The sequence below is a fragment of the Eleutherodactylus coqui genome, chromosome 5 (genome assembly GCF_035609145.1).
Source record: "Eleutherodactylus coqui strain aEleCoq1 chromosome 5, aEleCoq1.hap1, whole genome shotgun sequence".
NCBI lineage: Eukaryota > Metazoa > Chordata > Amphibia > Anura > Eleutherodactylidae > Eleutherodactylus > Eleutherodactylus coqui.
Genome location: NC_089841.1, coordinates 41,880,442 through 41,952,530, shown reverse-complemented (window position 1 = coordinate 41,952,530; position 72,089 = coordinate 41,880,442). Strand labels below are relative to the sequence as shown.

The 72,089-nt window shown below is 45.3% G+C and overlaps 1 protein-coding gene across 1 annotated transcript; it reads left to right on the top strand.

Moving 5' to 3' along the window:
* Positions 1–15,096: 15,096 nt before the first annotated feature.
* ANKRD55 (ankyrin repeat domain 55) lies at positions 15,097–69,497 on the top strand. Its single transcript, XM_066601827.1, has 11 exons — positions 15,097–15,319; positions 32,095–32,217; positions 38,334–38,464; positions 40,188–40,297; positions 42,334–42,394; positions 46,635–46,763; positions 47,272–47,456; positions 49,039–49,206; positions 65,093–65,745; positions 67,210–67,311; positions 69,033–69,497. The coding sequence occupies exons 1-11, from the start codon at positions 15,280–15,282 to the stop codon at positions 69,290–69,292; spliced, it is 1,962 nt and encodes a 653-aa protein (XP_066457924.1). The 5' UTR covers positions 15,097–15,279; the 3' UTR covers positions 69,293–69,497.
* The last annotated feature ends 2,592 nt before the right edge of the window (positions 69,498–72,089 follow it).

The following is a 72,089-nucleotide window of genomic DNA, read 5'->3' as shown; positions in this document are numbered from 1 at the left end:
TGAGCTCTCCCCCCCCCCCCCCCCCACTCCCCTCTGCAACCCCATGCTCACCCCCGGCGCCCCCCGAATCTTTTCGGCCGAGTAGTCAGTTACTCGAAAAAAGCGGTGCTCGATTGCGAAATCGCCCTAAACGAGTTCGTTCGCTCATCTCTAGTTATTAGCAGTCATTCGCAACCCTCGGCGACCCTAAAGGCGAGTTCCCTACATGTTTGTTTTGCTCATAGACAAGGGCTAAATCCTCATGCGGATCTGCAGCAAAATCCATTTACACTATTTGCCCATTTCATGCATCTGAATGGGACGCCGAGTCATTATCTTCACAAGAGATCTCTGCGGATTTCAAATCTGAGCAGCAGAAATAAAAGGGACATGTCCCTTCTAAACTGCATGGAATCCACACTGGAGACTCTGCATGAGAAGACAAGGGCTGAATCCACAATGCAGGTTTGTGGCCACATCTGCTTCCAATGCGTGTCCAATCCATTTGAATGTGACGTCACGTCGTGAACTTTACTACGTGGATTTCTTCAACACGGTTTTCAAATCCAAGTCGTGAAAAATAAAGGAATTAACGGATTAATCTGGAGAAGTTGTGGTTTAGGCAGAAAGGTAACAAATGAGTTGTCACACTGATCATGTAAGGTTCTGCACATGGGAGGAAATATGTGCCACCAGGCTCGGTCAGACAAATGCGCTCCACGGATGTGCAAAATGCGCGTGACCAAAGCTCCGTGCTTTTTTCTATATATTTGCCCGAAATAGTGTGTGCAAGCCTTCAACGGGCAAAGTTTCATATGCCCGTTCACTGGAGCAGCTGTTCCACGAAGGTCCCCTCAACACTGAACACTGTGACAGCACTGTCACAGTGTTCAGTGATGATGGGACTCCCTGCAGGGAGTAAAGATACCCCTGCCACAGTTGTGGTAGAGAACCGCGATGCTATCCCATTGCTTTCAATTGGGCCGGCGCTGCAATACCCAGAGGAGTTATCAAAATTGGGATTATTCAGATTCTAAAAAAGATGGCTGAGAGGCAGCCTAATAACTATGTACAATTTATTAGGGGACAATACAGAGATCTCTACCATCTATTTATACCCAGGACTGTAACAAAGAGGCATCCTCTACGTCTAGAGGAAAGAAGGTTTCTACACCGACATAGAAGAGGGTTCTTTCCTGTAAGAGCAGTGAGACTCTGGAACTCTCTGCCTGAGACGTGGTGATGGTGATAAAAGGGTTTAAGAGGGGCCTTGATGCCTTTTTTGAGCGATAAATCACTGATTACTTCAAAAGGGTCATGGCCATGAGAAGGAAGGGGATGGGGGTACAGGGTACCATGTTGCACAGTGCAGGATGGCAACATTTTGACATAGCCTTAGTGAGACTGAAGAGAGGGGGTTCAGGCCCTATAGTGATGCGGACGGTGATGTGAATAACGCGTCACCACCCATAAGATACGGCCTCAGACTGGGAGCACTGAGGGTTGAAGCCCAGGGTGGGAGATTGTGGAGCCACGGAGGAACAGAATAAAGGCCTCTGAGCTGCACCCAGCAGGCAGACGCAGCAGTGAGGGGGAAGCTGTGGGATCGTGGAGTACGTGGCGGCAGCTGTTTCCAGCAGCAACATAGCCGTGTCAGTGCGCTGTCCCCATGCTGGGGGAGCAGCCCATGAGAAAGAAGCGCATAACAGACTTATGACTGGGGGCTGAACATGACAGACCACAGTGGAGTCAGTTTTTGAAGATGCTGACATCGTCATGAGAACGGAACAATGAAAGTTGCGAGATACGCGAGACTCGTCCAGCGCCATTACTGTATGCAAACTACACTCATTGTCAGCAAAAATCCCTCCCCTAGAAGTTGTCGGATGGATGAAACTTTTTCTGTGATTGTAACATTGTTATAAGTAAGAGGTTACATATCAGAGCAAAAGCATCATTTATTGTGGAGAACCAACCCCTTGTAGGGAGGCTCTAGTACCCTGTTGTACCGCCTCTAGCTTGGATACAAGATGTGATACGGGTGGGCATGGAGGCTCTAGTACCCTGTTGTACCGCCTCTAGCTTGGATACAAGATGTGATACGGAGGGCATGGAGGCTCTAGTACCCTGTTGTACCACCTCTAGCTTGTATACAAGATGTGATACGGGGAGCATGGAGGCTCTAGTACCCTGTTGTACCGCCTCTAGCTTGGATACAAGATGTGATAGAGGTGGCATGGATGCTCTAGTACCCTGTTGTACTGCCTCTAGCTTGGATACAAGATGTGATTCGTGCAGGCATGGAGGCTCTAGTACCCTGTTGTGCTGCCTATAGCTTGTATACTAGATGTGATATGGGCGGCATGGAGGCTCTAGTATCCTGTTGTACCACCTCTAGCTTGGATACAAGATGTGATACAGGCATGGAGGCTCTAGTACCCTGTTGTACTACCTCTAGCTTGGATACAAGATGTGATACAGGCGGGCATGGAGGCTCTAGTACCCTGGTGTACTGTCTCTAGCTTGTATACTAGATGTGATACGGGCGGCATGGAGGCTCTAGTACCCTGTTTTACCGCCTCTAGCTTGGATGCAAGATGTAATACATGTGGGCATAGAGGCTCTAGTACCCTGTTGTACCGCCTCGGACTTGGATAGAAGATTTAATATGGGCAATACGGGTGGGCATGGAGACGATAGTACCCTGTTTTATCCAAGCCAGAGGCAGTACAATGTTTGATAAAGGTGGGCATGGAGGCTCTAATACCATGTTTGGTGGCCTCTAGCTTGGATACAAGGTGTGATGGAGGCAGGCATGGAGGCTGTAGTACCCTGTTGGGCCGCTTCTAACTTGGAGACAAGAAGTGATATAGGCCGACATAGAGGCAAAATCAATTAAGTAGACTTGCTGGTGAAACAGAGATTCCAGACTGATACATCTACATAACTAGTCCTGCTCTCAGCAGAGGATTGGATACAATTGCATCTAGTTTATACAATGCTCTGTGAGCTAAACCCATTACAGCTACACAAATCTCTCTACTAGTTTGCTACAGTGTATCAATCTGGAATCCGGGCTGTTTAGCTCACAGAGCATTGTCTACACTAGATACAATTGTACCAAAATTTCAGCTCAGAGCAAGCTCTGCTATGTACAGTGTATCAGTCTGGAGTCCGGGCTGTTTCTCCAGCAAGTCTACTTATTAAACTTTGTAGATTACAAGTCGGTGTAGCGCAGCCGTTGTACATAGTAACGGGTACCGCCGTAAGTTACCTTCTCATGCCTGTGGGGTTTCCTATTTACTGGAAGCTCGCCTCCCCCGTCCTCAGGAAGATTTGTGCTTCCTGTGATAATGGCGCTTCCAATATGCTCCCTGCTGGGAAAGATATTTGCATGTTTTTGCATTTATTACAGTAATAGATGAAATTCTGAACATTTATGGCTGATGGATCGTCTCAGGAGCCTCAGAAATGGGAGAAATGTGAACTTTAACCTGTTTTATGGCTTGTTATTGCTTCACTCCTGATGACCTGGAACAAATCCATAAATCTTTGTTATGGCGTCTGCATTCTGTCACCGTGCATAGAGCGAGGAAGCTTCATAACCAGCAGTGCGTGTTATTTCCTACAAGCCACTTGGAAAACCGCTTTGGGTATGTTCGCAAATGGTAGATTTGCTCTGCTTTTCAAAATCCACGTTTGCAGTGTGTCGGGTGGCGGTGCGACACAGATTTAGGATGGCGCGGTGATTGCAGACGGAGGCCGAGGCTGCTCACCTTTTTTACAAAATTATAACTTGACTTAACATACGATATTCTCTGTACTCCACTGCATGCGAGTTTAATGCACCATAGGGGCCGGGTATATCTCTTTTCCTTTCCTCAGGATGCCACGCACCTCGTGCACCATAATACCATCTACCATCCTTCACTTGCGCCATACTAATAATCATACTCCGTATTACCGACGGTCCGCGGCATGCCACCCTTATTGCCTAATGCATCGTAGGTGCCAGAGTACTTCAATACATCTGCACCCATCTCTTATTGCTGTATAGCTCTAATATTCCGAAGTGCCCTGTGCCCCGTTACAGTACACTATACGTCCACATCATCAACAACCATCATATAACTCTCATCATGTCACTTCTCAATTAACAAAAGCCCAAGCAAAAGTAAAACCCCCACAGGGAGATGCTCCCCCAGTCTGAAAACGTCCGTCATAGTCTCTAATACAATCTTCATTAAAACTTCCAGGCCCCTAGAAGAAGTTGTTTTGCTGTGAAACCCGTCCTGCAGTTCCATCTCAGGCAAACATATAAATGATGAATTGTGGTGATTAGATGAACAGTCTTGTCACCTGAGGCCCTAAAAGTGGTTCCCCCCTTGGCCTATAAGAGGCTCTCGGAGGCTCCTTGTGTGTAGTGGCCTCTTCTTCCGCTTGAGTAGAGCTTGTTGACGACGCAGAGAAGAGATTTCACCCCATTACCAGAGTCTGAGAGGGGGCGCATTATTGGGATGTGAGGAGCTGGATGGTCATAGCGATTGATTGTCCCCACCGGGCCGTTCTGACCGGACTGTTAGGAGGTGTTGGGACCAGTGGATATGTGAGGGCACACAAGGTGACCGGGCTCAGGAAGCCCCCTACAGACCACCAGTAGAGAGAGGCATCTGATCAGACTGTTGGGAGGTGTTGGGACCAGTGGATGTGTGGGGGCACACAAGGTGACCGGGCTCAGGACCCCCAACAGACCGCCAGTAGAGAGGAGCATCTGACCAGACTGTTAGGAGGTGTTGGGACCAGTGGATGCGTGAGGGCACACAAACCAACCAACTGACCACTAATAGAGAGGATCGTCTGATTGTCCGACAAGCATGAACAGCTCTGTTTCGTTGTCTGTCATCCAGAGACAGGTAGCGCCATCATTACAGCCCTGTGTCGGAACAGTTTACAGGAACTTGTCTGAAGGACATTTGATCTCGCAGTAACGCCTAGATTCTTCATGGTGGCTTCCAAGAGGCATTTTCCAGCAGGATAATGCTCGGCCCCACATAAGGGGGTCACAGGAATGTCCCCACAACATTGTCACACTTCTATGGCTCCCCAGTTGGTAGATTTATAGCCAATGGGACATGTATGGGACCATCTGGGACACCAACTTCACCAGCCTACAAGCTTGCATGATCTACAGTCTCTGTTACAGCAAATGTAGAGTGATATGCTGCAGAATAACATACAGAACCTTTATGCCTCCATGTCCGCCTTGTATTCAAGCTAGAGGTGGTACAACAGGGTACTAGAGCCTCTATGCCCACCCGTATTACATCTTGTTTCCAAGTTGGAGAGGTACAACACAGTACTAGAGCCTGCATGCCTCTGTTACAATAAATGTGGAGTGATATGCTGCAGAATAACATATAGAACCTTTATGCCTCCATGTCCGTCTTGTATCCAAGGTAGAGGCGATACAACAGGGTAATAGAGCCTCCATGCCCGCCTGTATCACATCTTGTATCCAAGCTAGAGGTGGTACAACAGGGTACTAGAGCCTCCATGCCCGCCTATATCACATCTTGTCTCCAAGCTAGAGGTGGTACAGCAGGGTACTCGAGCCTTCACGCCTGTCCATATCACATCTTGTATCTAAGCTAGAGGTGGTACAACAGGGTACTAGAGCCTCCCTTCAAATTATCCTTTTGCTCTGTAGTGTAATCACTTATAACAACATTACAATCACACAGAGAAAGTTTCATTAAAATCGACAACTTCTAGGGGACGATTTAGTGCTGACAATGAGGGTATATAGGAAAGATTCTATTCACAGGTACCACTTTTTTCTGCAATTCTTTGAAAACCGCCATGTTTTGCGACAATAAGGGAAAAGTCATAAGAAAAATGTTACGGTTGTTACACAACCTTAGTTTTTCTTTGTATTTGCAGAATATACTGTGGCCCCCATGAAAGGACAGAACCGCTCTGTGGTGTGAGCTTGAAATTCTACTTTACATGACTGAGCACTATGTGGGCACCGTATGCCCTTATCTGACCACTATATGGTGCAGCGTCGGAGGAGCAGGCCCACAGCCAAGGAAACAGTGGGGTAGAGAAAGGCCTTGTCACGGGGCTCTAGTATTTAGCTAGGGAACCCGACCACGTTACTGCTGGGGGTGATCACAGGGGTGGTAACCGGGGGTTACCTTAAGTCCAGTTGTGACTCATAACGCCACCGTTCCGTCTTCTGTGGCGGATCTTTCAGACGAAATAAAGTAGTCCACATACAGAGTAACTTTCTGAACAAGAATGGTCGGTTCTGCTCATTTACTGGAAACACTTGAACTTCAATCCAACAAACAGTCTTGACACAGATACAACAACTCAAAGTGGTGTGACAGGGAGGACTCTCGGGCATCAGGATATTCCACAGTCCAAGTTATCTGTGAAGTTCCTCTCCCAGCAAACTCTCTCTCTACCGGTCAACACTCACTCTCACTTTCTCACTAAGCAGGGGGTTGTCTCACTCTCAGCGCTCACCAGAAACGCAGAGGATTCCTGTGTTGGTTAGGCCCAGGCTGAGCATCAGACCATCGTGAACAATTAAAGAAGAGTACCTCCACCCGGCGGTCCCAGACTTCAGGACGCTTGGGCATGTGACTTAAAGACGAGTACCTCTGCACTGGGCCTTGGGAAGAACACACTCACGGTTTGCTCATGCTCTCTCTCCTTGGGGCTCACTCTTCTCTCATGCTTGAACAGTCAATCCAGGGAACATCTCCTCCTCTTCCATTCTTTACTGCATGAGGGTTGAAGGTACCCCCATGTAGCTGGCACTCTTAAACAGGAGCCTAGAAGACATGGAACTGCTTTCCTGCTCTCAAGAACTCACATTTATAGCCTCACTCATACCACGTGACAGGACATTGATTGATACATTCACAGGCAATCTACAGGCTTTTGCAGACACTTAACCTCTCACTTGCTGCAGCTGTGCAATACATATAACAGAATGGCTAGACAGATTTGCACAACGCACCAACATAAGACATGACATGTATGAGCTCTTCACTTTACCGCCAACTGGTCATGTTTTCAGGATATCCTCAGTGTTATACAGGTGATGTAATTATTGTCAGTGCCTCAGACATTGCCACAGGTGTTCTCTCAATAGGATATCCTGAAAACCTGACCTGTTGGGGATCCCTGAGGACTGGAGTTGGGGACCCCTGCTTTACTTGATACCAATAATACCTATTGGATGATGAGTCATGTTACTAATAGGTCACGACAATGTGATATACTGTGACATATTTCTTAATAAAAGTGTCTCTGTGTTGATTGTGGCTGACGCTGTGAGTGGATATACACTGATGTGCCCAATGGAGCTACATGTCTGTTAACCTTGCTGATTTACACCTTATGGGTTATCACCATCTTGGAGTGGGTGTACCTGCTATGGTACTCACAGCACCAATAGGATTGATAAGAATGTTAAAGGGGTGCGGTGATTTGTGATTGGTTGGAGTGTCACTTGTTTGTATTTATATGTCAGGATTTTATCTGTATGGTTGAGGCTTCTTTCATGCGAGTGCATATTGGCTGGCATTTTCATAGCCGCACAATATACGCTTCCATCTGGGGCGTAGAAGCTCGTGAACGGGCGCACAAATCGAACGCTTGTGCGCCCGTTCACACGGCATGGGGCCCAGTGCCATCGCCCGTTTCCCCTTTCTCCCCATCGCAGGCTTACCTCTCGTCTCCTCCCTGCTCATTCTTTGCAATGGAAGGGGGCGGGGTTAAGCACCGACCTCCCCGCCTCCTCCTATTGATGACTATGGACAAGGAGCAGGGAGAGGGCGTTAGCTTAGCTTGTCCATAGCCATCAATGGGAGGAGGTGGTATAGGCCGCTGCTTAGCTCCGCCCTTGCACCCCCCCTCCCATTGTGCAGAACGAGCGGGGAGGAGAAGAGAGCTGAGCCTGCACGGGGGGGGGGGCCTATATACCTATTCAACACCACCTCTACTCGAGCCAACCTAAATAACCATTCACCGTGAATCAGCCAAACCAAATAACCAATCACCATGAATCAGCCAACCCAAATAACCAATCACCGTGAATGAGTAAATCCAAACAACCAATCAGGTTGCAAATGGTGTGGAGGTGGGGAGTAAAAGGCTACTATGTGCATTGGGGCGGGGAGTTTAGCAGTCACGCTACTAGACTCCCTCCCACCTACGGCCGTCACTATAAGCTCATGGGAGTCCATGCAGCAGCAGGCGTATTCCAGCCCAAAAGATAGTTCCAGGACTATCTTTTGGGCCCGACGTAAAAACGCTCGGCGCTATATTGGCCGGCTGGGCGCTTTTATGTCTCAGTAATACACCCATGTGATCTGATGCATTGGAATCCAATGCATCAGATCACAGCGTATATCTGCCGGCCGTGAAAAACGCCAGCCGATATGTGCTCATGGGAAAGAAGCCTGACAAAGACCGCAGTTATTATGGTCGAAACGGAGAAGACATAAAGTCTACACCTTTTTCTCCAAACATCGGCTGGAGTGAGTTCCTGAGCGCAGCACCTTTCTATGCATTTGGATTAATTATGGAGGGGGCCAGGAAAGCATGTACTGGGCCACTACAATTGTATAACTGTATTGTTTGAGCACTGTATGTTATTTATGCACGGCATGGCAGTATAATTAGAGCTTTCTATAGCAGTATTACTTCAGCAATGCAAAAAATCAGCACAAATGTCAGTACTTGATGGTCTGTGAGGGGATATCGTGGATTGCATAGATAGATGTATCCCATGTAGACGTGTCCCCATTCCTATACAGATGTGCTGCTCATTAGTGTATTCTCTAATTGTACATTACTGGAGCCTCTTCCTATTGCATAAGCTTCCTCACCGACGTTCGGAATATAGAGAATCTCTGCACATACCAGTCCCTCAGGAGAACAGGAGCGCCGCTGACATCTGCTTACACGTAAGCTGGCTGTGAACTGTGCCTGTAGACATCTATGAGCTCCCTGAGGGGGATGAAGCAAGGAATCCTAAAGTCCTGCTGGGATTCCCAGCTCTAAACCCAGTGGTCCTCATCCCTTGCTCAAAAGTCACTCTGACAATGTCATTTCTGTACACAAGCACATGTATAAATTGGATTTTCAGTTGCAGAAATTTTTGCAACATCTGCTGCGTGTCAACATAACATTAAAGTGTACCGGACTTTTCAGAATAAGCTCCTGTGTGTACAGGAGGAACAACACTATGTCTGGTGATTATAGGACTTGTATCCTGCTATGGCTATGTTTGCCATTTCTTCCTATGCAGGCCATGCATCTGATTCTCAAACTTCTAAAGACTGGTGGGAGGAGTCTGCTGTCATGATGTCTTCTATATACTGTGCATATAGGACTGCAGATTCTGCTCTCTAAATGTTCCATCAACATAACACACACATCATGTAGGACAGTGTACAGCAGTACTGAGCAGTGAAGATGTGAATAAGCAGCAGCAGATAACTCTCTTGCAGCACATCTATTAGTATTTTGACTTTCTTCTGCCCCCTCCTCTCTGTTTTATAGACTTCAAGGAGCAGGATGACTCATCCCACTTCTCCATTTCCTGTTCTCCATCCTGCCAGAGACAACATTACTTGATAGCAGGCTGTAGTGGGCAAGTTAGAAGGAAGGTAGACCCTATTGGACAGCATTTTAGCCTTTTTTTACCTGTAGATAAACATCATTTAAAGTTAATAAAGTAAATAGCAGTTTTACTCGTTATCATATAAGCACAAGTTGCTTGAAATGTGAGTGCCTATTTTAAAGGATTTTGTTGTTTTATATAAATAAAACTTGCTCTCTGTATAAGTGAGAAGTTCTAAAACGTTCTAATAGACGTTTCAATTCGTTATCATTTTCAAGAAATGTGCTTGCTGTCAGTGAATGAGAACAATATTATTTCCATTTAGGGGCAGTAACCCTGTACACAGCTAGTCTTGCTTTCAGCCAAGAAGCGGATACAATTATATCCAATGTAGACAATGCTCTGTGAGTTAAACAGCCCGGACTCCAGACTGCTACATTGTACATAGCTAGTCCTGATCTCAGCTGGGAAGTAGATACAATTGTATCCAGTGTAGACAATGCTCTGTGAGCTAAACAGCCCAGACTACAGACTGATACATTATACATTGCTAGTCCTGCTCTCAGCTGAAAAGTGGATACAACAGTATCCAGTGTAGACAATGCTCTGTGAGCTAAATAGCCTAGACTCCAGGCTAATACATTGTAGCAAACTAAGAGATTTGTGCAGCTGCTGTGTTTGGCTCACAGAGCATTGTGTAGACAATACGAGGCAGATTTATCAGTATGGTGTGCCGCATGTATAGAAAGTGGGAGAATATGTTATTAAATAATCATCTTTATTCATATAGCGCCAACATATTCCGCAGCGCTTACAAGACAGAGAGAACAGAAACGAAACCACAGTTACATAGTAATCAATTGATGGAGACAGTAGGGGTGAGGGTCCTGCTCCAACGAACTTACATACTACAAGTAATGGGGTGATACAGATAGGTAAGGGGGCTGGAGATGTGCGCGGTATGGTGAGGTGGAGAGTGAGGGATGTTATTTACAGATGATGGTCAAAATTAAGCCGTGTGGTGGCTGAATCTGTATGACTGCCGGAGGTAGTTGGTTACGGCTGGCAGGGATTGCAGTCAGTAGGACAGGGAGCATGTTATCAGGCGGAGTACAGAGGGGTTTGGTTAAGGAGATATGGTATGCCTCCCTGAAGAGGTGCGTTTTTAGAGCACGCCTGAAGTTGTGTGAGTCAGGGATTGCCTGGATAGTTTTGGGTAGCGCGTTCCAGAGGACTGGTGCTGCTCTGGAGAAGTCTTGGAGGTGGGAATGAGTGGTTTGAATTAAAGGGTCGCTTAACCTGATTTCGTAAGTGGAGTAGAGGGCACGGGCTGGGTGTTGGATTGAGATGAGGGAGAGCTTTGTGGATGAGCATGGTGAGTTTTAATTGAATTCTGTATTTGACGGGCAGCCAGTGCAGTGACTGGCAGAGGACAGAGGCGTCTGAGTAGCGGCTGGACAGGAAGATGAGCCTAGCTGCCTTATTCAGGATGGATTGGAGAGGGAAGAGTCTGGTACGGGGAAGGCTGATCACAAGCAACTTGCAATAATCGAGCCGAGAGTGAGTGAGGGCAGCAGTGAGCATTTTTAGCGTGTCCACGGTGGGAAAAGGGCGTATTGTTGCGATGTTTTTGAGGTGCAGGTGGCATGTTCAGGTGAAAGATTGGATGTAGGGGGTGAAGGAGGGATCGGAGTCAAATATGACCCCAAGGCAGCGGGCATGCTGTCTGGAAGTTATGGTGGCGCCACACACTGAGATGGAGATGTCAGGATGAGGTCGGTTAGTAGAGGGCGGAAACACCAGTAGGTCAGTTTTTGAGAGGTTCAGTTTTAGGTAGAGAGAGGACATAGTGTTAGAGACAGCAGACAGACAGTCGGTGGTGTTCAGGCGGAATGTTGCTGTGATGTCACGGGAGGAGGTGTATAGCTGGGTGTCCTCAGCATAGAGATGGTACTGAGAGCCGAATCTCCTGATGGTCAGTCCAATAGGGGCTGTGTAGATAAGTCACTCTTGGAGCTGCGCCACCAGATAAACTCTCTTTGCACATCAGAAAAATTGGAACAGTTGCATCATGAATATTGTGCTCCATCTGCACAGTGGATTTCTTCATGTATTTACACCAGACTAAATGCATAAAAGCACTGATATATCTCCCCCTGCAGCTTCATACCCCTGACCTACCTTCACACAAAACAGGTAACAGCCACCACTAGGGGGAGCTCCGTGTATGTGAATTGACACAGCCGCTTACAAAAGGGTATTCCAGGCTTTTGCTGTTGATAAACTATTCCTCAAGATAGGTCATCAAAAGTTGATTGTTGGGGCCCCACTCTTTGGGATGCCTGCCAACCAGCTGATTGGGCACTCGCTGTCAGCGCAGCAGACGAGACATCATCATTGGTGGTCAGGGCTGGAAGGGCAATAAAAAGGCTTCGCTTACATTGATTTCAATGGCAGTGAAGGCGTCTATTACACTTTCAGCCCTGACCACCGATGACTATATCTGTCCCCCTGCACCGACAGCGCCCAGTGCCCAATTAGCTGATAGAAAGGGATCCTGTGTGCCCAAATTGCAGCTTTTATACGTCAGATTAGCGTGGAATGCTGGTTAAAATTTATGCAATGTTCAAGTAGCAATGCCTCTTATGGAGAGGATAAACTATACAGTGATAGTTCAGCAAAAGTTTATTGCCGGGATACACTGGGGTTGGAGCAGAAGCCGCTGCCCCGAACTGTGTAGTGGCCAGCACAGCTCCCATTGATTTCAGTGAAACCCCAGCTTGCAATTATGAGCACTGGCCACTACACAGGGGTCGGAGCAGCGGCTTCCGCTCCAACCGCAAGGTATCCCAGCACTGACAGTGGTCACTGTCTTGAAAACCCCTTTAATTGGCTATTATGTGTCATGTGCTCTCCATATAATACACAGCACACTGATGGAAAATACATCAGTTTTTATTTAGTATTTGCATTTTTTAACATGCAAGTGTCATCAGAGTGTCAAAAAAACCAGAAAGTGGCCCAACTGATGTAATTTACAACTCCCATTAAAGTCAATGGGCGTCTGAAAGAGAATGGAGTGTGCACACATGCCTTGAGAGTGCATTCTATTTTTTTAACGCACCCCTTGACTTCAATGGACGATTCTGGTCCAAGAATCACACCTATATAGAACATGCTGCGATTTTTTTTTTACGCAGATAATAAGTCTGTGAAATTAGAATTAGTTCTGTCAGTTTCAAACTCAAGACAGAACTCGGACATTAAAGACGCCGTGTGAATAGAATCTAATACGTATGGATTTTATGTGGATTTGCAGCTATATCTGTGGAGGAAATTTTCCACCATGTGCATTATGATGATAAAAGTATTGGACACATAGAAGGGGATGAAATTGGAATATTCACATTTTTCCATCCGATATTGGGTCGCCTCAATGACTGCAGTAACCCTCCCAGGCCGCTTTCCACCAAATTCCCATAGATGTGTGGAGGGATTTGCCTCCCTTCCTTGAGGAGAGCTTCAGATAGTGATGTGGGGGTGATGGATGTGTTGGGCTAGCATGGATACAGGATTCTAATTCATCCCAAAGATCCTCAATGGCATTCAGATCCACACTTTGGGTCGGCCAATGAAGTATTTAGAAGTTCTGCTCCTCAAAGCAAACCTCAACCCTGTGTGCTGCATGACATGGTGCTCGGTCATATTGGTAGAGAGACGGAGCTGCACCAAAGTATTGCCACAGGGTAGATGATGCCACATTGTCCGGAATGTCTCTGTACCCATTGGTGTTGAGCACTGACTTCAATACAACCAATGACTAAAGTCCTTCCCAGCAGAAACACCCCCAACACCATAACGCAACCTCCTCCAAACCTCACTGTTGGGACAATGCAGTCATGTAGAAACTGCTCTATAGACAACCGCCATATCCAAGTGAGGCCATCCTACCGGAAGATGGCATCCTGTGATTCATCTGTCCACAACACTCGCTTCCACTCATTTACAGTCCGACGCTCCAAGCCCCATTGCAGGCGCCGCTGTGCATTCAGTGCAGTGATGTTGTGTGCAGCCACTCATCCATAATAACCACATGCAGTTCCCTACGGATGGGTCTCCTGCTAATGGATGTTTTTGAATGGCCTGTGAGACCCCCTGAGCGAGGGCAGACGATGTATGTGATTTCTTCACAGCTCCTACAAGGCTGCATTGTCCATGTTCTGTCAGTTTACGAGGTCTCCCCGAACGTGGCGGCACCACAACACCGGATGGTCTCCATCTCCCAATAACATGGCCAACAGTGGACTTTGGAAGGTCCAAAAGTGCTGCGCCGTCCTGCACTGATTGGTTGGTGACATCCCCTCACCAGACCCCATTGTCAGCTCTACACCATGTGGTTTCTGTACTGGGATATGATGTGTTATCTTCTACTTTATACCTAATGCTCATGCAGCGTCCCGTAGGGTGACCCTGGACACATGGCATACCAGCTGAGGAGCTGGGAGGGCAAGATGCTGGCTTGTCACGACAGCACTTACCACGCTCTCTCTCAGAAGGATGCATGCAGCCAAGGCCAGGGCAGTGCTGAGCCTCTTCCGGACACCCCTGGCATGGGGATGCCCAATAAACATTAGGACAGGTGAAAGGGTTGTCATGGGTAACGCCACCGTTCCGGTACCCACTGGTATGAACGTCGTTGGGGCGCCTGTGTGTGCGACAATTGTAGATGCATACCTCCACCACAGTGGTCCCAGACTTCAGGACGCTTGGGTGTGAACAATTAAGAAATAGGAAGAGTACCTCTGCACTGGGCCTTGTGTAAGAAAGACTTAGTACTGGCTCACGCTCTCGCTCTCTCTCTAGGGGGCTCACTTACTGATCATAGAAGCAGGCACTCCGGGAAATCTCTCCTCCTCTTCCATGCTTCACTACATGAGGACTGAAGGTGCCCCCATGCAGCTGGACCTCCTGACTATAACTCCAAAAGACATGGAACTAACTTTCCCGCTCTCAATCACTCACATTTATAGCCTCTCTCATACCACCTGACAGGACAGAAGTTGTTACATTTGTAGACAGTCAGCTCACACTTTGCAGACATTAACCCATCACACGCTGTGGCTGTGCAACACACATAACAGAATGACAAGACAGTTTTGCACAGAGCATCTACATAAGACATACATGCATGACATTATGGAGGGGGCTAGGAAAGCATGGGCCACTACACTCACACATCACAGGATTGGTGGGGGGCCAATACTTTTGTCAACATAGTATATGAATATTTACATTCCAATTATTTTGGCTATTTCCCCCCAGTTCCGATATGAATAGATCCCACTTGTGTGTTGGCTCTGCTCCCCGTCCAGTGACATCACGCCTCATCCTTCCTCCATGTGTCTGTGTTGCAGTCGCTCCGCACATGCTCACTGCGCACCTGCCAGCTATCATTCCTCCTGTGAGATCTCTGCTTCCTGATTTCCTCTTCTCCGGGGATAAGACAAGCTAGGATCCAGCCAGCACGATGCCCCCTACATGCCGCAGCCGGGCCTGCCTTGCACTGGAGATGCATCCATAGAGGAGGATGCTGTAAGCACATGTGAGATCTCGCAGCCAGCAGCAGACGACGACTTCATCTTCCCGGAGACGGGATCATGGATTTCAGCAATTCCTCCGTATTTGATCAACAGAAAGGTGAGTCGACCATTGATTGCAGCTGTTAACTCCTTAACTACTGGCCTCTAGTCAGAATCCTGGAATCATGTAGGAGATGGCGAGATTATCCGTTTTCTAGTATATTGATTAACAAGTAATAATTAGAAATCACGTTAAAGTAAATTCCGGGCGCTATGATAATCCGTTCGAGAATGAATGCTGCTAGAGGGGGGCCTTCTGGGAACTCTTTTTATTTCATTCTTATATAGCGCCAACATATTCCACAGCGCTGTGCGGAGATCGTCATCAGTCCTGGGGGCGATCTGATATTCTTATCAGTAAGGTGAAAAACATACAAACTCCATGCAGATGTTGTCCTTGGCAGAATAGGACCCCCAGAGATTGCTAAGCGCTTGAACCCGGCTATTTCTAACAATTTCTATTGAAGTGAATGGCGCGGTGGTGCGTATGCATGGCTATCGCTGTCATAATTCAGGGATTGATGGGGGTACCCGTGGTTGGATGCCTACTGATTGACAAGTTATCCCCTATTCTGTTGATAGGGGATAACTTACCAAGATGGGAATATCTCTTTAGCCCCTGAGCCTCCGTGCTGGATTCCTTGTATCTCTGCTAGACTTGGTGTCTACGAGAAAAACCTGTCTTTATGCCCTAGGGCTTATAGATGCTCTAGGGAATGATCCCTCAAGCCTCTGTGAAGTAGTTAGCCTGAATGTGCGCCATGTCATACTACATTTAGTCAGTAATGGCTGCCTATGAGCAATCATTGACAACTTCCCCGACGCAATCAGCGATTTGCCGGGGGTGTCAGGAGCGGCTTTGATGATACAACCCTTTGCAAAACCGCAGTCTCAGGGGTAAACTGCAGCAGAGGTGGCCATGTTCGATGAGACGTAGGATGTATTTCTAGAGTGTCCATGTTGCATAGAGCACCCTGATGGTGGCGCTGCACGTATACACTGCGATTGTAGTTGCGGTTTCAGGGTCACATTTATTCCCTATTGAAAATGACAAATCCGTAACAAATCCATTATCACAGCTGGACCTTATTTACTTAAAGGGGTTTTCCAGGACTAAACTATTGATGACCTATCCTCATGAGAGGTCATCAATAGTTGATTGGTAGGGTTCCACCACTCGAGGTTCCTCTTCTCAAGCCAGTGACGTCATGAGCCTCAGCCGCTATACAATATCCAGCGCTGTGCTTGGAGCGGACTGAATTGACAGTGGTGCGCATCCGATCAACTGATCGACAATTATCTTGAGTGACAGACCCCCAAACTTCAACTGTTGATGACCTACACTGAGGATGGGTCATTAATAGTTTAGTGCTGGAAAAGCCCTTTAAATACTGCAATTCCTGGCACAGCCTGCAGATGGGGGTGGCGCTGTTTCTAGCAGACTTCTTTTTCTATAAGGGACTTCCCCTTTAATCCCTGCTCTGTATATAAAAGTACATTAAATTAAATTGGTGTATTCAGATGTGTCTTTTAAGCGGGCCAAAGGTCTGCATTACAAAAATCACAGCATGTCCTATTCACAGACTAGAATTGCCAATGAAAGTCTATGGGCAAGTAAAAAAGAAAATGCATGAACATGGATGCTACATGCTGTATGCGGCGTATTGATTTTACGCATGTTGCCGGGAGACAGTGAAAAACAGAGATCACTTGGGTTCTCTTTCCCTCTTCTTCTTCCGTACGTGAATGAACCCTTAGTGTTCACGGTGTATTTCACATTGACTTCAATGGGCAGGTGGTCGCGCAGTGACGAGCTGCGTTTTTTTTTCACGCCATCGAAAATCACGCGAAAAATACACCCTTGTGAATAAGCCCTTCCAGTAGTATCCATGTGACACGTCGCTCGGCGATGAGTGTATCCGGACCCCAGGACTGAGTCCCAGCAGTGACTGCATTGTTACAATGTTGCAGTTCAATTGTTTACACTAGTGATGTGGATACATTGTATCACCGGCCGGGGCCTCCCTGCGCCATTAGCGATTGGACATGCACTGGTTGCTATGGAAATCCAGATGGAGCTGAGCCGCCTTTTGCAGTGCAAGGATTCAGCAGAGAGCGACTGCAGCAACCTGAGGCCGTGCACTGCGTCACTGCGCGACCACCTGCCCCCCCATAGCAGCGGTGCTGGGTCTATACTGCACCCTGACCACAGGAGCTGACACTCTACAAGGCCGCAGTGTATCTGCTCTGAACATAGGATGTCATGTAAGGTGCATTATTTGGAAAGTTGGGTGATAACCAATACTGCAGCTCCCCCTGGGGGTTATTACTCAGCTTTCCTGCAGTTCTGTATGTTAAATCTGATTTCTAACAGTTGGGGAAAGTTGGGTGACAATTTCACCATTATTACAGCTACCACTAGAGCTTCACTCAGCTTTCCTACAGTTCTACATGTTAAGTCTGTCTATAATTGCGGGGATATGGTAGATGGGTTATGTATCTATGACTAGACAGATTTACCATTCAGGAGCCTGGGAAAGTGTGTGTGTGTGTGGGGGGGGGGGCAACTACTGTGGTTGGCATTACATTTGCCACTCTGCTTTCCCGCAATTCTGCATATTAAATTTCCCCATTATTATAGGGATATGGTACAAAGGTTGACATTCACAAACCGAGGAAAGTTGGGTGAAAATTAATGTGGCCACCATTTCAGCTGTAATAGGATTATCACTCAGCTTTCCTGCAGTTTTGAATGTGAAATGAAATCTATCTATTGCTGAAGTATATTAGAAGCTCTGTGTATCTATGTATAACTAGACAGATTTACCTTTCAGGAGCCAGGGAAAGTTGGGTGACAATTAAATATAAAAATCAGTCCAAAATCGGACGAGAATAGCACCCATTCAGATGCCCTTTTTTTAATTGAACGAATAGTCCAAGTGGAAAAAAAAAATCACAGTATGTTGTATTTTGGTGCAATTTTTATGCAAAAATCACTCATTTAAGTCTATATGTGCATTAAAAAAAACTGATTGCAAATGCATGTAACCACGGTGACTATAAAAACAGAATCAGGAAGTGTTTTCAATATACATGTAAAAATTGGATGTAAATCAGATGAAAATCGCATGAAATTCACACACGAAAAAAAAGAAATTAAAAAAAATAAATAAAAAAAATCGAGAAAAATTTTCAGGACCAAAAAAAACAAAATCCCTTGTGTGAAGATACCTTAAGGGGAAGGGGGTGGGGGTTCCAGACAGGGTGCACAACATTGATACATTTGTGGCATCTTTGAATAGATCTGGAGTCACTTTGTCGCCACCCAACTACTGAAGTGAGATTGTGACAAATTAAGCAACTTTTTAAAAAGTCGCGTCATAAATGTCTTTACATTCTGACCAAGCAGAAAGCCGCCCCAGTTTTTAGACACTTATCTAAATAGTGTCACGAGAGGCAGAACGTCTTTTTTTTTTGGCGCATCATTAATAAATAGTTATACAACAATATTCTGTCGACCTGCAGTCACCACTAGAGGGAGCTGAGTAGATTACTGTATACTGTGAACTGCGAAATCTGACTTGTGGTACTCTAGAAGTGGTGGTCTATGATATCTGACATGTTCTAGAAGTGGTGGTCCATGAGAGCTGAGAATTTCTAGAACTGCTGCTCTGTGAGAACTGACATGTTCTAGAAGTGGTGGCCTACAGTATGAGATCTGACATGTTCTAGTGTTCTAGAACAAATGGTTGGTGAGATCTAACATGTTCCAGAAGTGCTGGTCTATGAGATCTGACATGGAGCCTTATTCTCATAACTTCAAAGATTAGTTTTGTGTATCATCAGTTACAACTGAAAATCCACCTGCTGCAGTCCTCATTGTAAGCTTTAATTTGCTATGCAGTTCATTAGCAGAGTCCTCTTTCTTCCTGAATTTCAGACACCCCTTAGCTGCACACTCCTACTGCTGACTGAAGCATGCCAGTGACACATGGTCCCATCTTCTAGTCATCTGTATCCAGTAGGATGTCTCTGCTATCACCTCCTATTGGTTACATGTGAGACCTGTAGCTGGATATAGATAACTAGGAGATGATACACAGGACTGTACATTTATGGTATGGTGTTGTAAATAATCTGAAAAATGCTGGCTGTAACATTGGCTCTTTCTGATTTCTTCACTGTCCCTAACCCCACATCCCAATGTCCCTAAACAGCTCAAAGTTGTCCCTATGGACGACCCAGTCTTAAACACTATCCCTGAAAACAGTAGGATATTAGGAACCAGAAAAGAGGCTAAAGAAGCACATTTTTGGATTGAAGCAGGGTGATGGTGGTAATATGGTGCAACAGTAGCAGACAGAGGTGGCACACATTTTTCAATATGAACTTTACTTAACATTACGGAATTGGGGGTTCCACTCCATTGGAGAATATATGATTACTTTATTGTTGCATGATAACAAGCAAATAGCGTTACGCCATATAAGACTTTACGTTCACATCTTCTGCTCCGGGCCGCAAGTCACCTGAGCTTATTATTATGTCCGTTGGCCATTACAGACTCTGCTACACGTAGACCAGATCTATTACCACCCTGTTGGAGCGGTGCCTTTACACACAGGTCTCAATGATGTCATAGACACCACAACATTCACAATGTGTATCACAGGTTTCAAAAGCATGAACACCTGCCCGCTGTAAGGTCAGATGTCTTGCTGCATCCTTAGGCCTCATGCACATGGCACACATGGATTTCGCATGTGGAATCCTGCACGTAATCCAGACGTGACTCCAGCGTACCTGCCCTCGCATGGACCCCCTTAACAGAATGTCCACGGCAGATTAGAGAAAACACAAACTAGGAAACATGGACTAGATTAGAAAACCAATGAGCCAGACCAACTGACTGGACAGATGAGACAAGACTGGCCTAGAAATGAAGGAGCAAGACACATTGACTGGATAGACTAGACAAGACTGGACTCTAAACCAAGGAGCAAGACACATTGACTGAACACACTAGACAAGACTGGACTAGAAACTAAGGAGCGAGACACATTGACTGGACAGATGAGACAAGACTGGCCTAGAAACGAAGGAGCAAGACACATTGACTGGATAGACTAGACAAGACTGGCCTAGAAACGAAGGAGCAAGACACATTGGCTGGATAGACTAGACAAGACTGGACTCTAAACCAAGAAGCAAGACAAATTGACTGAACACACTAGACAAGACTGGACTACTAGAAACTAAGGAGCAAAACGCATTGACTGGAAAGGCTAGACAAGACTGGACTAGAAACCAAAGAGCAAGACACACTAACCGGATAGATAAGACAAGGCTGGATGAGAAAATCAAAAAGAAAGATACATTGACTGGAGCAGTGTGTAATTAGAGCGTTGTAGTGAAATATTTAAATATAGGCAGTTGGTGTTCAACTCCAATCATCCTCAACAGTCCTCTAAACAACCCCCGTCATCCTCACACTGTGCCACCCTTTCTTTAGATTCAGCCACCGTTGGATCAGCAGGTCTAGCATTGCCACCATTATCACAAAAAAAATACCGGCCAAGGTAATAGTGATCCCCACAGAGGCCCCAATAGTGATAGTGACCCCACAGCAGCCCTAGTAGCAATAGTGACCCCCATAGTGTACTTCCCTGCCAGGCTGCATCTAGCGCACTTACTTACTAGAGTTCCATTGCATGGCACCTGTTGTAGCACACAAGGCCCTTGACTCCTCCATATGGCATTTGCTCTACATACAGTACAAGCTCAATACAGGCAATTATTTTTTTACTAGCTCTGAAAAGGGCCCCTTCCTCCTCTAGGCCCGGTCGTGGTGGCAAAAACAGCTATTGCAGTCATCATGCCCCTGGAGTGGAAGGACTAGACAAGACTGGACTAGAAAATTCAGGAGCAAGACACTGAAGCTGGACAGACTAGATGAGACTGGCCTAGAACTATGACTTGGAATTTTGGATGAAACACACACTGTCACAGCTATCAACTGCACTACACTGCAGAAACCAAAAATATTTACAAAGAGGTGCACCAGTCAGATTCTCCTTTCTGTAACTAGGCTGAGCAGTGTAGTCCGCTGATTCTCCCCAATGGGTCATAATAACTGTCTTCACAACAACGTAGCAGGAGATAATGATGCAGCAGGTCTGTTTTTTAATAAAGCATGAGACAATTCTTATCCATTCTGAGACATAACAGTTTCTATAGTTTTGTAAAGTGCCAATAGCTTTTCCTCTGATAATGTGGGTGACAGCAGAGGGTATCACTGGGACGTATTTTCATGTCATTCTTTCTGGTGATATGAATGGCGCAGTGCCATTATCGTTCTGCTCCACTGTCCCTGTAGGACCAGCGTCTCTCTTATCTCCCTGCGCTACAGAGGCTCCGGAGATGTAACGTATTATTCCTGCTGTCAGATATCATATCTCATAGCTCTCGCATCTGCACTGCAGCTCCTCACACTGCAATGCAGTAAAGTCTGCTTCATCTGCACTGGATTTTGCTGTTTCATTTATAGAATTTTTTCTTTAAAACAACATTTTCACTATTCGCCTAAACGTCCGCATTCAGGGGACACACAGATCTGGCAGGTCCTCTGGGCTGAGATCAGTGGACTCTGCAGTGCTCAATGAGGATTTATATCGGAGCCTCCGGCTATAACTGATGTCTCGGGGGCCGACATCTCGGAGATATGTAATCTGAAAATAGTTTTCTAAACTGGAAAAGTTTTTAAATGAAAACTATTGCACTTAATAGAGCGCCGCAGCCTCTTCTTAGGCCAGTGACATCTTGGTCGTTTGTCGCGTGACCTAAATGCAGCCCAGTCTCATTCAAGTAAATGGGACTGAGCTGCTATATCAGGCACTGCCACTACGAAATGTAGTACTGTGCCTAGTATATGGTGAAGAGGCCATGGGGCCCACTTAAGTACCCACCATGGACTCGTCTAATAACTAATTGGTGGCTAATCCTCACTGATCGGCTATCAATATCTAAATCCTGGAAAATCCCTTTAATCTTGCTCTGTACCAAAAGCTGTAGTCCCTCAATGTTAATGATTCAAATGGGCTGGACCAATTCTTTACGTTGGAGATAAGTGGATCTCTTACGGGGCCCAGCATTTTCTAGTTACACTCCTGCTTTGAATACAGTAACATTATGGCAGTATTCAATCACTGTGTGGTGGTAATATGTTGTTGGGTATAGATAACAAGACCCCCCAGCAATCAGTAGTCATATCAATTGTCACCCAACTTTGCCAACAACAAATGAGTCTTAAGATGGCCACACATGTAAGGGGGCCTCCTCTTCACTGAAGGCAGATTTCAGGGGAGATCGAAGGTGTCTGCCAGCAGCCTTCTCTGCTCTCTACATTCATAACACATGTATGTTCTTTTGAGTCATGCATTCATGTGTATGGGGGGACTGCAATATCGTTGTTAAGTCAACAGCTATCTAGAATTGGCAGCCTAAGATGGAAACAAAGCCTGGAAGACAAGGATGACTCAAGGATTGATATATTGTGGTTGACTGCTCTGATCTTAGGAGGACACAGACAAGCATCTGGCCAAAAACTATTTTCAAGTATGTCATTGACCCCTATGTGGAGCAGATATCTGGTACACAAGTAATGACATGTTAGATATCCGTGGGCTGAGTTAGTAGGACTTCCTGTTATATAGTTCCAATGTTTGGCACATATGAATCCACTGTTTGTAGAGATCTGACGCCCAAAGAGGTCAATGAAGTGTTTGCTCACAGTATTTTTGGCAGATAGTTGTCCACCTCAGCTCAGAAGACAACATGGAGCAAAGGTGACATCCCTCGTCATACCCTACACACTTGTGTACATAGCTATAATTCAACATTATTGTATACAGAATGACCCTGAGTGATATAATTATCTGCCATAGCGTTGAAGAGGAGCCTCAGTCTTGGGCAGCACCATCCAACTGTTCTCCTTTGGGTAGGATTGGTTTAGGATGCTACTTTTAGGTGTTAACCTTCCTTTAGCACTCAGGCAGTGTACTGTTGTTGATACAGCCGGTTTACCAACAGCAATCCTGCTCTGTTGTTGGATAGTAGAAGCTGTTTTTGTGGGACAAGAGCAGTAATTAGAATTTATGATGATCCTACAGCAGTATACGATCCCACAATGTATCTGTAACGAAAAGCAAAAAATACACAAAAACTACCATTCTTTGACAATCGCTGTAGATGAAAGCTGCAAATACATAAAAGCAAGAAGAGAATTTGGGGATTTTCTTTCTTTGTCTTAAGCCAAGAAGCAGAAATATTAGTCATTGTAAGAGGGCCACTACAGCAGAGTCCTCCACCCCTAGATCAGGATCGGCAAACAGGTGTTGTAGTCTCTGGGGGGGGGGGGGTTCAGGTGTCTACATGGATCTCAAGATGCGGAGTCCTTCATGAGGAACCTGGCGTTAACGTTATCTACCAAGCTTATTAATAGTTCCTCTGTGTTAAGGTTGTGCATCTGGGACCTGCGGTTCTACATGCTTCACAGGTAGGGGTTAATTGAACTGGCTGGGTGTGGTATTCTCCAGCAGTCAATCCCCCTGGTCTGCAGCAGATATATTCCAGCAAACTCTTGGGAGAGATTGCTGGTCATTTTAGTGCTTTATGAATCACTGTTTATCCCACTCAGAGCTGGTGGTTGCATGCCTGTTTAAAGTGTCCCTCTCTCCTTCCCTGAAGACGGTCTGGACAGCTGCTGTAGCTCCCCTCCTTACAGTTTCTGGGACATTGTGCATTGTGTAGTGTGTGGTACGGTGACCACACAGGTGTAGGCGTCCTGCAGGTTAATCCCTATCCCTGGGCAGGTGCGCCCCCCAGATATCTGAAGTCCTATGTGTGTGTCAGATGGGTGATGCCTGACGCTGCTCCCTATGTCAGCATGGTGGCTGACTCTCCGTAATTCCCCTGGAGTGAGGACGCTTGAACTTCTTTGGTTTGCCATTGGTATGCATGTGAGCTCTGGGTGGGGTCCGTGTTGTATGCACTACCTGTTGTATGTTGGTGTGAACAGTGACTTGTGTTGTATGTCTGTGCAAGTGGCCAGACATGAGTTGTGTACAGTCTTGTTCTATGTGGTATGTGTTACACTGTATGTTGGTGTGAACAGCAACGTATGTTAGGTCTGTGCAGGGTGCCAGACATGTGCTTTATGTGCAGTCCTGTTCTGTGTACAGTGTGTGTGTCAGTACAGTGTCGAGTCCTGTGTGTTTAGTGCATCTCTCCAGCTCCCTGATCAGTAATAACCTGGTCATTAGAAGAAGACCGTGGGGCCGCCTTTATCGAGGTGATGACTCCGCTTTTAGGCAGGGGTGCCCCTTTTTCCCTGGCCATTTAGGGACAGTTGTCCTTTTTTCCTCCTGGAGAGATGCAATTGGTCCATGGAAGTACTTTAGTGTGTTTGCTGTTTTAAATGGACACATTTGCGTCCCACCTGTGGAGTGGCACTTTTGTGCGCCAAGTGGACATAACATTCTGCTACGGTCTTATCTCCTTCTCTGTATAACTGGTGTTCCCTTTGTTTTTTATCCCCACGAGAAGTACCAGAACGCACCTCCATAATGAGCATCAACTCAATTTTATGTATTGCTTGGGTTCCCTCTGGAGGCTGTGGTGGTACACTCGGTGGAAATCAAGAGGTCGTCCCCGCCTTGTAACTCCACTGCCTTAGGCCTCTTTCACATGCATTTCTACGCTCAGCTGTATGCCGTGAAAAGTCCCAAGACAGAAGAATAGCTGCGATCAAGTCCCGATCTTAATTAGAAATCTTCACAATGTATATTAATAATGACTTATATAGAGCCAGCTTCTTTTCTAAGTATTGAACGCTGGAAAACTCTCTCCCTCTCCATTGTTTTCAGCTCCCATAGAAGTCTATAGGAGCTTCCAGGGTAGCTCAGCAAAAGATAGGGCAAGACCTATCTTGCCTAATAGCGATGTGCTATTTTTCCCGGCACAATTTTTTTATGCGCCCAAAAATCGTTCATCTGAATAAATACATTGGAATACAATGCTATAGATGGTCGCAATTTTTTGACATGCCTAAATTACCTGCATATATACGGTCATGTGAATAAGGTCTCAGGCTCTTTGCAGTATGTAGAGTCTCACTCTTCACTTTAGGTACTTTCAGACAATCTGGTTTATCGTTTAAATAAGCAAATGACGACATTGTTAGCCGATTCGCTCGTGCGGCCTGTTTAGACAGGCAGATGCATCGTTGGCTTGTTCATACGAAAAAGCGTTCAGTCTCTCACATTCTCTGTATAGGTGACTGAGAGGGACTGAATGACTGCTGTTTAAACAGAATGATGTCAATGAGCCAACAATGATTTTTATCCCTGCATACATTGAGCCACAAGGGAAAAGCGGATGATTATCATTCATCTGGTCATTGGCGCACGTTTCAACTGAATGATTATCATTCACTTTTGCTCGTTTTTTTGAACGATAATCATTCCATGTAAAAGCACCCTCATTCAGTCTCTGCCCGGGGCGGGCACCACCCTAACTATATATATATAGTTCCCTGGTTTTCAAGTCAACGGGGACTTTTGGCGGATTGTGCCATCCACCGGTTGTCCCGCCAAGAGGCTACAGTATTTAAACAGAACATTTCTTTCAATGCAATCTTAAAGAGACAGTACATATGTACAATTAATGCCACAATAAAATCCAGGGGCTATGCCCCTCCCTCTTACATAAGCGTTACATTGTACCCGCGTGTGTGGATCTACGGATCGGACGGGATAATGGGAAAATATAGAGGTAGAGTAGAGGGACAGGAGCTGGAACAGGAACCTAATTGAATCTACAGACGTCAGCGCCGGGGAAGTCGCCAACGACAACAGAGAAGAGTTTCCTGGAAAAGGTAAGATAATTAATTGCACATTACTGGAAAGCGAGCGCGCCTCGTACCTTTGTGCATCTTGACATCTGCTCTCTCAGAGATTGATTTGCGCTCGTGTATTTCTACTCCGGCTGCTGGGATCTCTCTGGAGTCGGTTCCATCCTCTAGACACTTATAATGCATTCCTGGACATTATAACGCAAGTTTTACCTACCACCATTAGATTTATGATTACCGGGTTCTGTATTCTTTACTACAGGGGAGGCAGAGGCTGCAGTCACACCCCGGCCCTGGTGTCTGAGGGGGTCATTAGGTAGGTGGGAGTCTGGTAAAGCTTTTGCAAACTGTGAAACCTACAGCAAATCTGCCCCAAAATCTACAGTGAAATTCCCATCATATGATGCAGATTTCGTTGCAGCAGATTTTCCACTGTAGAAGATCCATAGAAAATGTACGCCGTGTGAACATTCTCTAATAAGAATTTATCGTAAACTTATAAGTGTACGGTCCTGTATTGTAACTGTAAGGAAAAGCGTATGTGACTGAGCATCTCAATAAAAGTGTATGCTAAAAACGTACACTGCTCAGTATACATTATTTATGGCAGTTAATGGCAATATTATATACACTAAATTGCCCCCTTTTTAACAGCCCAGCACCATTAGAGCTTCCCTGTATGGAAGTTAAAGCCATTGTTCCTTCATCCCACATCTTTGGTCTCTCCATCCCTCATGCATCTTCCATCCATTATCAACTTTATCTTCCATCCATTATGCCTCCATCCTGAATCCATGTTCATTCCTCTATTCCTCATCCAATATCCCTCCATCTCCACATTGATCTTCCTTCTGATATTGCACTGCGGTCTAAAAGCTTCAGCTTACAGTTTTGTCATTCTGACTATCGTCCCTACATCCATTATCCCCCTATGCTCCATCCATCGTCCCTTCGTCTCACATGCACCTTCCTTCTATCTCTCATCTACCTTCCATTCATCATCCCTCTATTTTCCATCCATAGAACCTCTATCCTTCATCCGCTGTCCCTCCATCCCTCATCCATTGTCCCTCCATCAACCCGCTATTCATTAACGATTGTCCCATCATCCCCCATCCACCGCCCCTCTATGAAACTTCCATCATCCCCCTATCCTCATCCATCATCCCTCTATTCTATATTCATTTATGTCTGTATCCCACATCCATCTTCACTCCATCTCGCATTCATCCTTCAACCTTCCCACATCCACCATCCTTCTATCCCTCATCCATTATACCTCTATCCATTTTCCATCCATCAACCCTGTATTCCTCATCCACTATCCCTCCATCTCTCATACATCGCCCCTCCATCCATCATCCCTCCATCCCTAATCTATTGCCCCTCCTCCCTCATCCATCATCCTCCCATCAACATGCTGTCACTCATCAATTGTCCTTCCATTTCTCATCTATCATCCCTTCAACCCTCTATCCCGCAACCATCGTCCCTCCATCCTCCTTCCATCATGCCTCCATCCTGCATTCATCATCCCTCTATCCCCCATCTATCGTTCTTTTATCCCCTATCTAACCTCCCTCTATCCCCCATCTACCTTCCTGTCATGCCCTACCCATCATCCCTCTATCCCCCATCTATCGTTCTTTTATCCCCTATCTACCCTCCCTCTATCCCCCATCTACCTTCCTGTCATGCCCTACCCATCATCCCTCTATGCCCCTTTCATCCTTCTTCCATCAGTCCTCTAACCCTCATTGATCATTTCTCCATCCTACATCCATTGCCCCTTCATCTCGCATTCATCGCTCCCCCCATCCCCCTATCTTCCATACAGGTTATCTGAGTGTAACATTTTATGAATATCTCATCATCCACTTGGCTTATGATAACAGTGCATTTGATCTATTCTGCAGCTGGAAATGATACAACTTGCATTGATATTCTGTAGATTCAGAACACGCCAGTGAGGTCCATGCTGTTTGCACCCAAGTCATGGTAATTATAATAGGAGGAAGTGCTGTGGCACTATTTGTACCATTACGGGTAGACTTGTAGTATTTTTAGGCATCTTTAGAACAGGAAGTATTTAGACAATTTTGATACTTTGTCCTGAACCTCTTGCAGCATGTAATTTCTCAACTCCATGCTACAGAGGGCTCCAGGATCTGGCAACGCAATTCTGTGTAATGAATGCTCCTCTTTCAGCCTCATTAATTTTTTAAAACTATTCTTTGATTAATTAATAAAAAATCCTAAAATCTTGTCAGCTTTGCTGTATATACTAGGACAGAATGGACAGAGCCATCTCATTTTATATCAGAAGGTGGGGAGTTAGTGACAGCTGTATTGTACTGCTGGAGTCCTAAATAAGGCAGGATAGTAACATTATACATATAAATAAAGATCTGTATACAGTTCCCCTGCCATAATTTCCTGATTTCTGCAGCTCCCTTGTTAGCTTTGCTATATAGATATGGGCAGAATGAACAGAGCCATCTCACTAGAGGTTGGGGAGTTACTGACAAATCAATTGTATCACTGGAGGCCTAGATAAGGAAGGAGATTATGAGCATGCGTGTGTTCTCAATAAAAAGAGTGGAAAAAAGCCTCTATCATACACCTCTGACAGCAGCTGGTCTCCAGGAGAACAAAAGAATATTGAAATCCAATTGCTCAATCTTTGTCTGAGTCAGGAGGCTCCCATACACATTAGATGGTCAGTTGTTCCCACCAAAATGTACAAAGCTTACTTGTCATTTGCAGGTCTGTGGGGGTGTAGCTATATTCCATCACTTTGTGGGGACTATAATAGTGTATGACATATCTTTCTGTTATAGTAGTATTCCCACAACTGTCTTTAATCACCTATCTACAGGATAGGGGAGGTGATACAACGTTGACCGTTGGGTTCCTCACTGCTGATCCTGAGAATTAGCATCCATCGTCCCTCCATCCCCCATCTATCGGCCCTCTATCCCCCATCCATCAGCCTTTCATTACCCCTCTATCTTCCACCCATTGTGTCTCTATCCCGAATCCATGATCACTCCATCCTGCATCCATCAACCTTCAGATTTTACACTGGGGTCCAAGAACTTCAGTTTACATCTTTGTCATTCTTGCTATTCTCTTCCTTTGCAGGACATCAGTTGGGACCAATATACATCAGGTTATCTGAGTGCTCACTTCTTTAACATTTTACGAATACCTCACCATCCACTTGGCTTATGATAACACTGCATTTTAACCTATCCTCCAGCTAGCAATGATGCAACTTGTATTGGGCCTTTCTTGGACAATACATATTATGTTATAATCATTAATAACTTCAGAAGCGTTGTGATCCAGGGATTATTCTGACTGCCAGTTTGGAGTCAGGAAGAATTCTTTTTCTTAAAAAGAGGAAAATTGGCTTCTACCTCATTGGATTTTTTTTGGCCTTCCTCTGGATCAACATTGGTGGGTAATAGGCTGAACTGGTTGGACCTGTCTCTTTTTTCGGCCTTACATACCATGTAACTATGATATATAGATTCAGAACTCGCCAGCGTGATCCATGCTTGTTGCTCCCATGTCATAGTGATTATAATAGGAGGAAGTGCTGTTGCACTATTTTTACCATTACGGGTAGACTTGTAGTATTTTTAAGCATCTTTAGAAAAGGAAGTGTTTAGACAATGGTTGTTAGCCTCCAGAATATTCTTTTACATGCTTAGACTCTAAATATACATAATCCATGAGTATTTTATGCCTAGGTTGCCCATTGATGGCAATGGACCGACAGGTTGTTCATGAGCCTCTTGAAGCAGGTAATTTTCCGACTCCTTGCCTCACAGGGCTCCAGGATCCGGTGACGCAATTGTGTGATCAGAGAGTCTGTTTTTGTAACTTACTGGGGTAGAATTATTGTTTTTATGTATCTAGGCAGAAAATAACTACAAATATGAAATGAACCACCTTACGCAGAGCGGCCGCTGCAGGAGCGAAGACTACAGCCTTCTGTCAGGCTACTTAATTTTTACCTGTTCAAGTCTATCCTGCAACTTTTGTCTTCCCCATCTATTACATGTGAACGAGGTCCTGCCATAACACAGCAAAACGCAATGTGTCATGTCAGCAAATTTGCTGAGATCGATCACTTGACCCGCCCTCCAGCTTCTTTACAGTGCATTTACATTTAATTTTTTTGTTGCATTTTTTTAATCGCAGAAAATGTGTTGTTGTTTTTTTAGAACGATGTTGCGGTTTTGCACAGTTACAAAAAATAGTAGAAAAAAAACCACAAAATCATCTCATGGAACTACATCATCATAATTAATATCATAACAGCGGCCACAATCACAGTGATCATGACACATACAGTCTTCCTGTAAGGAGCTCTGCATATCGAATGCTCCTCTTTCATTGATTTTTACTATTTTTTTACTATTTTTGATTATTTAAATGAGGGTTAATTTAAAAAATCCTAAAATCTTGCAGTTCTCACACCGACCAATAGAGTACACAAGACACTTACTTTCTGCAGCTCACTTGTCAGCTGGGACAGAATGGGCAGAGCCATCTCATTGTCACTACAGGGTGAGGGAGTTAGTGACAGATCTATTGTACTGCTGAAGGCCTAGGTAAGGCAGGATAATACCACTATACACATGAAAAAGCTCTGTATTCAATTCCTTTGCCATTACCTGGCCTCTAAAAGAGGGCCTGTATTCCATCACTTAATGATTTATGCAGCTAACTTGTCAGCTTTGCTATTTAGACTGGGATAGAATGAACAGAGCCATCTCATCAATAGAGAGTGGCAGAGTTACTGACAGCTGGGGGACTAGATAAGTAAGTAGCGTATGCTGGCCATACACATGGTACATGATGGCAGAACATGCATGTATTCTCAATAAGAAGAGTGAAAAAAGCCTCCATCAGACACCTCTGACAGCAGCTGGTCTTGAAATGATATTGAAATCCAACTGCTTGATCTTTGTTTGAGTTGGGAGGCCCACATACACATTAGATGGTCAATCCCACCAAAATGTATGCAGCTTACTTGTCATTTGCAGGTCTGTGGATTTGTGGCTATATTCTATCACTTCGTGGAGACTGTAATAGTGTATGACATTTCTCTCTCTGTTATAATAGTATTTTCACAACTGATTTTAATCACTTATCTATAGGATAGGAGAGATGATAAGTCTGATTATTGGGGGTCTAACTACTGATCCTGAGAATAAGGGTCTCATGCTCCCGTTCATCGTCCCTCTATCCCACATCGATATTTCCTCCATCCATCATCCATTGTCCCTCCATAACACATCCTTGTCCCTTTGCTGAGACCCCAACCGATCTAAAGAATTAGGTTACCACATTCCCTTTTCCTCCTTACTGCATGTAGATTGGAAGAGCTTGAAAGAATCGGAGGCCAAGCATGCTCCATTCAGCTCTTTGGGACTGCCTGTGATACTACGTACCTGTATTACCTCCAGCATTCCTATAAAGTTAAATGGAACATGCTCGGCCGCCGCCGCTTTATTAAAGCTCCTCCTCACTGAGAGAGGTTGGTTGAGTTTGGAGGAAGCTAGAATACAGGATCCCCATTCTCAGGACCGGTGGGGGCCTCAGCACAGAATATACTGTAGATAAGTGATAAAAGCCAATTCTGGTACCAACTCTTTTAACCTCCATTCATTGCAGTTGCCATAAAGCGCTCACACCCTGCTGCACAGTGCAGAGACAATACAGGAAGTGTGTGCCCCCAATATGGCCGCCACAGGGAAGTTTTATAACATTAAGAAACAAAATAAGCCCATTATTTCTCTTTGCGGACTGAAATGTAACAGATGTCTCTACAATTACATGCAGGAGACGTCCCCTAATAGATGTGATGATGATCAGGAAAACATCAGGATTTTGTCCTCTGTTCACAGGTGACTCATCAGAAGAGATTGACTTGTCCGTGGTATATCAAGCGTCCGCTAATGGCGATGTCAACACACTGACGGCGATCATCCGTGAAGACCCTTCAATCCTAGAATACTGTGACAATGAAGGTACGTGGGGGCGGAGGACGAAGCACCATCAGTCCTATGAATCCATCAGAATACATTATGGCTCTCATTTATCAGTACTGTCTAAAGAAAAAAATGTCTTTGTTGCCCATAGCAACCAATTAGAAAGCTGCTTTCATTTTTGAAACTGCTGCAGTAAAATGAAATCTGCCTTGTGATTGGTTGCTAGGGGCAACAGAGACAGATTTTCCTTTAGACAGTATTGATAAATGAGGTGTCATCTCCTTGGATTTACAGTAATATCATTGAATATCCGGTAATTCCAGCAGTCAGGCTCTTATTGGTGTCCGAGATTAATCAGCCTTTCTCAGTAACACACAGTATAATGTTGACTAGTAAGTATCAGCCATTTTACCTTTATGTCAAGTTGATTAATCCTTTATACGGTGATACGTCCCGATATTATGGGGAGATTTGTCTTTATTGTTGCTCTCTTTACTAGTAGATAAACCTGAAGACAAGGGGAGGATTTACTATTGTATGTTCACTCCATGTCAAAAAAACAATCCGCCCCTGGAAACAGTTGTTATTTTGCTGTAAATCCCGTCCCGCAGTTCCATCTCAGGCAGATATACAAATGATGAGAGTTGTGGGGATTAGATGAACGGTCTTGTCACCAGAGGCCCTAAAAGTGGTTCCCCCCTTGGCCTATAAGAGGCTCTCGGAGGCTCCTTGTGTGTAGTTACCTCTTCTTCCGCTTATGAAGAGCTTGTTGGCCACTAGACGCCTCTACGACGCAGAAAAGAGATTTCACCCGTTACCAGAGTCTGAGAGGGGCGCATTATTGGGGTGTGAGAAGCTGGATGGTCGTATCGATGAATTGTCCCCCACCGGCCGTTCTGATCAGACTGTTAGGAGGTGTTGCGACCAGTGGATGTGTGAGGGCACACAAGGTGACCGGGCTCAGGACCCCCCGACAGACCACCCTTAGAGAGAAACATCTGACCAGACTGTTAGGAGGTGTTGGGACCAGTGGATGGGGGCACACAAGGTGACCGGGCTCAGGACCCTCGACAGACCACCAGTAGAGAGGAGTGTCTGACCAGACTGTTAGGAGGTGTTGGAACCAGTGGATGTGTGAGGGCACACAAGGTGAAGGGGCTCAGGACGCCCCCTACCGACCACCAGTAGAGAGGAGCATCTGACCATACTGTTAGGAGGTGTTGGGACCAGTGGATGTGTGAGGGCACACAAGGTGACCGGGCTCAGCACCCCCCGGCAGACCACCAGTACAGAGGAGTGTTTGACCATTCGACAAGCATGAGCTTGTTTTGTTGTCTGCCATCCAGAGACAGGTGGCACCATCGTTACACTCCTGTGTCTGTCGGAACCATCTCCAGGCACTTGGCTGAAGGTCATTTGACACCCACCATCACCTCCGTTTGCAGTGGTGTTGTGAACGATGAAACTGGATGCTACAGAGGGGAACCGGCTTGTCTTCAGCAATTAACACACTTCTGTGGCTGCTGGTGGCCAGATTTGTTGCTATTAGAACATGTATGGTACCATGTGGAATACCAACTTCAACAAGCTTGCACGATCTAAAGGCTCAGTTGCAGCAAATGGGGAGCGATGTGCTGCAGGATACCATGCAGAAACTGTATACCTCCATGCCCTCCCGTATCACATCTTGTATCCAAGCTGGAGACAACTTTTTGGTGACACTCTGTATAACAGCATATCCCTCTCTGAGTCTTCAGTCACCATTGCAGCACTGATTGCTTCCGGCACACTGGACACAATGCTACAACCCCTCCTGCCACCTACAGTAGAGGATGATCTACCAGACACAATACAACTCATCACAGCATGCCAGAGAGCGGCCCCAGCACTGCATTACACAAGGAGAATTATGCAAGACTTAAAGTGGTCCAAGTTGTAAGGTAAAGTCCCCTGGTGCAAGCACCACGTTGTGACCGACTCCTAGGGTGACATTTTCTTGGCAGACTGCCAACGTTTGTCATTGCCTTCCACAGTCATCTTTACCCCCCAACATGATGGGTACCCAGAAGGATAGAAGGCTGAGTCAACCTTGAGCCGGCTACCTGAACTATGCGCGGATTGAACCTGCAATCGTTAGGTTGTGAGTGAGAGCTTAGGAATGCATACTGCACCACACAAGGTCCAAGTTGTAGGTTTTCACTAAAATGTCTTTCCAATGCTATAAAATAAGTGACAGGTTATTCTCATCTCTCCCCACTCCGGCTGTGTCCCACGCCGCTGCTTGGTACCCCCGCGCCTGTGTTAGTTTACAGGCTGCAGTACTGCCTAGTTCAGGGGACGTTACAGGTGCTGCAGTCAACAACAGGGCTCGGCGATCAAGCAATGAGCTCTGTTATTGGTTGCAGCACCTGTGACATCCCATAAACAGGGTGGAACAGCCTGTAAATGTTGTAGTAGGGACACGCGACACAGGAACCACAGTACGATGCGGACACCGGCCTTACAATTGACGCATTTTAACAAAGAAGCTTGCAGAATAAGTTGGAAATAGAAGCTTCCATTGATAGATAACTCACCTAGAATATTATAACAATCTTTACAAATCACAAAAATTAGCAATGCATCTCAGTTATAAAACACATAATAGCCCACCGAAAGTTTAAACCCAACATTGACAATCGGCCGAGTAACATAAATTTTATCCAAAATCTTGTCCACAGCTGACAGATGAATACGTATTTCCCTGGTGTTGGCTCAAGCTTGCATATTTTTTGAATGGCAGGCCTGCACTTTAGTCACTGTCCATGTGCATGCATTGGGTTTTTTTCTGAAGGCCGACCTCACTTACGTATCTCTAGCATATTTTATATTGTAGCATAGAACAAGCATCTTTGGACATCTGTTGGGTGTACCCTGTTGCACAGAGCTGCAAGATGATGTGGACTCTCTAGAACAGCCTTTCTAGCTGCATCCCTGCAGCTTTGTTTTCTCAGCGATGTCACTTCTGATGCGTTATGAGGTCACACTTCTTAGTTACAGAATGGCTCCTTTCTCATGCCACTGGTCCTCTCTAGCAGGCACATGTTCTCTAGGTTTCATCTTGCACGGCTCCCTCAGCTGATCCCTCTCCTTTTACAGCTCTCTCTCCCTGCAATGCAGTCTCTCAAGGCTGAACATCCCTTAGATTGCTCTCCTGCTTGGTCACCCTTATACCATCCAAGGGAAACATCATCTGAGCCCCTTACATAAACATGACATCAGAGGGGAGACCTGGAGCAGTGGCGTGGTACACAACAGGAGTGGGAAGAGGTGAGTATTTGCCTGTTAGTTATTTTGCTGTTTTAGGGAAAACCTAGAATTCGGACCTTCCCTTTAACAGTGTGATAAAGTCATAAAGTGACACAAAGATCCAGAAACGACACACAGTGGAGTACAGCGAGTCTCATGTTCTCACCTCCAAGGCTGAACGGCATCGCCTGAGGGAGATCAGTCACACTTGTGGTTGGTGAAAGTGAATGGGATTTGGCATCTCAGACCCAGGTGCTAACATCTCATGCCGCTTCCTACAGCCTACGCGAGCAGTTTGAGTCTACATATCGTCCTTTTGCTTCGCTTCCTGCAAGGCAGTGATTATCCTCAGGGAGATCCACCTGCTAGAGAGACATTAACTCCTTAAGGCCATATTTACACTGCCATTATTGTCATACAAGTTCTGTCCGTGTCCAAGTCGGGCAGAACTCACACAGAAAATAAACCCATTCACTTGACTGATGGTCCAAGTTTGAAAAATTGCTGTATGTGCAACACCCCAGAGGGGTGACCGAGGGCACCTGGCTAGCGTGAAGAGCTGGGAGGGATAAGTGGGGACTCGTCATGCTGGCACTTACCAGGCTCTAGTCCTGGAGGGATGACATGTAGCCAAGGTCAGAGTAGGATCGCAGGCCAACTTCGACACCCCTATGATAGGGAATGTCAATAAACTGCATGGGGGAGTAGTAGTACTGATCACTCGTGACGCTACTGTTTCCACACACCAACACTCTATGCTGCGGAGAAAAGAACACAGAGACTTGTGTATAGTACCTCAGGTCCCCAGGAACGATTAGGGCCTAACTTTTACTGAATAATGAATGAACACTTTACAACAAGTATTCAGGGTAAGGCAGGTACAATTCATTTTCAAAAGGTGCAAGCTAGAGCTCAAAGGTCAGGGAGGATACACAGGATATAAACAGTCCTACAGTCTATGTTATCTGCACGGCATGGCTCCTGGATTGGGAGAACTCAAGAGGAGGAAGGGGGTAGGGGTCTCTCCGCATACTCTCTGGCAGACAATTTTTGACAGGAAGGCTTACACAATACACATCCCACATGACAGGCATGTGGGTGTAACTCAATCATGTACCTCTGTGCGGTGATCCTAACTCTGGACGGACGCACAGGAAAAGCCTGTAGTTTGAACTGGTACCTGCACAGAATTATTGTAGGGCTCTCTCTCTACTGATGGGACGCACTCCGTTCACATCCACACTCCAAACGCTACAGGATATGGCTCCTCTTCTTCCATCTTCACTTACATGGAAGCTGAAGGTGCTTCCATGTGGCTCTGTGTTAGCACTCTCTTGGGTCCCTGAACAGGATCGCACTCGCAGATTGAAGATGGAGCTCTCCTTTTTCCCGCTCTCAATCACTCCTTTTTATCCCTTCACACATACCACATGACATGACAGACTGATACATCCACATGCAGGCAATGATTTTATTGCTGTGTTAACCTCTCAAGCGCTTCAGCTGTGTAACACACACACTGGATATGAGAGGACAACCTTTGCACAGTGCATCAACATAAGAGAAAACATGTATGACATTTATGGAGGGGACCAGGATGGTGTTCTGAGCCACTACATATGTCCTATTTTCGCGCAAGTCTCACATGAGAATTGGACATACAATGTGTGTGGTGTCCTGCATATCCCACAGATGTTCGTTGTACCTGAGAATCTCGGGCACAAATCACTCTTAACCGTAACTTTATACTTTTCTGTCAGTATAGCCTTATGGGGCTTGTTTGTTATGTGACGAGCTGTAGATTTCATTGGTACCATTTTGGGGTACATATAATGTATTATAGAACTTTTATTACTTTTTGGAGAGGACAGGGAGAAGGAACATCAATTCTGTCAGTGTTCTTTCATCTTTCTTTTTTACGGCATTCCCTATGCTGTGTAAATGTCATAATTTAATCTGCGGGTCGGTATGATTGTGAGGATACCAAAATTATATGTATTTTTAGTTTTTTCCAATTTTTTACAATATAAAGCCTTTAAAAAAGTGTTTTTAACATTTGCTGTGCAGGATAAAAAGGGTCTTCAATTTATTGTCTGAGTCATTATAGAGGTGGCAATACCCAGCAAATATTTTTTTAATTTTTGTACAATACAACATTGAATAGAAGTGTTCAGTATAATCAAACTACTAACGACCACTTGTCAGTTAGTATGTGAGTGCTTCTGATGCTCCCCCCTTGTGACGTCATTGCTCCCCCCCCCCCCCCCTGTGACGTCAACAAAGGTCCTACAACATATATAAAACACAGAGCCTGACCAGCCAAAGAACAACACGGTTAGGGCTCTTGGAAGGGAAGGACAAAAATAACAAAATGAGAATACAACTAAGCCGATGTTATCGCAGACACAACTCAGTGGTCCTGACAGCAGACACCGACCTACCGCCACCACAGAGATCCGGTGGGCTGAAGGACCTGCGGTGATGTCACTGCTGTGGGAGGAGACAAGCTATGTTTGTCTTGTGTGGGAATCAGGATGTAGCAAAGCTGTGTGTGTAATGTGTTGTGTGTTTAATGTGTGGGAATCAAGATGCATGTAGTAGAGCTGTGTGTATGATGTGTGGGGATCATAATGGATGTACCATGTAGCAGAGCTGTGTGTGTAATGTGCTGTGTGTGTAATGTGCAGGAATCAGGATGGATGTAGTAGAGCTGTGTGTGTCATGTGCTGTGTGTGTAATATGTGGGGTCAGGATGGATGTATTAGGGCTGTGCGTGTGATGTGTGGGGATCATAAATAAACCGTTAACCTGTACCGCAGATTGTTTTCCAGAAATTCCTTAAATACACTGTGCTGCTGTTTTTCCAGGTTGCACCCCTTTGATGCATGCAGTGTCCGGACGCCAGGTAGATACAGTGAAACTACTGCTGAAAATGGGAGCAAATATCAATACACAAGATGCCTGTGGGAGGACGAGCCTGTCCTTAGCCACATACCTGGTAGGAAAACGTTCATTGATTTTAAAGAGTAATACTTAATGTGTTATAATTATTTTCCCCTATGGAGGCGCTGCTGCTGAATTAAACACTTTCTACTAGGTTCTAAGTAGCAGGACACCCTATAATTTACATATATAAGGTGACTCTCCTGACGAAAACTCTTTTATACAATGTATATACAGTAATCTCCTGAGCTCCCCCTAGTGGTGGCTGCAGTTAGTAGAATGTTATCATGTAACTATGACTATACAGGAGATTACTGTAAACTGTGTTACTATACAGTACAATGTGTATACAGTAATCTCCTGAGCTCCCCCTAGTGGTGGCTGCAGGTAGTGGAATGTTATCATGTAACTCTATGACTACAGTACATACCGGTAGGAGGATCGCAGCTCTATATCAGAATAACAAAGCTCTAATCAGTATAAATATATATTTTTAAAAATGTTTCAGTTCAGAGTTGTAGACCTATTTAAGGAAAAAATAATGTTCACATGCAGACAGTGACTTATCAAATGTATCCAGAAATCTGAAAATGAAGTCTCCTTGCAGGCCAAGTCTTCTGCCTGAGACAGCTGCCATATGTTGCTGGGCACTGAGCTCTATATGATAAAGTTACCTAGATAACTAACGAGAGCAAAGGAGGCAGGAAGCGCAGTGCAGATAACAGCAGGGCTGCGCCACCACTATAACATGGGGAGACATCACAGGGCTCTTCCGTTCTCCACGCCTTATACTTACACAGCTGGCACATTTGACCTACTCTACCAATTTGGCAGCCATGAACCCGCAGTTCTCCAGCTGCAGCAAAACTACAATTCCAATCATACTGGAGGTTGTACAGTAGCTTCATTACATCTGGAGAGCCCCACATTAACGACCACTGATATAGTTTATCTAGTAGTATAATAGTACATGCAACAGAACCCTCCTATTTAATGCAGGATTATCCCGCAAAAATGTTCTTAAAGGGATGGAGCTGATACAAATGCAAAGGGTGTCATCCATACCAGAATCTACATCTAATGGTGGAAAAAGTCTGCAACCTGTGGACTCAGCTGAAGTGTTCAGTTTCCCTGCAGTGCCTCTACAGGAGAAATGAAGTATTACACAGTGTATAGTCACATCAATGGGTTGTCTGTGTAATACAGGACAGGATGGGTCCTACATAGAGACATTCTTCATAACCACTCTGGACAAGATATGAAAGTCTTGAACAGAGGACTGTTGTTATTAAAATGACTCTCTGGTACTGCGAAAAAACATTTTCAAGTGACTGCAGAACAAAAGTTATATTACCCGCTACCCTATTTTCTCCTAATTTGTCCACTGATCTGCTTCTTCATGGGGCCACTCTTCATTCTTCTCACATAGCTACGGCGCTTCTGCCACTACTAGATGCACACTGTTCAGACACTACATGCTGCTTTCAGATTGGCCAGAGCTGCGGGTCCTGCCATCAATAGTTTACAACTGGACAAACCCTTTAAATGAGTTGTCTGGTTTAGAAAATCCGTTTTTCATAGACCCGGTTAATGAATTCTGTAGTAAAAAAAAATAAACTGAGCTATACTTACCCCTCTGCCACCACCAGTATCCAGCACTGCAGCCCCGCTGTGGTCCTGGTGTTTGTTGTGACAGATGACGTCACTGTTGGCCAATCAGTGGCCCTAAGCATTGTTACTGTAGAGCATTTTGCATAGTTCATGTCTTCTTCTTGCAGGGATGGCTGGAGGGTTGTGTGAGTTTGCTCAGAAATGGCGCCAAGCAGAACATCCCTGATAAAAATGGCAGACTTCCTCTACACGCTGCCACTGCGGAGGCGGATGTCAGGTTAGTCACTCAGTGATGTATTCAGCCACATAGCCTATGCACTCAAATGGGGCAATCACTCTCGGGTCCTCCAGGGCCTGAGGACAGGCTGTGGAGTGTGCAATATGTTTCTCCTCACGTTGGCCAACAAAACCCACCATGTATGAGAAAGGAAAAGGTGTACAGCTGCCTCTAAAAGAAGAGGCTCACCTTCCAATATATTTCCCAGAAGTTTCCCTCTACATTGATCTGGCCCAGTTCCTGCTCCACGCTCACCGTTGTGTACAGATGGTTTTATAAGAGTATAGCATCACGACCAGGGGCGGGCCCCAACAGCTGAGGGCCCCTGTGCAACAACAGAAAGATATAGCCTCTAGACCAGAAACCCCCTTTACATATATTCCAGAACAGCTCTTTATTCAGACTTCAGACCCCTCTGTGTACAGACCCCAGACCAGACCTCTCTATATACAGACCCAGACCAGACCCCCCACCACACTTATACAGTCCCCAGATTCCCCATGTATACAGACACCAGAACAGACTCCTCTGTATATAGACCTCAGAACAGGTCTGCCATTACATTAATACAGAGCTAAAACCCACCCTCTCTTTTTACAGACCCCTAACCCTTTATCAACACCCCAGACCAGACTACCCCATTAATACAGAGCGATCTTCTTTTTATACACCCTCATAAATACAGACCCAAGAACAGACACCTGCTAAACTAATACAGACCCCAGAACAGACCCCCCTAAACAAATACAGACCCCAGAACAGACGCTGGCTAAACTAATATAGACCCCATAACAGACCCCCCTAAACAAATGCAGACCCGCTAAACTAGGGATGCCACTAGCTATGCACCCCCCTGTGTGGTGTCCTGCAACGACCGAGACACAAGGCCCAACGCTTAGGAGATGGCGGGGGTAGAGATGGCACTTGTCACGGTGGCTCTACCAACTCCTCCCCTGAGGGACGTGTGCAACCCTGGTCAAGTTGCTGCTAGGCCTCTTCCAGGCAACGCTGAGGCAGCGGTTACCTGAATAAACAGTGTGGTAGATCTGAATTATGTCACGGGTGACACCATTGTTCCTTACTCTGCAGGATGTCCGACAGGAAAAAGAATAATAGAGTCCACACACAAGTACTTGACAACCTCAGTCACTGACCTTTCCCAGTGACTGGAACTTTACTGGAAAGATTAGTAACTTCACACACCAGTGCAGGAAAGACAAAATTACGGACGTCAGGAAGGAAAGCACAGGATGATACCGGGCCTACAGTCCATGTTATCTGTATGACTCTGCTCCTGGACACACACTCTGGGACACAGGATGATACAAGGTCTACAGTCTTAGTTATCTATATGACTCCACTCCTGGACACACACACTCTGGGACACAGGATGACACCGGGCCTACAGTCTTAGTTATCTGTATAGCTCTGTTCCTGGATGCACACACTGGAGGGACACAAAGCACTCCACTGACACTCCTGCTTAAGCAGATTTCTGAACACTGCACGGCGGTCTCTTTCTTTCTCTTTTATGATGGGGATCCGGGAACTAGCTCATCCGCGCACCTCTCTTCCTCTTCCATCCTTCACCACATGAGGGTTGAAGGTACACCCATGGGGCCGTCACTCTCCCTCCACACTCTACCATTGAAGACAATGGAACTCCCTCTTCTTTCACACCACCTTGCACTTATATTTATCTCTTACATACCCACGTGACAATATAAATTGATACTTTTCTCAGACATATCTCAAACATTCACAAACATTAACCTCTGACATGCTGCAGCTGAGCAATACACATACCTATTGACAATTATGGAGGGGCCAGATATATTTAATTCGGGCCACTACACCTGCACCAGCCCAGTGTTTATGGTTTGTCCACCCCTGACCATAAGGTGGCTTATCAGTCTCCTGTACTCCTTAGCGCGCCTCTAACAGGGTGCCCACATGTCACTTGTAGCAAGTGTGATGATGGCGGTTTGTTCTGATGGCGGTCGGTCACTGACTGCTTTTGTCTTTTTTTTCTGTAGACTTTTATCTGTTCTTCTGCAGCAATCAAATCTAAGTGAGATCAACCACCAGGACAACGAGGTGAGTGATGGCGGCTCCTGGACGTGCGTAGTATTTGTTGTAAGTGCGGATTTCATGCAGTACATCTTAAAGGGGTTGTCCCGCGCCGAAACGTTTTTTGTTTTTTTTCAATAGCCCCCCCCCATTAGGCGCGAGACAAACCCGATGCAGGGATAAAAAAAAAAACCAGATAGTACTTACCCGAATCCCCGCGGTCCGGCGTCTTCATACTTACCTTGTGAAGATGGCCGCCGGGATCTTCACCCTCGGTGGACCGCAGGGCTTCTGTGCAGTCCATTGCCGATTCCAGCCTCCTGATTGGCTGGAATCGGCACACGTGACGGGGCGGAGCTACGAGGAGCCGCTCTCCGGCACGAGCGGCCCCATTCAGCAAAGGAGAAGACCGGACTGCGCAAGCGCGTCTAGCACCATGGAGACGGGGACGCCAGCAACGGAACAGGTAAGTGAATAACTTCTGTATGGCTCATAATTAATGCACGATGTATATTACAAAGTGCATTAATATGGCCATACAGAAGTGCTTACCCCCACTTTGTTTCGCGGGACAACCCCTTTAAGCGAATGAGGTCCCACAATCTGGAAGAATCAGTGCGCATTTGAGGAAATGCTGAGGATTTTCTAACATCACCAGCATGAATATCACAGATTTTTTCTCAATTTCTGCTTAGCTCATTGCAAAGGGCTTATAGCCACATCTGTGAAAGCATCTGCCACATGAGAATGTCACTTTTAACCCATTGCTGCAATCAGATATGGCTGGCGCTTGCACACTGTTAACTCCTTATGCAACGATCTCTCACTCGCATGCGCATTAGCTTCTGACCACCGGCTACTGCTGCGCCTTGCTTTTTCTTTGCAGAGAAGGGATTTTGCGCAGCGCGAACGAGGATTTTTTCACGCTGCCCATAAGACCTTCGCTGCAAAGACACAGTAGAGCATAGTGGTAGTTGATGGCCAGGAGCTAAAGTGCAAGCATACGAGAGATTCCAGCCACTCAACAGATAGCTGCATATGGAGCCAGCAGTGTGCAGCGTCCGAAGAACGGGCCCCAGCCTAGGAGACAGCAGGGTAGAGTTATGCCTTGTCACGGGGCTCTACCATCTCCCACCCTGAGGGTAGCATGGGACCCGTCCAAGTAACCGAGGGCAGGCCTTTCAATGGGGTAACCCAATACGTGGTTTACTTTAAGTCCTTGTCACTCGTGACGTCACCATTCCATCCTCTTCGGTGATACTGCATCAAGGCGATTAAAATAGTCCACACTCAGGAAAATGTTTTAAGAGCAGAACCGGGAACGGTGGGTAAAGCCCATTTACTTGAGAATAACTTGTAACAGCCCAAAACAAATTACATCTACTATCAGGACATTGGTGCAGGCAAATTAGTGGTGTGACAGGGAAGTTCTCTCGGGTTGCTCCAGACGATCCGCAGTTGACTTGTCTGCGTGACCCGCTTTCCGGCAAACTTCTGCTCTCTCTCTCTCTCTCTACTGGTACACACTCATGTTTAGGAAAGGGCACTCAGCGCTACATGGCAAGTTGATGCACATTTGCGGTCCTCCAGCTCACTAACCTGAAAGCCTGGTTAGATTGGGCCCAGGGCACACACAAGGCAATCGCTCACCTCTTTCATCTCCATGCACAGACCGCTCAGTGTCTGTGGAGTTCAATCAGCAGAACTTCTCTCTTTCTTGCCCTCAGAAGTGCTTGCTAGTCTAGGCTCGGCTCCCTTACATTCCATCTTACAAACACATATATAAAACAAAGTCACATGACACACAAGATGATACATTTTCCAGCCATAACCCAGACAGTAACCCATTCAGTGCCACAGAGGTGCAATACACATCAAATTCACTCACATAGAAGACACTGACAATACATAGGTACAAAACAAATGCATTCATACTTAAAAGGGGCCCTGTTACTCTGGGTCACTACAAGTGCACAAGCGCCAACCATGTCCACTCCATAGTGGAGTTTGTTGGTTATCCTAGCAACGAGCAGAAAATATCTTTATAGAAGACTACAGCTTTGAAAGAAAACGGGGTATTTTTTACATTAGACATTATTGGCGAGGGCTTTACTTTCGGATTTGCAGTACATTGGAATGGGTTACTCAGAGGGGACTATGCCTTTAATGAGATAGATCCACAGTGAGCTCCTTCTACTAGGCATGACCACAACCATGTAAAATACTAACTCCTAAACTGTTGTAGACCACTAGGTATATTACATGTTGTCAGTAAACCAATCTATGTATAAGATACGATGTGGTACTTGCATAAAGCCGGCAATGTGACTGTAATACTAAATAGCGGGGGATGGAAGCACGCCGTACATGCGCAATATTTATTGACTTCATTTTCATAAAACTGTAAATCCCTGATGATTACAGTGATGAGATGCATCTCTTTAAAGGCGGACAGCATATTACTGCATGTCTACGATGTTTTGGAGCATCTCTATAATTAACCCCTTCTCACAGCAGCTGTTTTTGTTTTTTTTCCTTCATTTTCATTTTTTCCAAAAATCATAACTTTTTAATTTTTCTACAGGAGGGCTTGTTTTCTGTGCGATAAGTTGTATACTTTAGTAGTACCATTTAACGTACCATATGATGGATTGGAAAATTGTTAAAAATTAAATTTCTAAGTGAAGGGCAATGGAAAAAACACACAATTTCCCAATTTTTTGTGCAGGGGATGTTGTTTTTATGCTTTTTTTTTTTGGTGCGATAAGAATTAAATGTTCTCAGTACAATTTCAGCTACAACAATTTTTTTGTGTAGCAGTGCTTAAAAATACTTTTTTTTATTGCTGTCTAGCCATCTTTTGACTCCCATAACTTTTTTATTTTTAGTGCAGTTTTTATTGGTTCCAGTTTGGGGTACATATAGCTTTTTTTGGGGTTCATATGACTTTTTGATAATTTAATAGTAATTTTTTCTCTTGCAGATGGGGGGTCCAAAAAAGTGCATTTATGATAATTGTGTATTTCTTTCCCTGATGACATTCATCATGCTGGATTAATAAAGTGATATTTTAACGGGACACTGTCACCTCCGAATAAGGAGCTGGTGGACGTATTTTTATACTCACCTGCTCCTGGTTCCCACTGTGTCCCCTAGTGAAGTCCGTCGGCGGTCTGAAAATCTGTTTCTCTTCAGACCACCATGCACACTCTCTCTAGCACAGACTGCTGCTGGAGAGTGCCCGCAGAAGTGGTCTGAAAAGAGTAAAAGTTTCAGCCCACATGCAGAATTTCCCCAGCAACACTGTGGGAACTGGGTAGCTGGTGAGTACAAAAAATACATCCCCCAGCTCCTTGTCATCTCTCGAACAGCACTGTCACTTAGCTTATGGTGCTGTTCAGAGGTGACAGTGTCTCTTTACTAATTTGGACTTTACGGACTTAGCTATACCAATTTATTTTTTATGTGATGGCTGGGAAACGTTTTTTTCAACTTTCACTTATTTATTTTTACTTTTTTTAGTCTCCATAGTCTTTTTTTAGTCTTCACATTACAGTTGTGATTGTTTCGCTGTTTATACAATTTACTTTCAATATTATAGTATCTTGTATTTCTGCAAGCATTCTATTAAGGAGTTTAAGGGGTTTTGTCATTATAAAAAAAAAAAAAAAACATTTCCAAGCATCCAGGCCCGGCACAAAATAAAAAATATATAGCATACACATCTCTCCTGACCCCCTTTAAGGCTATCGAGCCGAGGAGAGGTGAGTAGCACTTTATTTTTTCATTTTGCGCCGTACCTGGCTGCTTTGGAGAATGTTTTTGTAATGACAAAACCCCTTTATTACACAAAAAGTACATGGCAGCCCTTCACTTAGCCCCCAAGCTGCCATAACGACCCAACGGCCACCCAGGATTTTGTTGTGTTTGAGTCGTTTATAAGGAACGCCATCTTTTCTCCTTAGGGAGAGCACCTAGAAGGTAAGTGAGTGAGGAGACTTATAATGCCATTCCTGCTCCTCTGGGTAATATGCAAATAAGGGAGATGCCTTCCAATAGGTGGCGCTGCAGATGTATTGTTCTATATACCTTATTCGAGTCGTTTATGTGACAAAGGAAACTAGCAGCGGCATCTAAAGGGTTAACTGCCACAATGGGCGTTATCTCCCATCCCAGCCATTGTGGAAGATGTCAGGAAAGGAGTTAAAGAACATTTCTTCCTAAGATAGGGTGACAATTCTTGGTGCTTCTCTCTGGTCTCTGGCAGGGGATGACGTCTCTGCACTGGGCAGCGTTTCACAACCGGCCACAACATGTGCAGAGTTTGCTGCAGAAAGGAGCCGACCCGACGCTGGTGGACAAGGATTTTAAAACGGCTCTTCACTGGGCGGTCCAGGTACAGAGGGGGGTCTATCTTCAGGCTGAGACTGGTCTACAGGGGAACAAGCGAATCCTTCACTGGGCCTTAAGTAGCCTCAAACCACTATATTAGAGGCACAGTACACTCATTGCATCTCAGGTAGCATATGATATACTGGCCAGCTTACATATTTATATAGACTCATCGGCTGGTTGAGATGACATATAGGTATATTAACATGCTGGCAGTATCCTTCCTTCTTGGGCCCCACCTTCTCCACAACCCTGCAGGAGCCCCCGTCAAACATCTTACAACTTCTTGATACTACCTGTGGCCTGGTGCTGTGTGAATTTGTATGCCTGGCTTACAGAACTGAGTGGGCCATTAGTCCAAGGCAAGGGTCTGAAATGTGTATTACCCCATTGCAGCCTGAGTAGTAGAAGGTGGTCCTGAGAAGGAGGGTCAAACCATCATGTCCTTGTAGGTATTTCTACTCTGATCAGACCCCGACATGAAAAATAACGATTGACTGCTGTGATTTCAGAGTGGAAACAGAGTGCTGTGCTCCATAATCCTGGACCATGAGCAGGGCCAATCCACCATTAACTATGACGATGAGAATGGAAAGACCTGCATGCACATTGCCGCTGCCGCAGGGTACAGTGACATCATCTGTGAACTGGCCAGAGTCCCTGAATGCAATCGGCAGGCCCTCGACGTGGACGACAGGTACGATATGAAGGGTAATAATGAGCGCTCTCCTGCGTGTAAATGTGGGATCTGTAGGGGTGCATCCTGTTTTACTGGAGTCGTACGTTGTTCACATGACCATGCAGCTATTCACTAGCCTTAGCGGTCATGAGCCATTAATGCAGACGTGAGCTCTGAGGCCAGAGATTGGTTGCAGTGATCATGGGAATAAAGAATGACAGTTGACGGCTGCAGGAGCTTTCGGGACTGGAGTAGCGGCACTAGAGCGGCAGGATATTTAATGGGTGATTAATGGGTTTTTTTGCCTCTTTTATACACTTAGCTGCTCTCTGGGCAGATTTTTTTTTTTTAAACTCAGTTTACTCTTTAAATAACTTGCAGGTAGTGAATCTAATCCGCATCCTTAACTGTCCCGGATCCAGTAAGACAGTCCCAGATTTCGAGTGCTGTCCTACCATTTCGAAAAGGTTGGAGTATAGCGTACTATTGTTATCTTAAACCCAACCCTCCCTCTCTGGTCTCGGCAGCTGCAGTCCTGCAGTTAAAGAGCATTGGGATGTGATGTGTCTTGGCGCAGTGTCAGCATCAGGACCTTTTATGGCGGCTGCAAAGACCAGAGGGGTAGCGTCCAATTTGACATGACAGCAGGACATTTGCCAGCATCAGTATTTTTTAACCCTCTCCATGATATTCTTCCTCATCATCATCTAGAAGGCCAGACCAGGTGTGTCATTATAAGGTGGCTTCTAGTTTATGAGGGGTGCTATAGGGACATCACTGGGCACACTGTTTCTGTGTGGAGGCACAAATGGGGCATCATTACTATCTAGGGGACATTAAGGGGGCATCATACTGTGGTTGGTACACTGAAGAGGTATCCTTTGTGAGAGGAGCACCAAGAGGACATCATGACTGTGTGTGGAGCACTCAAAGAGCATCATTATTGTGTGGGGGGCACTAAGAGGGCATTATTACTGTGTAGTAGACACTAAGGGAGCATCATTAGTGAAGGGGCAGTATTATTGTGTGCCATGCAAAGAGGACACTATGAAAGTGTATGGGGCACTAACGACTCTATTACCGTGTGGGGGCACAAAGGGGCAGGAATAGGTGGGGTTAGAAGCATGGCTTAACATAGAAATGTTTGTTACGGTGCGCTATGCTGTAGATAATACCCCTCTTTTTATGCTTTGAATCTTGGAAGGTCTGATTATGTAATCTCTGAATGAGAAGCTTTTAGTTCCTTGTAGTTGTATGAATTGCAGAGGAGTAACTTGAGCCTCCTTGACCCCAATGCAAAATTTGTAATAAGCCACCACCTACCATGTGCCATTTATAATACTGCTATCTTCATATTTGGTAAAAAGACCTTTGGGTCCCTTCAGACTGCAGAGCTGAATATCAACTGCTGCCTCTACACCTCCTACTGTGCACCCCGAGGAACTGAGATTAGAAGGCATTTTATATATTTGCAGACATCACTCAGATTGCTGCACATGGAACGCAGGGATAACTCTGGATCCTGCCCCTCCGCCCCGGCACTGGACTCATAACACCATGGTTATCTTTATCATAGCTATTTCTGACTTTTTGTTTGCAGAACTCCGTTGCACTGGGCGGCAGCTGCCGGAAAAGCAGACTGTGTGCAGACCTTGCTGAAGTTAGGAGTAGATATGAACCCCAGGGACATCAATGAGAATACGCCCCTGACCTATGCCATGTACTGTGGGCACAACGCATGCATCAAGCTGCTTTCTCAGGAAAACAGGTAACATCCACAACCATCTCCATCCTTCATTAGTAAATGGTCATATTTGATGCTCATTATGCGCGGTCATTGACATTTGTAATTTTGGTCTGAAGCTCTATTGTACTGCTGGAGGCCCAGATATGGTAGGATGGTTACACTATACACACACAGATAAGACTCTGTATACAGCTCCCCTGTCACCCCATAGTCTCTGAAGGAGAGGCTGTACGCCTTTCACTTTCTGTTTTCTGCAGCTGACTTGTCAGCTTTGCTATATAGACTGGTTTAGAATAAGCAGAGTCATCTCATTATCCTCAGATGGCAGGAGTTACCGAATCTCTATCATACTGCTGGAGACCTACATGAGGGCTTAGTCAGACGGGCGTTTTTTGCCGCGATTTGCGCATGCGCATGCGTCCGGCGATTTTTTAAAACCATTGCTTCGCAATGGTATCGGACACATGAGCGCTTTTTATGCGCTCGTCCGAAAAATTATAGAACAAAAAATCGCAGATCGCACCTATCTGCGATCTGCGATTCCTGTTCACTTCTGTATATGCGCTCAATGGGGCCGGCGGCAGCAGCGCCGACCCCATTGAGAACATATAGAAGACAAATCATTCTTCTCTGCCACAGCTGTAACAGCTGTGGCAGAGAAGAATGATGTTTGCCCATTGAATTCAATGGAGCGGCAATACAGCCGCTCCATTGAAAGCAATGGGCTGCCGGCGTGCGCGGGGTTAATTGTCGGGAAGGGGTTAAATATATAAACCCTTCCCTGCAATTCATGCTAAAATGTGTTAAAATAAAAAAAAATTGTATACTCACCTTTCCGCTGCAGCCGGAGTCCAGCCGCGGCCGCTGTCAGTTCTCCTGAACTGCTTCTCGGCACTATTCAGCCGGCGGGGCTTTAAAATCCCCGCCTGCTGAATGATCTGCTCTGATTGGTCACAGCCTGACCAATCAGAGGCCGGTTTCACTCACACACCCATTCATGAATTCATGAATGGGTGAGTGACTGCTGCCTCTCAGCGCTGAGCCAATCAGGGGCAGGTCTGACTCACATCCATTCATGAATTCATGAATGGGTGTGAGTGAGGCATGCCTCTGATTGGCTCAGCGCTGAGCCAATCAGGGGGCAGGTCTGACTCACACCCCCTTCACACCCACTGCAGGACGGCTGCCCGGAGCTGCAGGCAGAAGGTGAGAATGCAATTTTTTTTTATTTTAACACATTTTAGGATGGATTGCAGGTAAGGGCTTATATATTTAAGCCCTTACCGACAATTCATCCCGGGCTCGCCCGCAGCGCATTGCTTTCAATGGAGACGGCTGTATTGCCGTCTCCATTGAATGCAATGCGCTGGACAGCTCCGGCCCGTTTCTAATGAAACGCGGCTAGGAGCAGATTTTCGGGCGATTTGCGGGCGACTTGCGCGCACCGGTCACGCGATTTGCGGATGCGCATCCGTCATGCGATCCGCAAATCGCGGCAAAAAACGCCCGTCTGACTAAGGCCTAAGGCTGGATAGTAAGAGTACTTTTACACAGGACGACTACCAGGCACTGTGCTTTCACACAAGAGCGAGTCATTCAGTGAATGAAGGCAGAGCTTGCTGGAGATCTCGATTCACTGTGAATAGGCAGTCATTCATGAATGTCTGTTTACACTGAGAGAGAAGTTGCTCATTAGTCACTTTTGTTTCAGTGAGTGAGCTGAAATGAAGCGGCTAACAGCTAATGAGGGATTTTTCACTCAGTACGCTATCGGATCCTGCTTTTACACTGGGACAATTATTGGTCAATCACTGCATCGACAGAAATAGGCGCTTCCTTAATTATCATAATGAGCCAACAGCTCATCCCTCACCTATAACGTCACAGACATCGGATGGCCATACATCATGACTTCTTGTCGGATCGCAGCCGGAAGTTGCTGGTCCAACTCAGAGGTCCCAGTAAGAAAGTTAAATCCCTGGATAGCTCCTTTATCTTACTATAATCTGTAGTAAATCTTTGCATTGGGGAATTATTAAAAGGTTCTAATGTAAAGGAGGGCTCTGCTTAGGAGAGTCACTCTTGTTAGAAAAGTCCCCTAATGATAAGCTGATCACAGTATGTCCTGTTGCTGAGATCCCTATCGATCAACTGTAATCTTTGGCAGCAAGTGTTTGATTTTCCTACAGTGCCACCACAGGAGGAAGGAAGTATTACACAGTTCTTACTGAAATCTTTTCACTGACTGCTAAAATGCATACATGTACTGGGTCCTCCAGAGAGAGGACTCCTTTTATATTCTCTTCTCCAGCTAATAGGTGAGGATTCTGAACAGAGGACCCCTGTTTATTAAAGGAGTTGTACCAAGAATGATTTTTATCACCTCTCCATAGGATAGATTATTAAAGTTTAATTAGTGAGGGTCTCACCACTGAGACCCCCACCAATCCTGAGAGCAGGGGGTTCCATGTCCCCCTCTCCACCTCACTGCGGGCTCACTGAACCCCAGCAATAAGGAGTTAATTGAATGGAGAAACACTCACGCATATGCAGTGCTATTTTAACCCCTTTGTGACAACTAGTTTTAGCCTTAAGAGTCGGTAAATTTTATCCCCATTTGTGTTTCAATAGTCATAACTTTTTTAGTTTTTTGTCAGTATAGCTGCATGACACAGTGTATTATGCAAGACAAGTTCTGGTTTTATAGAAATCAATTTGGGGTATCTATATATATAAAGACGAAAGCCCTCACTGACTCATTCACTGACTGACTGACTCACTGACTGACTGACTCGCCAAAAGTTCTCCAACTTCCCGATGTCGTAGAAACATGAATTTTGGCACAAGCATAGATTATCTCCAAACTAGGAAAAGTAATTGGGTCCCAACTCGATTATTCAATTCTAGCGCAAAAGAATTAGCGTCGAAATTTAATGTACATAATCTAAATCTCTCACTTCCCAATGTCATAGAAACTTAAAATTTGGCACAGGCATTGAATATGTCATAAATAGGAAAAGCTAATGGGTCCCAACTCCATTATTCAATTCTATGCACAAAAGAATTAGCGTCGAAATTTTACGTACGGAATGTAATTTTCTCACATAGAAACGTGAAATTTGGCACGGGCATTGATTATGTCATAAATAGGAAAAGTTAATGGGTCCCAACTCGATTATTCAATTCTATGCGCAAAAGAATTAGCGTCCAAATTTTACGTACGGAATGTAATTTTCTCACATAGAAACGTGAAATTTGGCACGGGCATTGATTATGTCATAAATAGGAAAAGTTAATGGGTCCCAACTCGATTATTTAATTCTATGCGCAAAAGAATTAGCGTCAAAATTTTACGTACGGAATGTATTTTTCTCACTTTCCGGTGTCATAGAAACGTGAAATTTGGCAAGAGCATTGATTATGTCATAAATAGGAAAAGCTAAAGGGTCCCAACTCCATTATTCAATTCTATGCGCAAAAGAATTAGCGTCCAAATTTTACGTATGGAATGTAATTTTCTCACATAGAAACTTAAAATTTGGCACAGGCATTGAATATGTCATTAATAGGAAAAACTAATGGGTCCCAACTCGATTATTCAATTCTAAGCGCAAAACAATTAGCGTCAAAATTTTACGTACGGAATCTAATTCTCTCACTTCCCGGTGTCATAGAAACGTGAAATTTGGCACGAGCATTCATTATGTCATAAAGAGGAAAAGCTAATGGGTCCCAACTCCATTATTCAATTCTATGCGCAAAAGAATTAGCGTCCAAATTTTACGTGCGGAATGTAATTTTCTCACTTTCCGGTGTCATAGAAACGGGAAATTTGGCACGAGCATTGATTATGTCATAAATAGGAAAAGTTAATGGGTCCCAACTCGATTATTCAATTCTATGCGCAAAAGAATTGGCGTCGAAATTTTACGTGCGGAATGTCATTTTCTCACTTTCCGGTGTCATAGAAACGGGAAATTTAGCACGAGCATTGATTATGTCATAAATAGGAAAAGCTAATGGGTCCCAACTCCATTATTCAATTCTATGCGCTAAAGAATTAGCGTCCAAATTTTACGTGCGGAATGTAATTTTCTCACTTTCTGGTGTCATACAAACGTGAAATTTGGCACGAGCATTGATTATGTCATAAATAGGAAAAGTTAATGGGTCCCAACTCGATTATTCAATTCTATGCGCAAAAGAATTGGCATCAAAATTTTACGTGCGGAATGTAATTTTCTCACTTTCCGGTGTCATAGAAACGGGAAATTTGGCACGAGCATTGATTATGTCATAAATAGGAAAAGCTAATGGGTCCCAACTCCATTATTTAATTCTATGCGCAAAAGAATTAGCGTCCAAATGTTACGTGCGGAATGTAATTTTCTCACTTTCCGGTGTTATAGAAACGTGAAATTTGGCACGAGCATTGATTATGTCATAAATAGGAAAAGTTAATGGGTCCCAACTCGATTATTCAATTCTATGCGCAAAAGAATTGGCGTCGAAATTTTACGTGCGGAATGTCATTTTCTCACTTTCCGGTGTCATAGAAACGGGAAATTTGGCACGAGCATTGATTATGTCATAAATAGGAAAAGCTAATGGGTCCCAACTCCATTATTCAATTCTATGCGTAAAAGAATTAGCGTTCAAATTTTACGTACATAATCTAAATCTCTCACTTCCCAATGTCATAGAAACATGAAATTTGGCACAAGCATTGATTGTGTCATAAATATGAAAAGTTAATGGGTCCCAACTCGATTATTCAATTCTAAGTGCAAAAGAATTAGTGTCCAAATTTTATGTACGTAATCTAATTCTCTCACTTCCTAATGTCATTTTATATAAAGGAAACGTCGCATGGTTACCTCCACGTGGTGTTTCCTGGGTAACGCAGAGAACTATGCAAAATGGTGAACATATGTTTTTCCTCAGTATCTCTAAAGTAACCACGACTTCATAAGATTTTCCGTGTGAACACCAGATAAACACCAGTACAAAATTAAAGGGGTTGTCTCGTGAAATCAAGTGGGGTTCAGCACTTCTGTATGGCCATATTAATGCACTTTGTAATATACATCGTGCATTAATTATGAGCCATACAGAAGTTATTCACTTACCTGCTCCGTTGCTAGCGTCCCCGTCGCCATGGATCCGTCTAAATTCGCCGTCTTCTGGCGTTTTTAGACACGCTTGCGCAGTCCGGTCTTCTCCCTGGTGAATGGAGCCGCTGGTGCCGGAGAGCTGGTCCTCGTAGCTCCGCCCCGTCACGTGTGCCGATTCCAGCCAATCAGGAGGCTGGAATCGGCAATGGACCGCACAGAGCCCACGGTGCACCATGGGAGAAGACCCGCGGTGCATCGTGGGTGAAGATCCCAGCGGCCATCTTGGTAAAGGAAGAAAGGAGTCGCCGCAGCGCTGGGATTCGGGTAAGTAATAAACTTTTTTTTTTTTTAACCCATCCCTTGGGTTTGTCTCGCGCCGAACGGGGGGCCTATTGAATAAAAAAAAAAACCGTTTCGGCGTGAGACAACCCCTTTAACTCGGGCGAAGCCGGGTATATCAGCTGGTATATATATAAAGACGAAAACCCTCACTGACTCGCCAAAAATTCTCCAACTTCCCGATGTCATAGAAACATGTAATTTGGCGCGAGCATTGATTATGTCATAAATAGGAAAAGTAAATGGGTCCCAATTCGATTATTTAATTCTAAGCGCAAAAGAACTAGCGTCCAAATTTTACGTACGGAATCTAATTCACTTCCCAATGTCGTAGATACATGAAATTTGGCACAAGCATTGATTATGTCATAAATAGGAAAAGCTAATGGGTCCCAACTCGATTATTCAATTCTATGCACAAAAGAATTAGCGTCCAAATTTTATGTATGGGATCTAATTCTCTCACTTCCCGATGTCATAAAAACTTGAAATTTGGCACGAGCATTGATTATGTCATAAATAGGAAAAGTTAATGGGTCCCAACTCGATTGTTCCATTCTTAGCGCTAAAGAATTAACGTCCAAATTTTACGTACAAAATCTAATTCTCTCACTTCCTGATGTCGTAGAAACATGAAATTTGGCACGAGCATTGATTATGTCATAAATAGGAAAAGTTAATGGGTCCCATCTCGATTATTTAATTCTAGCGCAAAAGAATTAGCGTCAAAATTTTACGTACATAATCGAACTCTCTCACTTCTCAATGTCATAGAAACATGAAATTTGGCAGGAGCATTGATTGTGTCATAAATAGGAAAAATTAATGGGTCCCAACTCGATTGTTCAATTCTAAGCGCAAAACATTTAGCATCCACATTTTACATACGAAATCTAATTCTCTCACTTCTTGGTGTAATAGAAACTTGAAATTTGGCAGGGGCATTGATTGTGTCATAAATATGAAAAGTTAATGGGTCCCACCTTGATTATTCAATTCTAAGCGCAAAAGAATTAGCGTCCAAATTTTACGGACAGAATGTAACTCTCTCACTTTCCGGTGTCATAGAAACATGAAATTTGGCACGGCCATTGATTGTGTCATAAATAAGAAAAGCTAATGGGTCCCAACTCGATTATTCAATTCTAAGCGTAAAAGAATTAGTGTCCAAATTTTATGTACGTAATCTAATTCTCTCACTTCCTAATGTCATTTTATATAAAGGAAACGTCGCATGGTTGCCTCCACGTGGTGTTTCCTGGGTAATGCAGAGAACTATGCAAAATGGTGAACATATGTTTTTCCTCAGTATCTCTAAAGTAACCATGACTTCATAAGATTTTCCGTGTGAACACCAGATAAACACCAGTACAAAATTAACTCGGGCAAAGCCGGGTATATCAGCTAGTATATATATAAAGACGAAAACCCTCACTGACTCGCCAAAAATTCTCCAACTTCCCGATGTCGTAGAAACATGAAATTTGGCACTGGCATTGATTATGTCATAAATAGGAAAACCTAAAGGGTCCCAATTAGATTATTCAGTTCTATGCGCAAAAGAATTAGCATCCAAATTTTATGTACGGAATGTAATTCTCTCTTTTCCCGGTGTCATAGAAGCATGAAATTTGGAACGGGCATTAATTATGTCATAAATAGGAAAAGTTAATGGGTCCCACCTCGATTGTTCAATTTTAAGTGCAAAAGGATTAGCGTCCACATTTTACGTACGAAATCTAATTCTCTCACTTCCCAATGTCATAGAAACTTGAAATTTGGCACGGGCATTGATTGTGTCATAAATATGAAAAGCTAAAGGGTCCCAACTCGATTATTCAATTCTAAGTGCAAAAGAATTAGCGTCCAAATTTTACATACGGAATCTAATTCTCTCACTTCCCAATGTCATTTTATATAAAGGAAACGTCGCATGGTTACCTCCACATGGTGTTTCCTGGGTAACGCAGAGAACTATGCAAAATGGTGAACATATTTTTTTCCTGGTATCTCTAAAGTAACCACGACTTCATAAGATTTTCCTTGTGATCACCAGATAAACACCAGTACCAAATTAACTCGGAGGAAGTCGGGCATATCAGCTAGTATATATATAATATGTGTATGAAAGCCCTCACTGACTGACTTGCCACTAATTCTCTAACTTCCCCGTGTCGTACAAACATGAAATTTGGCAGGACCCTTCTTTAGGTCCTAAATAGGAAAAGTAAAGGGGTCATAACTCGATTATTTAATGCTAATTGCCAAAGTATTGGCATCCCTATGTAATGTACCTAATCTAATTCTCTAACTTCCCGGCGTCATAGAAGAATGGAATTTGGCACAACCATTCTTTAGGTCCTAAATAAGAAAATAAAAAGTGTCACAACTAGATATGAGCGAACGTTCTCGTCCAAGCTTGATACTCGTTCGAGTATTAGCGTGTTTGAGATGCTCGTTACTAGAGGCGAGCACCACGCGATGTTCGAGTTACTTTCACTTTCATCTCTGAGACGTTAGCACGCTTTTCTGGCCAATAGAAAGACAGGGAAGGCATTACAACTTCCCCCTGCGACGTTCAAGCCCTATACCACCCCCCTGCAGTGAGTGGCTGGCGAGATCAGGTGTCACCCGAGTATATAAATCGGCCCCTCCCGCGGCTCGCCACAGATGCATTCTGACAGAGATCAGGGAAAGTGCTGCTGATGCCGGAGCTGCTATAGGGAGAGTGTTAGGATTGATGTTAGGCTTCAAGAACCCCAACGGTCCTTCTTAGGGCCACATCTGACCGTGTGCAGTACTGTTGAGGCTGCTTTTTGCAGTGTTGCACTTTTTTTTTTTTTTTTGTATATCGGCCGTAGAGAGCATTGCGTCCAGAGCATTGCGTCCTGCAGTAATTTTACATAGTCCATGGCCAGTAGTGGTGGTGAGGCAGGGACAGTGAAAGACATATCCAGTCTATATAGGCAGTGGGCTTTTCCAAAAAAATTTGGGAAAAAAAATCTATTTGGGCTGCCTGTGACCGTCCTGACTGTACTGCGTCTCTGCTGGGGGTAGTTGTCCTAATTCATACGCAGCCAGCTAAGTGTTACAGCAGGCTTGCGCAAAATTCTTTCCTGCCTCTGCTGTGCGTTCCGTAAGCGAAGTCAGCCTCCAACCACAGGCCAATAAGCGGCACATTTAATTACAGCGTTCTGTTTCTGCACTACTGGTAATACAGCATGCTGAGGGGTAGGGGTAGGCCTAGAGGACGTGGACGAGGACTCGGAGGCCCAAGTCAGGGTGTGGGCACAGTCCGAGCTCCTGATCCAGGTGTATCGCAGCCGACTGCTGCGGGATTAGGAGAGAGGCACGTTTCTGGCGTCCCCACATTCATCTCATAATTAATGGGTCCACGTGGTAGACCTTTATTAGAAAATGAGCAGTGTGAGCAGGTCCTGTTGTGGATGGCAGAAAGTGCATCCAGCAATCTATCGACCACCCAGAATTCTGCGCCGTCCACTGCTGCAACTCTGAATCCTCTGGCTGCTGCTCCTCCTTCCTCCCAGCCTCCTCACTCCATTACAATGAAACATTCTGAGGAGCAGGCAGACTCCCAGGAACTGTTCTCGGGCCCCTGCCCAGAATGGGCAGCAATGGTTCCGAATCCTCTCCCACTGGAGGAGTTTGTCGTGACCGATGCCCAACCTTTGGAAAGTTCCCGGGGTCCGGAGGATGAGGCTGGGGACTTCCGGCAACTGTCTCAAGAGCTTTCAGTGGGTGAGGAGGACGATGACGATGAGACACAGTTGTCTATCACTCAGGTAGTAGTAATTGGAGTAAGTCCGAGGGAGGAGCGCACAAAGGACTCGGAGGAAGAGCAGCAGGATGATGAGGTGACTGACCCCACCTGGTTTGCTACGCCTACTGAGGACAGGTCTTCAGAGGGGGAGGCAAGTGCAGCAGCAGGGCAGGTTGGAAGAGGCAGTACGGTGGCCAGGGGTAGAGGCAGGGCCAGACCGAATAATCCACCAACTGTTTCCCAAAGCGCCCCCTCGCGCCATGCCACCCTGCAGAGGCCGAGGTGCTCAAAGGTCTGGCAGTTTTTCACTGAGAGTGCAGACGACCGACGAACAGTGGTGTGCGACCTTTGTCGCGCCAAGATCAGCCGGGGAGCCACCACCAGCATGCGCAGACATATGATGGCCAAGCACCCCACAAGGTGGGACGAAGGCCGTTCACCGCCTCCGGTTTGCACCGCTGCCTCTCCCCCTGTACCCAAACCTGCCACTGAGATCCAACCCCCCTCTCAGGACACAGGCACTACCGTCTCCTGGCCTGCACCCACACCCTCACCTCCGCTGTCCTCGGCCCCATCCACCAATGTCTCTCAGCGCACCGTCCAGCCGTCGCTAGCGCAAGTATTGGAGCGCAAGCGCAAGTACGCCGCCACGCACCCGCACGCTCAAGTGTTAAACGTGCACATAGCCAAATTTATCAGCCTGGAGATGCTGCCGTATAGGGTTGTGGAAACGGAGGCTTTCAAAGGTATGATGGCGTCGGCGGCCCCGCGCTACTCAGTTCCCAGTCGCCACTACTTTTCCCGATGTGCCGTCCCAGCCCTGCACGACCACGTCTCCCGCAACATTGTACGCGCCTTCACCAACGCGGTTACTGCCAAGGTCCACTTAACAATGGACACGTGGACAAGCACAGGCGGGCAGGGCCACTATATCTCCCTGACGGCACATTGGGTGAATTTAGTGGAGGCTGGGACAGAGTCAGAGCCTGGGACCGCTCACGTCCTACCCACCCCCAGAATTGCGGGCCCCAGCTCAGTGGTGGTATCTGCGGCGGTGTATGCTTCCTCCACTAAACCACCCTCCTCCTCCTCCTCCTCCTCCTCCTCCTATGCAACCTCTGTCTCGCAATCAAGATGTGTCAGCAGCAGCACGTCGGCAGCAGTTGGTGTCGCGCGGCACGGCAGCACAGCGGTGGGCAAGCGTCAGCAGGCCGTGCTGAAACTACTCAGCTTAGGAAAGAAGAGGCACACGGCCCACGAACTGCTGCAGGGTCTGACAGAGCAGACCGACCGCTGGCTTGCGTCGCTGAGCCTCCAACCGGGCATGGTCGTGTGTGACAACGGCCGTAACCTGGTGGCGGCTCTGCAGCTCGGCAGCCTCACGCACGTGCCATGCCTGGCCCACGTCTTTAATTTGGTGGTTCAGCGTTTTCTGAAACGCTACCCACGCTTGTCAGACCTGCTCGTAAAGGTGCGCCGGCTCTGCGCACATTTCCGCAAGTCCCACACGGACGCTGCCACCCTGCGCACCCTGCAACATCGGTTTCATCTGCCAGTGCACCGACTGCTGTGCGACGTGCCCACACGGTGGAACTCTACGCTCCACATGTTGGCCAGGCTCTATGAGCAGCGTAGAGCTATAGTGGAATACCAACTCCAACATGGGCGGCGCAGTGGGAGTCAGCTTCCTCAATTCTTTACAGAAGAGTGGGCCTGGTTGGCAGACATCTGCCAGGTCCTTGGAAACTTTGAGGAGTCTACCCAGATGGTGAGCGGCGATGCTGCAATCATTAGCGTCACCATTCCTCTGCTATGCCTCTTGAGAAGTTCCCTGCAAAGCATAAAGGCAGACGCTTTGCGCTCGGAAACAGAGGCGGGGAAGACAGTATGTCGCTGGATAGTCAGAGCACCCTCCTGTCTATATCTCAGCGCGTTCAGGAGGAGAAGCATGAGGAAGATGAGGAGGAGGGAGAAGAGACAGCTTGGCCTACTGCTGAGGGTACCCATGCTGCTTGCCTGTCATCCTTTCAGTGTGTATGGCCTGAGGAGGAGGAGGAGGATCCTGAAAGTGATCTTCCTAGTGAGGACAGCCATGTGTTGCGTACAGGTACCCTGGCACACATGGCTGACTTCATGTTAGGATGCCTTTCTCGTGACCCTCGCGTTACACGCATTCTGGCCACTACGGATTACTGGGTGTACACACTGCTCGACCCAAGGTATAAGGAGAACCTTTCCACTCTCATACCCGAAGAGGAAAGGGGTTCGAGAGTGATGCTATACCACAGGACCCTGGCGGACAAACTGATGGTAAAATTCCCATCCGACAGCGCTAGTGGCCGAAGGCGAAGTTCCAAGGGCCAGGTAGCAGGGGAGATCAGGCAGCATGTACAGCACAGGCAGGGGAACACTCTCTAAGGCCTTTGACAGCTTTCTGGCTCCCCAGCAAGACTGTGTCACCGCTCCCCAGTCAAGGCTGAGTCGGCGGGAGCACTGTAAAAGGATGGTGAGGGAGTACGTAGCCGATCGCACGACCGTAGTCCGTGACGCCTCTGCCACCTACAACTACTGGGTGTCGAAGCTGGACACGTGGCCTGAACTCGCGCTGTATGCCCTGGAGGTGCTTGCTTGTCCTGCAGCTAGCGTCTTGTCAGAGAGGGTGTTTAGTGCAGCTGGGGGAATCATCACAGATAAGCGTACCCGCCTGTCAACCGACAGTGCCGACAGGCTTACACTCATCAAGATGAACAAAGCCTGGATTTCCCCAGACTTCTCTTCTCCACCAGCGGACAGCAGCGATACCTAAACAATACGTAGGCTGCACCCGCGGATGGAAGCATTGTTCTCTATCACCATCAAAAACGTGGACCTTTTAGCTTCATCAATCTGTGTATAATATTCATCCTCCTCCTCCTGCTCCTTCTTCTGAAACCTGACGTAATCACGCCGAACGGGCAATTTTTCTTAGGCCCACAAGGCTCAGTCATATAATTTTTGTAAACAATTTTTATACGTTTCAATGCTCATTAAAGCGTTGAAACTTGCACCTGAACCAATTTTTATTTTAACTGGGCTGCCTCCAGGCCTAGTTACAAATTAAGCCACATTAACCAAAGCGATTAATGGGTTTCACCTGCCCTCTTGGTTGGGCATGGGCAATTTTTCTGACGTACATTAGTACTGTTGGTACACCAATTTTTTGGGGCCCTCGCCTATAATGTAATCCAATAAATTTTTTGCCCACCTGCATTAAAGCTGACGTTACATCAGCTGTGCTGGGCACTGCAATGGGATATATTTATGTACCGCCGGTGGCTTCCTGGCACCCACCCATGCTGTCGGTCCACACGGAGTTGTAACTGCATGTGTCCACTTCTAAAGAACCCCAGTCTGACTGGGGCATGCAGTGTGGGCCGAAGCCCACCTGCATTACACATGACATTACCTCAGCTGTGATGGACAATGCAATGGGATATATTTATGTACCGCCGGTGGGTTCCAGGGAGCCACCCATGCTGTCGGTCCACACGGAGTTGTAACTGCATGTGTCCACTTCTAAAGAACCCCAGTCTGACTGGGGCATGCAGTGTGGGCTGAAGCCCACCTGCATTAAACATGACATTACCTCAGCTGTGCTGGGCACTGCAATGGGATATATTTATGTACCGCCGGTGGGTTCCAGGGAGCCACCCATGCTGTCGGTCCACACGGAGTTGTAACTGCATGTGTCCACTTCTATAGAACCCCAGTCTGACTGGGGCATGCAGTGTGGGCCGAAGCCCACCTGCATTTAATCTGACGTTAGCTCTGCTGTCCAGGGCACTGCAATGAGATACATTTATGTACAGCTGGTGGGTTCCAGGGAGCTACCCATGCTGTGGGTGCACACGGAATTCCCATTGCAGAGTTGTACCTGCCTGTGACTATTTATAAAAAACCCCGGTCTGACTGGGGCATGCAGACACCTTGACAGAATGAATAGTGTGTGGTACATAGGTTCCCCATTGCTATGCCCACGTGTGCAGCTCCTGATGGCGGTGGCACAGGATTATATTTCTCATTGCTTCTGTACAGCATTGTGGGCTATCGCCCCGCCCCTTTTAAAGAGGGTCGCTGCCTAGCCGTGCCAACCCTCTGCAGTGTGTGCCTGCAGTTCCTCCTTATGGCAGATGCACTTATAAATAGACATGAGGGTGGTGTGGCATGAGGGCAGCTGAAGGCTGCGCAGGGACACTTTGGTGTGCGCTGTGGACACTGGGTCGTGCGGGGGGGGGGGGTTGGGCAGCATGTAACCCAGGAGAAGTGGCAGTGGAGTGTCATGCAGGCAGTGATTGTGCTTTGTTGGAGGTAGTGTGGTGCTTAGCTAAGGTATGCATTGCTAATGAGGGCTTTTCAGAAGTAAAAATTGTTGGGAGGGGGGGGGCCCACTCTTGCTGTTATTGTGGCTTAATAGTGGGACTTGGGAACTTGAGATGCAGCCCAACATGTAGCCCCTCGCCTGCCCTATCCGTTGCTGTGTCGTTCCCATCACTTTCTTGAATTGCCCAGATTTTCACAAATGGAAACCTTAGCGAGCATCGGCGATATACAAAAATGCTCGGGTCGCCCATTGACTTCAATGGGGTTCGTTACTCGAAACGAACCCTCGAGCATCGCGAAAATTTCGTCCCGAGTAACGAGCACCCGAGCATTTTGGTGCTCGCTCATCTCTAGTCACAACTCAATTTTTCAATGCTAATTTCAAGAGTAAGTGCGCCCCTATGTAATGTAACTTCCCGGTGTCATACAAGCATGAAATTTGGCACGACTATTCTTTAGGTCCTGAATAGGAAAAGTAAAGAGGTCACAACTCAATTGTTCAATGCTAATTGTAAAAGTAAGTGCACTCCTTTGTACTGTAACTTACCGGTGTCGTACAAGCATTTTAATGTAAAAAAAATACTTACCTGTCTGCCGCTGCCATGTCCCTGTGGGGATGAAGAACACATCTGCCGCATGTGGCAGATGTTTCCCTCATCCCTGCGAGGAAAAAGAATTCCCTGCTGCACCTGCCACATCTGTGACAGATGCAGCAAAGGAATTCTTCATCCCTGCGGGGAATAAAAAATTCCCTACCACAGCTGACACACATGACAGCTGCGGTAGGGGATCCAGCTGCCGGCATTCTGTAATTGTTTTTCAGGGAAGGGCTTTAAATGTAAGCCGTTCCCTGAAAAACAAGAAAAAATGGTGATAGAAATAAAAAAAAATCTATACTCCCCTTTTTCAGCCGCATCCAGCCGGCTCTTCTCCTGCACTGCTGTGAGGAGTATTCAGCAGGCGGGGATTTAAAATCCCCACCTGCTGAATGGGCTGCCTCTGATTGGCTGAGCACTGTCACCACTGAGAGGCAGTTTTCAGCTATTAAATGACAGCTGAGAGCTGCCTCTGATTGGTCCCTGCGCTCAGCCAATCCGAGGCAGCACTCATCCATTCATGAATTCATGAAAGGGTGAGTGAGTGCTTCCTCTGAATGGCTAAGTGCTGGGACCAATCAGAGGCAGTTCTCAGCTATTGAATGACAGCTGAGAGCTGCCTCTGATTGGTCCCTGCGCTCAGCCAATCAGAGGCAACACTCATCCAAGATGAAAGGGTGACCTCAGTACCAATTTGAGGTATACAACTTTTAATTATTTTTTATTCTTGTTTGGGGGAAGAGAGATGATCAACAAAACTGCTATTTTGGCTTTTTTTTTACAGAATTTACTGTGTTGGATAAACAATGAAATACTTTGTAGTACAGGTTGCTATAGCTGTGGGGATACCAATTATGTGTTTTTTTTTGTGCTTCAATTTTTTCAATATTTAAAGCCTTGTGTAAGAGGGAAAAGGTTTTAAATTTTTTTTCTGTAAAAATGCTTAAATCCTATGGGCAGCAATGACTGCAGCATCTGTGGGGGTTAAATGGTACAGAAATTATTAGATGAACAAGTCCTCATCATTTCACGCCTTTTCTGGGGAAAACTCCATATGTGACAATCAGAGAGCAAATATGCTCTCTTGAGTGATGTGGGAGTGGTAATAGGAACAAAAATCTATGTCACCCCCTCCCTTGAGAATCACAGATCGTCTCTGCTCTGCACACATTGACTGCAACTGAGTGTTGTAAATTTAGTATTCCCATCTCCACTTCAAACGGCTGTAACTCCGGGTCTGTTAGGACATGCTTTTGATGTCACTTTTAAACCAAGAATCTTAGCTTTACATTGACACCAAACGCACCTCTGTAGCTCTGATAGAACCAAATGTACATAGGTTTAGAATAGAATGAGCTCTGTTTCTCCAAAACTGTAAAGTCTTTTTGCCTCAAAAAGGGAGATGGAACAATACCTCTGTAGCGCCACCTACTAGAAGGCAACATTCCTGCAAGTCAATGTTAGACTCTTTATACAAGCCTTGTAACAATGACTGGGAAGCTGCCTTCCAAATGCTTTGGCTGCAGAAGTGTTGTTCCATCTCCCTTATTTGCACATTACACAGAGCATAAATGGCCTTATAAGTTTCCTCACTCACCTTGTAGGTGCTCTCCCTAAGGAGAAAATATAGCGTTTCTGACCCTTTTCCTCAAAACAAACGCAGCTCATACAAAACTGCTGAATGGTTACCATAACATTGATGTTCTTTCTATTTGCAGTAGACCAGATCCCTTCCAGCCATTCGCTTCTCCGGGCACCAAAGCCATGAGGAAAGAAGGTCGTCTCACTGTGCTAAATCAAATCTTTTCATGTAAGAAGAAGAGGGTGGACGAGAAAGCTCACCAGAAAGACAAACTCAGGTATAACGGAGAGGAGACCTCAGAGGTGGACGATATCATCACCACGTTTGACTGTATTCTGGACACAAACTGCAAAGATCCTCAAGATGAAAGGGTGACCTCAGTCAACTGCAAAAAAAGGATGGTGGAGTCACAGAAGTATCTGTTACCAGAAAACAAGCAGAACTGCAAAGGTCTTCCACCCATAAGAACGCAGAGTCTCCCTCCCATCACTCTCGGAAACACTTTTTTAACCACTTTACAGACGTCGTCGGACGCCCCACAGGGCAACCCATTCCATTTTGCACACAGATCTCAGAAGAGCAAGAGCGAGCATGACTTGTTTGACCACAGAATTAGTCATGCCTTGCAAGACAATCCCTGGAATATAGCTGCTAACCAAATCCTGCCCCATAAAGCATGGACTTCACCTCAACCGGACAAGTTCAAACACCGTGTGTTATCCAAAAAGTCCAACCATATTGATGGCCTCTGTCCACCTCATCTTCCTCATATGGACAATGCACATTCAGGTACAGCAACTCTAACTACCTAGATGTTGAGCTCTTCTCTGAAGGCCAAGATTGCCTTAGCTGGTGTGATGAGTTTTGGTATCCAATAAACTTTCATGACACATAGGCCTCCTGCAAACAGTAGAGCTGTATACAGGAAGCTGTACAGAGGCACACATGTGGATCCATACTTCCATACTATACAGCCGTAGGAACTGTGTTCTGCCATATGTTGGTCTTATTTGCCCGTAAAAGCAATGTTTCACTATACATGAGTGCGTACAATGTGCCAACTTATTATTTTGTGCTGACATAAGCCTTCCATTTGCTATATGAATTTGGAGGTACAGAAGACTCCCTTAAAAGTTTATAGGTGCCATATGACAACTTGGCTCTTGTAAAGTGCTATAAATTGGACATTTGCATATTATATTAAAGTTTCCCATGTAATTATTAGCACAACAATACACAGTATACAGACTGTTATGGGCATCCGTGGTTGGCTCACGTTGTTATGGGGCATCTGTGTTTGCTTCATATTGTATGGAGCATTTGTGGTTCATTATTATTGGACATCGGTGGTTGCCTCACACTGTTATGGGTTCATTAGTGGTCATCTCACACTGTTATGGGGCATCAGTGGTTGGCTCACACTGTTATGGGGCATCAATGGTTGGCTCACACTGTTATGGGCCATCTGTGGTTGGCTTACACTGTTATGGGACATCTGTGGTTGGCTCACACTGTTATGGGGCATCTGTGGTTGGCTCACACTCTTAGTTTTCCCTCATACACTAAGTGCATCCTGGCTCTTGTGGTTGGTGTGGAGACCATGACCTTTAATGCCTGGGTCTCAGATCAGTTGACTACTGATTAGGGAAATTAACGGAGACTTGATATTTCATCCCATATTTTTACTGTTCTTGTCTTTCGTCTATGAACATTTTTTTCTCCACAGTGCCTGTGATTGCATGAATTAGCATGCCACTACCATGGATATATGATGCAGGAGTGTATGTCATTGGCTTTTCCATCAGCTGTAGTATATCCTAATAGACAAGATTGTATTCACTCTTAGATCATTCCCCAAGGGTATCGAACCCTGAAAAATCATTATGGAAAGTGAACACAGAAGTGATGTAAAAATGAAAAAATAATAAGTGCAGCGCAGTATGACGTATGTATAGGGTAAAATCCACTGCAAAACCACGACAAACTCTGCAACAAATGCAGATTTTGCCATGAATTTCTCCACAAATTATGTAGCAAATCCCCAAAGGATTTTTTCTTCTGAAAATTATGTCCCATGTGGATGTACCTTTAAGTGCTCAGCGTACACCAAGAGCATGACCCATTGTCCATGTATACTGTGTATACAGTACGTTACCAATACTTGTTGGACATGTGATCAGTACTCTGGTCCTCCTATGCTTGTGTTTCAGGTTAATATTTGATACTTCAGTCAACATTTGTATTTGTTTTCAGGTTATGATCCAGCACATCTCTCCCAGGAAAAGCCAAGATTGAAAGAATCCCGTCTATCACGGAATAACTTGGCCCCTTTACCAGATCACTGTGTTAAGAAACGTAAGTACTGTGAGAAGATATTTTTTTTGTACAGATAGATGACAGTACATTAGTGTAGGAAAATAAAAATCAAATCAAATGCCTATTTGGGATTAAAAAAGTGAAATATATCAAAAGTAATGTAAAAATATTAATATAACATTGAAATTTAATACATTTATGGTATGAACCAATACAGACATCCTCAAAGCCTGCAAAATAAATTTATAGCTAATTCCCAATGATATGAAGGAAACCTTTTAAAGCGTTTTTTCCAAAAATAAAAACTTCATGCAAATATAGAGCCCACATAAGGCATAATTGTCCAGTAAAAAACAAAGCCTTGTCTGGCTACATTTACCAGAAAGTTAGCAGGGAGGAAGTAAAGGGCTAAAGTAAATGAATTCTCCTCCTACTATGCCCCATATTGAAATAAATGAAGTGTGCCGCCTAGAAATGAATAAAGCTCCAAACTAGTATAGGGCAATCAGTGTTTAATTAGTAACCTATATACATTGAGGTGCAGAGGTCTATAATATCTGGGTATAGAAACATTTTTAATGACATGAATCAATATAGACATCCCCACAATTGTCACAGCCTGCACAATAAATTTATTGCTAATTCATGATGATATGAAGAAAACCTTCTAAAGCATTTCTCCCACAATAAAACCTAATATAAACTAAATGTTAATGTGTGTGTGTAAGAAAATATGGTGCTTTCATGAAGTAAAATTTGGCCAGTAAAAAAGAAACTTTCATCTGATTATATTCCCCCAAAAATAAAAAAAAAGTCAGCAGGGAGAAAGTAAAGGGCTGTAGTAAAGGCCTGTAAGTGACTGAAGTTCATAACCCGAGTAGGAAAATCAGTGTTTAATTAGTAACTTTCACATGTTGAGGTGCAGACCCTGAGAGGTTTATAATATCTGGAGACAGAAATGTTCTTTTAATAAGTGTAAATATAAATAAATGTTTATTATTATGGTCTGAATTTAACTAAATATTATTTGCGGCACAAAGCTTTTTATATTACATTACTAAAAGGGGCAGAGTGGGGTCTATAAATTACTAAGGTGGCAGATCAAAGCCAACAAATTACTAAGGTAGCAGATCAAAGCCTACAAATTACTAAGGGGGCAGATCAAAGCCTACAAATTACTAAGGTGGCAGATCAAAGCCTACAAATTACTAAGGGGGCAGAGCTGAGTCTACAAATTACTAAGGGGGCAGAGCTGAGCTTACAAATTACTAAGGGGGCAGAGCTGAGCTTACAAATTACTAAGGTGGCAGAGCGGAGCCTACAAATTACTAAGGGGGCGGAGCTGAGCCTACAAATTACTAAGGGGGCAGAGCTGAGTCTACAAATTACTAAGGAAGCAGAGCTGAGCTTACAAATTACTAAGGTGGCAGAGCGGAGCCTATAAAATCCTAAGGGGGCCTACTTTGACCCTGTCATCCCATTGCCCATGTAAACCTGTAGCAAGCCCTGTCCTCCTCCAGAAAGCATATGCCAACCTTAAAACATAAGCTTTGATGATGTAAAAGATCAAAATGTAAGCATAAAAAACAAAAAATATATAACCATAAAAAACAAAACATAAAAACTGTGGGGCCACACAGGGAAGGGGTTCCACATCTCATATGTCATCAATAGTATTTTAATGGAAAACCCCTATAACAAAATATGTGAGAGGTTTTGATTAAAACTAATGCAACTTTTTGTTCTTTTTCATCTCCCAGTCCAGCTGCCAACCGGTCCAGTCTGTCAGGGCGTGAAGAAGTCAATGTCTTTGCCTTCAAACTCATTAAGAACTGGAAATAGTTTATCTCCATTAATAATTTCAAAAACTCAGAGTCACTCTTTGTATTCTTTCCTCCCCGTCCTGAGACGAGAGCCTCTGAGGACAACGCGTGTTCTCCCGGCCATCCCGAGTCAGAGGGGACAGAGCACAACAGAAGGCCTTATGTCATCCCCAAATAAGTCTGATACCAATGACTAGCCCCTCCTCCCCGGCCCATTCGTTTGGTGTCTGTCCCCTTGTAGTCGGGTTTGTGAGATCAGCATCGTGTGAGCCATTTGTACCTTGGATGAAAGTGGACGTGACCTCGGTTTTTGCTATTTTTTTAAGAGATCATTTTATAAGTTGTTACTTTGTGATCTTCCATGACCAGCTGTTGGAGCGGTTTACAAGAAGTCGTTGCGTTCTGTATGTTCTTCAATGTTACGTTTTTTTATTCTACATTTGCTTTAAAGTGTTAAATAAAATTGAAATATGCAAAGAAGATTTTTCCTCTGTTCCTTCTTTAGTTTCTTGGTCCCATTGACTTTTGAAGGGGAATTAAAGGGGTTGCACCAGAATGTCAAGTTATCCGCTATTCACGGGACATCCACAGGATAGGAGATAACATTCTGATAAGTGGGGGTCTCACTACTGTATTCTTCACTGTGGGCTTACTGCATCCCCCACAATCAGGAAGAGCTTGAATGGAGCGCTGGTCATGCAAGAGCACCATCACTTCATTCACTTTCAATGGGACTGCCAAAGTACTGAGCAGCACCTACTTTGGTATTTACATCAGCCCCATTGAAATGAATGGAGCGCTGACTCATTGCCCATGGACAGAACTAAATCCGACCAGCAAAACCTACAGCAGAATGGCCGCAGATTTCTGCTGCGATTTAACTGGCGGCTTCAGCACAAAAAATTTCACGAGAGAATCCAGTGTGTGAACATATCATTTTGCCGTCAATGTGTGCATCCTGCAGCAGCGCTGCTAAGTGATTACCAGCCGGGGAGCCGCAGCACCCCGACTGGTAATCACCTTCATGGTGATCAAACGTCCTGGGGAAAATGGGACACAGGGTCCCTAAGTGGGATTGTCTGGTTACCTTATGAGAACACACATGTCCTGATTGTTTGTGTCCGGTAGCGCCAACTACTGTTCCTCTGCAGCCCCGCATCAGAGGCAAACAGTAAAGTGGAACTTTCCCTGTCATCTCCTGAAACTAAGGGGTGGGAAACCCTGACTATCAGACTACTTTTATATCTACTTCGGGGATTCCACTTTCCTGCTCCGTTATGGGAGCAGGAAAGGGGAATCTCCTGGCTGAACAGATCTGTCTTAAGATGGAACCGAACAGCACAGAACAGACCCCATTGACTATAATGGGCACTGCTCAGTAAAATTGTAGAACGGAAACTGGACAAAAAAGTCTTTTTTGTCAAGTACTTTGTGCCAGATCTGCAACGGAACCTCTGAACAGACGTTGCAGCACAGATGTGAAAGCAGCCCAAGGTTTACATGAGCATAAACATTTTGGGCGCACAAATACGCCGTCTGTTTTCAGGGCCAAAATGCCCTTATGCCGGCGTATTTCTCCCACTCGAAATTGTATTTATGTGCACAAATACACCATGCTTGCGTATACCCCGTTTCCCTGAAAATAAGACAGTGCCTTACATTAATTTTTGCTCCCAAAGATGTGCTAGGTCTTATTTTCAGGGGTTGTCTTATTTTTCCATGAAGAAGATTTCACATTTATTTTTGAACAAAAAAATGACATTTCTTATATAGTGTACAGTCGATGTCATCACAAACCAGCATAACCAGGCAAACTGTAAATCCTATCAGGAGTTTCTTGTTCCTACCATTATTTCCATGTACAACAATCTATGGTACATTTACCGATCCCGATATTTATGAACACAAAGCAAGGTTTGTTCATTGACAGTCATGTCATCATCTTCGTAACAATCCAAACCCGGAATTTCCTGGTGAATTTCTTGTGCCTCCATTTCTTTCAGAATCATTGGCCCAAATCGCTCATGTCTAGCAACAGCACTGTCCTTAAATGAGTACTTCTGGTCTTGCCTGACTCACACACAGGGCCACAAGAGATAAGGGCTGTAAAGTACCTGGCTCCCACAGACTGTCTGGAGACTGTAACGATCACCCACAGCAGTTCCTGGACCACTTGTAAAGCAGGGATGGTGTTGCAGCTTCCGGCCACCAGGAGGAGCTCATTACAGCAGACTCGCACAGCAGGGACAGAGCTAGGTCTTACTTTTGGGGGAGACCTTATATTTAGCACTTCAGCAAAACCTCTCCTAGGCCTTATTTTCAGGGAATGTCTTATTTCCAGGGAAACACGGTATGTGCAGCGAATAAGCAGGTTTTCTGCGCAGCGCAAATGTGCACAAGATAGAACATGTTGCATATTTTTTCATGCAATCACACATTAGGTGAAAAAATGTGCTATTATGAATGAAGTAATTGAAATCAATGGGTTTTATTCACCATGTACTAACCGCACAAGTTTTTCACACATAATACAAAGTGCAAATACACCCATGTGAATCGACCCTTAATGAATCTTGTTTTTATGCATGACTTTGTATACGAGAGGGACGCCTACGCTCAGGAGTATGTGCTTCCGGCCCCCACCTGGTCGACAGACCTCAGTCACCTGAGGGAGATAGGGAGATATGGGAGTAGGCTACCTGACCCCAGGTCTGGGAAGTGTGCCCAGTAAAAAAGAGAACCCATGGATTAACATCCATTCCTGGAGACACCACCACCTTCACCTTCCACGGTTTCTTCAAGGACAACAATAAACATCCCCCCAATATTTCAGGTTTCTGGTCCTATTGAGCATTGTGGTGAGAGGGATCTTTTATTACCCTTTCTATATGGGATCATGTCTTTTAGAGTTTGAGTGATATGGGGGGACAAGTGCCCCAACTCTTATAAGCCACACGAAGTCAGTAGCTTCTGTTCCCTACTCATCTGTATCCC

Bases quoted from the DNA above. Each gene is read 5' to 3' on its own strand.
- ANKRD55 (XM_066601827.1), top strand. From the start codon at position 15,280: ATGGATTTCAGCAATTCCTCCGTATTTGATCAACAGAAAG. The intron at 42,395-46,634 runs GTGAGTGATGGC...GGTCTCTGGCAG, and splicing joins TCAACCACCAGGACAACGAG to GGGATGACGTCTCTGCACTG. The intron at 65,746-67,209 runs GTACAGCAACTC...ATTTGTTTTCAG, and splicing joins TATGGACAATGCACATTCAG to GTTATGATCCAGCACATCTC.